The sequence below is a fragment of the Scomber scombrus genome, chromosome 9, assembly GCF_963691925.1.
Source record: "Scomber scombrus chromosome 9, fScoSco1.1, whole genome shotgun sequence".
Classification (NCBI taxonomy): domain Eukaryota; kingdom Metazoa; phylum Chordata; class Actinopteri; order Scombriformes; family Scombridae; genus Scomber; species Scomber scombrus.
This window is the reverse complement of record NC_084978.1, coordinates 29,461,740-29,533,828: the sequence shown is the minus strand read 5'-3', so window position 1 is coordinate 29,533,828 and position 72,089 is coordinate 29,461,740. Positions and strand designations below refer to the sequence as shown.

The window sequence follows — 72,089 nt, the reverse complement described above, 5'->3', positions numbered from 1 at the left end:
ACCTATTTTACATTTTATATTTTTAATCAATTGACATTACTTTGTAGAAATATGTCTTCACTTTGACATTAAAGAGTTGTTTTTTGTAAATTCTTTTTTATAAAAGCCAAATTGTATTGACCATGAATCAGTTTATAACAGCAATAAAAGGGTAACAAGTCCAAAGGGGTGTATACTTTTTTATAGGCACTGTATAAGGAATGTACTATCATCAGATTAACTTACTTTCTAGACAGCTTGCTAACACTAGGTGACCTGGTTAGTTAGCTAACTCCCACTTGTTTATTACACACCGCAAGTATTTCATTATTATTTCATTTGTGTAAGTGGTGTGCCTGTTGAGTGACCTTCCTCATAAGCATACTGGTAATCACTAATCAAATTGTTAAGAGAGAAATAGCCTTGTATCTGGTCAAATACAATTTTTTCAAATAACTTAATAAGAACAGGTGACAAACTTATTGGTCAATTGTTAGTGCCAGTAAATGCAGCCCTGTTGTTCTTGGGTAATGGGATGACTTTAGCTTCTCTTCATGTTTGAGGAAAAACATTACTTACAAGACTGAGATTAAAAATATAACAAATAGGAGTAGCAATGGTCTGCAGCCATCCTCAATTAAATACAATTAGTCAAATTAACATGTGCAAGGGTGATTTTTCACATGTGGAAAATGTTTCACATGGGAATTTCACGTTTTCCACATGTGAAATTTGCATGGCTTTTCTGTAATGGTAGGACATCTGGTTGAGAAACAGTTTTGTTATCTGTTTAAATTGTCTTACATTCCCATAAAAACTGAGAGGTCATGTGCTCTGAAAGAAAGAGATTAAAAAAAAATCAACAAATAAAACCATAAAGCTACTTTTTAATTTATATGCACCCGGCAATAAAAAAACACCAAAAAAAAGAGTTTGCGATGAGTGGGGAAAGTGGGTGTGGCCGTTTTTCCACTAAGGAGTGGTTTTAGTGCAAAACTAATGCTCTGGTTTGACCCCTCACAAGCTTTTATTTCAGTTTTCTCAATTTTTCACCGATAAGGTTCCAGGTACCCCAACTTTCAGTAGCTGTCACGGATTTTGCCACAAGAGTTGAGTTTAAATCTTTTAATATGTGTTACTAAACACCTTTACAAACAAATTGGTGAAAACATTTCTTAGTAAGGAATTTATTTCCAGATTGGCCACATATATGATAATATTCCCTGACTATAACAGTGATATTAAGTTTAAGGAGACAAACACAGACCGCTGGTTAAAACATAAATCTACATCATCTGAGGCAGAACCTGCTCAGAAAAAACAGCTTAGCCCGAAAAACTAATGCAAACAGCGACATGTGATGTCAACATTAACAACGTTAATCCTCAGACAGGTAACTGTGACGTTACTATAGTAACAAGTTTCAGGCTAACCGGCTCAGAGTATATGAACGGCTCCAACTAAACAGGTTATGTTAACGTGCAATGTGTAAAACGCTGCGGTGCTGTGCGTTTTATCAGCTGATGTTACAAACGACAATATTAAGTCACTCAGATGTTTCTCATTCAACAGACCTGAAGAGAGAGTGAGGCAGATTCAACAAAAACGTGATGCTACTGAAGCTGAATATCACTACTTAACTGTATAATACTATATAACTTGTAATTACTATAAAATATATTTCATAGAATAAGTTAACTATATAAGAGACTCAATGGCTTAACCTGTGTAATCTAATTTAATCCAATACAGCAGCTCTGCTATAAATTCTACATTTATGAAGCTTCTACATTTTTTGACAAGAAGGTGAAAATTCTGCTTTATGTTTATTATTGAGTGATTGTGGTGTATTAGGGTGAATTATAGAAGACATCAACGTGAGTAGAAGGATAGGACAACATGCCATACAGTTGTATCTATATATATATATATATATACACACTCACGTTGATGTCTTCTGCTGTACTCTGCTTCTTGCTCCCTCTTCACTACTACTACTGGTCTCTTCTGGCAATAGATGTGCTCTGTGCTGTTACTGTAAAAAGCTGCATAAAGCTGCATAAAGCTGCAGAGGCATTCTTAATGTAGAAGTGTTGATTGGTGCAGCAGCTTTAGGTTATAACTTTTATGTTAAATGGATGATATAAGTCAATGTACCTTGTTGTTGAGATCATTGACTGCCATGCTGTGGCTCCTCTCCAGATGTTCTTGTTCTTCTTGAAGCTGCTGTCTCTGCTGGTTCTTAACACAGTCGTAGTCTGACTGCAGTGACTCCAGCATCCGACTCTTCAGCGCCACCTCCTTCTGCAGGGAGTACTTTTCTTGCTCCAGAACCTAAGACACACAAACACACACACACACACATACATAAACACAGGTGTACTAGTTTGAAACCGTGTTTGGACAATCTGCATACTTCATTACTGCTGATATTTAAGATGTGGATATATATCTAAACCCTGAAGCTATCTGCATGGCAAGATAGCACCGGTGTGTTTTCGTGTGTGTGTGTGTGTGTGTGTGTGTGTGTGTGTGTGTGATTTTGGTCTTACCTCCATTGCGTTGGTCATCTCCACCCTCTGTTCCTCCAGCCTGTTCTGCAGTTCCATCTGCTGGTTGAGTAGATCTAAGCCAGCCTGAGCAGCCTGATGGACTTGCTCGTCCCTCTCCTTCAGCTGGCGCCTCAGCCGCTGGATCTCATCTTGTGCTGCCGTCTCACACATCTGGAGGGACAAGGAGGGAGAGACATCTGTAAGTTCAGGTGTATACTTCCACAATGTTAAAATAACTGTTTAATCACTTTATCTAATATTAGGTAACTTAGGCCCCTGCGACCCGACCCCGGATAAGCGATAGAAGATGGATCTAATAGTTCACAATTGCCAAAATAATTTAACTAGAAAAGTAATTCTTCCAAACTCTCCAGCTTTTACACTACAGGTAAATTACCAGCTTCAATACTGAAGACTATGAGCCATTTAATGTTATCTCTGCCAACACACACTAACAGCTTTACAGAATGTGGAATTTATGGACAGTGGAGGAAGAAGTATTCAGATCATTTACTTAAGTAAAAAGTACCGATAAAACAATGTAATTGTAAAAGTACATAAGTATTATGAGCTTGATGTAGTTAAAGTATTGCAGTAAAAGTACATATAAGTATTATGAGTGATGTAGTTAAAGTATTTCCCTCTGACATGTAGTGGAATGGAAGTATAAATACTACAGTAAAGTAAAAGTACCTCAAACTTAAACTTAAGTTCAGTACAGGATTAAATGTACTTAGTAACTTTCCATCAGCGTTAATGGAAATGTAACTCTTATTAAAACATGTTACTAACGTTAGCGTCCAGTCAGACAGGTTACGTCTACTTTAACCAGAGGCGACAATAATGTTAACGTTACCAAGTATTATTATCAAACACACATTAACTCTATCTTTTTCTTTGAGGTTAGTGACTACGTTACTATAAAATAAACACAATATAGGAGAAGAGAGATGTAAATATTTACCGCGTCGGTGTTGTGTACAGATTTCTGACAAATACTCCAACCGCCACTGTTTGAATCCAGCCTTGAACTATCGCGAGTTCTGGTCCGAACGAGAGTTGAGCCTGATTGGCCAGTCACACGGAGCTTCTTCTTCTACTTCTTATTGGCTCTGTTCTTACTGACTACAGCACCATCTGGTGGCGGAATGTATGCAACGCTTAACTCATGAATGAACCGACTGCAATGTAATTTAAACCATTAAATGAACTAAATGACATATAAAAATACATAGATGATTATTCTGTGACATTTAAAAAGTCACAGATCTATACTATAATTCTAAAAATACAGTAACATTTTGTTATTATTATTGAAATCAAACATAACTACCAAAACATCTATCTTTGTCACAGCTACAGAAGACGTGCTTCTCTAAGATAAACTTGTGGGGGGTTTTGTGTAATTTAGTTCATTTAATGGATTCATTTTCATTGCAGTTGGAAATGTGTTTTGTCTTTGGTCAAAGTGTTTTGAGTATGTCATTTTGTTTTATGATATGTAAAAATGTCTTCCAAAATGTATCCCACTCAGAATAAGTGTGTTTTTGACGGGATTTAAAGGTGGAGAAAGAGTCAGAAGTGTGAATGTCTGGTGGAAAAGAGTTCCAAAGGCGGGGGGCAGATCTGCTGAAAGTTCTTGACCCCATGGTGGTTAAGTTGGCAGATGGGGCAGAGAGTTGGATGGATGGAGAGGATCATAGAGTACTGGAAGGTGTGTAGAGAGATACAATGGTGCCAGGTTGTGAAGGATCTCGAAAGTGAGGAGTAGAATCTTAAAATCAATGCAGGATTTGATAGGGAGCCAATGAAGCTGCTGCAGGGCAGGAGTGATGTGTTCAATAGAGGGAGTTCTGGTGATGATACGAGCGGTCAGAGTAGTTGGAGTTTATGAAGAGAATTTCGAGGAAAGAGGAGAGACTTACAATAGGCCAGGCGGGATGTAATCAGGGTAAATCAAATAAATAATAATAATAATAATAATGTAAATCTACTCTAGTGGAGTCCCAGAGGACAGGAAATGAGCACAATAATAAAAAAACACTGGTGGAAACTAAGTAACTGGACTACAGTGTAAAGGAGTCAACAGTCCTTTTTTCAAACTACAAGATAACATTGATTATTAGAAACACTGAAAAAGACAAAAGTCATTAAAAATATTGCACATGTGGAAGACTTCACTGTTGTTTACAGGACAAATACAGATTTTTAGCAAATATATTAATAAGGGTTCCATTCCATTTAGGTTTAAGAGAGCCAGGTTCCTGCTATTGCTTAAATGGGGAGGTCACACTTAAAACCTTCCACTTTAGCCTATAGAAGCTTTTTTTAATACAACATACACATTTCCGGTATTTTCTGGTTGTATTCTGAGAAAATGTACGAGTCTGGCCTCTGAATATTAAAAAAATTCAAAAATGAGCATTAAAACGTGTTGTATTCATCATATTGTATAAAATGTTCTCCTGGAACATAAAACAGTGATTGTGAATTTTTTTTTGAGTGTGTGGTGATGGTAGATCTATGAATGTGAATTGGTGTAGAGACTAATTACAAGTCATATGAACAGTATGTGAGGGTTAATTTACATCACAATGAATCCCTGATAAGTCAAAAGATACACATACGTCTAAATATTCTGTTTTTCATTCATCTTTTTTCTTTGACCTACTTTTTCAATGGAATTATTGCACAACAAACTGTAAAACTTACACAAACTAACACATGAACTACTGTAGCAGCTCTGTACCTGTTAAACAGTACGATAACACTGTGTAGCAGCTCTCACTGTAGCTGCTGCAGTTTTATTCTAAGCATTAAAATGTTCTGGTGTGTTTTGAGGAGTTATCATCAGAAAAGCTGCATCACCAACTACCTTTGTTTCTGTGGTGCAATGCATTGAGGATAATAAATGAGACACAGGAAGTTTACATAGCTTCAATTTAATTAAACTTTCATCACATTCACTTTTCATGTATTACACTCTACCCAAAATTTTAACACAGGTCACATCAGATTCATACATAATTTTTCCTGTTAAATGAACATCAGTGTATCAGTTCATTTATCAGCTGAGTCGGCACACTCACTCTGAACACACACACTGGAATCATGTCTCCCAGTCTGGAAGAACAGACCATTTTCCAGGTGTGTTTTTTTTGTGTTTTCTTTACACAAGAATGTGAAACAAATAGTGTTAATATGGTCATCTGTGAGGAATCATACATCTAAAACAACCTGCACAATGTTGCTTTGTTCTCATATTTACAGTCAACACTTTGTGTGTGTGTGTGTGTGTGTGTGTGTGTGTGTGTGTGTGTGTGTGTGTGTGTGTGTGTGTGTGTGTGTGTGTGTGTGTGTCTCAAGCCGCAGCGATGGAGGCGTCGTCCAGCTGTCGGCCCTGAGGCTGAGGAGAGAAGACAAACGTGAGCATTTGTTTAATGTTGAATGTCTTTTTATATAGATGATAATGACTGAGGTGATGTGTTTGTTCAGTGGTGTGTGTGTGTGTGTGTGTGTGTGTGTGTGTGTGTGTGTGTGTGTGTTTTACCTTGACAAAGATGCGTTGGGGCAGGAAGCGTCTCAGAGTGTGTGTGTTGGTGGTGGGGCAGCGGGGCAGGCTGATGTTGAGCTGCGGTAGTGTTTGGTAACCGGCCATCAGCGGGTAGTAATTATACAACATCTGCTGCTCTGAACCAGGGAGGATACGGAGACGCACCTGTACACACACACACACAGACACACACAGACAGACACACACACACACACACACACACACACACAGTGAATACATGTTTGAGCAAGTTAAACAACAATTGTATCAAATTCCTAAAATAAAGAGATCCAGCATAACTTCTCAAAAATGAACGCATGCTTTATACACAATGTGTGTGAGCGTTAAATAAAAACATACAATTACACATATGAACAGCTTTAAGACTGACAACTGTTTCTCTGTTAGGTTCTTTTATGATGTTGTGAAAGCTAAAAACCTGAGAGCACCTGAGAATTCTGTGATTTTAGCATGAAGTCAAAAGCTAAGCTACTTTATATCCACCAGCTGATCGTAAAGGAAGTAATCTCTAAGTGATGTGTATAATGGATCTAATCATAAACATGGTAACCTATACACTGTATGTGCGTCAGTGTAAACACATTTACTGTAACCTGATCTCAATCATAGAAATCTATTACCTATACGTATTAGCTACATTTATGTTAAGAATAGAAATGCAGCTACATCCTCATTTCTTTATCACATCTTTATCTACAGAGAGCAGAGTTGTACCTGTTTGAGTCCAGAGAACATGAAGGCATCAGAGGGTTCCACAGCCATCTCCACCTCCTGCACCAGAGTCGTCCTGTTCTCTATGTGGTAACGCACTGGAAGAGACTCTCTGACTCTCCCAAAGGAAGGTAAATCTACACCACAGCAAAGACAATCAATGTAAAGAATAAAATATATCAAACTGAAGATGAGGGATGTTGCTACAAGGCTAGTGTGTGTGTGTGTGTGTGATGTGTGTACTGACCAGCGTGGATGTAGAGAGGGACAGACTCCAGGAGGACATGAGGTAGAGTGACAGTAGTCTGGATCAGAGGACTCTCTGGACTGGAGGACTGTCTGTGGAGCACCAGTAAAGAGTCCAGAGATTCACAATCATTCTGATCATCAATCATGAGCTGCAGTGTGTGTGGGTGTGTGTGTGTGTGTGTGTGTGTGTGTCTGTGTGTGTGTGTCTGTGTGTACCTCCTCCATGATATCAGGTACTGTCCTGTAGCAGCAGTGTTGTTGCCGTTGGTAACTGGTGGACACCGAAGACAGAAACACTCACTGGCACACTCATCTGTCTGCAGAACCACTGAAAAAAAACCACGCACACACACACACATGACCTATAACATTCTCCTCTGTCAAATCTGGCACCTACATTACACATGATTGTGTCGGTGTAACTGAACAGCTGTGTAACTGTGTACTGAGCTACCTTGCTCTAGCTGGGACTGAAGCTGTGGTGTGTTGCTGGTCATGGTGAGCAGCTGCAGAGAGGAGGAGGCCAGCAGGACGGGCCAGGGAGACGATGAGAGGATGTCTGTCATCAGCAGGAAGGGAATGTCCACTGCTACCCGCTCCAGAGGCTCAAACTGCAAACACACAGATGATGATGATAGTAATGCTTTATACAACTATCTCCAACCATCAAGCCAACAACAGTAAAACAACAGTCTGACTGCCAGTTCCTGCTGAACAATGTCGACAGTGTGAAAATGACATCATTTAAAAATTGTAGCAGGTGTGATTTATCTTCTCTTCTTTTCTTTTCTTTTTCCAATGTAAACTGTCTCTAAAAACTGTAAACACACATGTTTCATCATGCAGTTTACACACCTTGGTGGACACAAACTTGACAGACACCTCGAATGGGACCACTGTTTCTATGGTGACCGTTTCATCCTGCGAGACAACAGAACATGAGAGGAGTTAAACAGATGAGAAAAGAACAGTGCACGACATGATAATAACACACATTTAACCTTGGATGAATGTTACCTTATGACATTTGCAGATGATCTGCCGTCCCTCCACGGTCGTATCGATGCTGTAGGCCACGTGGAAGAGGAACACTCTTGGTCCGGTCGTCACACATCTCACATACACACATTTCTCCAGCTAGAGACAAACACACACACGCAGCATCGATAGATATGAATCACTGAGTTTATCTTAAGAGTTGGTGTGTGTGTGTGTGTGTGTGTGTGTGTGTGTATGTGTACCTTCTCTCCTGGTTTCAGATCTCCTAGAGGTATGTCAGGGAGCAGAGCAGGAGCGTTGTCATCACACACCTTCAGGCAGTCTAGTGTCACGTGTGTGGTCTGGCTCAGATTGGCGTCCTGGCCTGAAAACAGCAAACAAGACGATGTACTGTAAACGTATGATATGCCACACACTAAATAACATCTGTCCAGTTCATATGATTGTAGCTGAATAATACAGGGCCAGATATAAGTCACACACACACACAGCGAGGTGAATGGTCAGAGATGTTGGTGTGTACAGGAAGGTCAATACATAAGATGTTAGCGATCACATAAAACTTATCATTTGAGATTTATTCTGCAAGACAGACAACTATGACTGAACTTCTAATACTGTTGTGAAATGCTTGAACGCACAGTTACATATTTTGGGAAACACACTCCTCTCTTTCTTTCTTTGTTTCTAAGAGTGAAAGAAAAAGAGTTCCAGCATGCATATAATTACTGTTTTTGCATTTTGGTTTGTTAACACATTAAATAAATGAGATATAATATAGTCATGAAACTTTACAGCTGTTGGTAGGTGTCTTTTTTTAACTCAAGACAGAGTCAGGCTAGCAGTTTCTCCCTGCTTCAAGTCTTTATGCTAAGCTATGCTAACAACATCTGGACTCCAGCTCCATACTTAAAGGAAAGGTTCAACATTTTGGGAAATCAGTTTATTTGCTGCTGGCTCTAGCTTCGTGGTTACTGTACAGACATGAGACTGGTATCAATCATATGATGTAACTGTCATTTAATGCACAGACATGAGATTAGTATATTTGGAAAGGTAAAATAATTTCCCAATGGGATGAACTAATCCTTTAAGAGTAAACTGTGAAACTGGATCAGTCAGGTGATCCTGTAGACCCGCCTAAAAGCACTGTGATTGGTTGATCAGTAAAAATCTGATCCCTGCAAGTGTGCGTGCACAGCATAGGAAATAAATGTTCCAATTGGTCAGTGTACCTGGTTTGAGACCCGCTGTCAGTTTAACGTCCTTGGCCACGCCCTCCTCCTGTGATTGGACGGTGAGGCTGATGCAGTACATTTCATTATTGAGTACAGGAGGCTGGTGGCTCAGCTGGACAGAGATCTTTGGCACTCTGGAGATGATCCTGAACATCACACAGGAACAAACAAATAATAAGTGATACTGTAGAAACATACAGTATGTAATGTATGTTACTGTGTCTGGGGCCCAGTCTTACATGGTACTGTGCTGCATGGTCAGGCTGTCCCAGTCCGGCTCTTGTCGTGCCTCGGCGCCCCGCCCCCAGCGACGGGACGACCTGCTAGCCAGCAAGGCCTCATGGGTAGAGGCTGCGTCTCCGCCCGCCCCTCTCCAGCTCAGAAACACACAGCGGCCGCTGTCACTGCCCAGCATCACCTCTATACCTGTCATCTGAACACACACACACAAATAGTCAGTACATACACACAAACAGTCAGTACCAATCTCTCCGTCTCACACGCACGCCTCACCTCTATCTTCTTTCCAACGTCTTCTGTTTTCGCTACAAAACTGAAGTTGTAGCACTTGGTTTTCCCCGGCAACAGACTCATACTGTCCTGACCTGACGACTCCACCACACACCACTGGTTGTACTCCTACACACACACACACACACAAATATAATTGTTGTTATTACAAGAAAAGCAAAAACTACAACCTTTTTGGTTAATAAAAGTGGTTAAAAAAGACACTTAACCTTTATTTTACTGTATTGTTTTTTTTCTTTCATTTTCCATATTATTTTGCACATAGAAAATTACCAGAATGATTTTGTTTTATTTTGTCTCATTTTGTTCATTTCCAAAGGATCACACAGCTAGAATACAACTGCTGGCTTTAAAACATGGAACACACCGGCTGAAAAGACATTCGGCCTATTTATTACATCTGATCATATTAGAACTGTGCATGTAAATGTGTGGCCGGTCACTGTGTCTGTGTGTGTGTGTGTGTGTGTACCTGGTTGCTCAGGCTGACAGCCAGCTTGTTGAACGATACAGGATGAGGACAGTCGGCTCGCAGGAACACCTGCAGTTGGATGGGCTGGTCGACGTGGAAACTGGGAGACAGAAACTTGGCCTTACACTGGACTGGAGTCAGAGAGGAAAGGAAGCTTAGAAACACCATCATATACACTTGGAACGATAATTACAACCAACCACTATAATATATAAGTGTGAAACTAACACAGGAAATGCAGCTGTGTACTTTATAGAGAAAGACAAGTGAACATTTCCTCTGGGTGAAGAGTGTGTGTGTGTGTGTGTGTGTGTGTGTTCACTCACTGAATGGTATGTAGTCCTGCACTTCAATGCTGAGCTCATTGGATCCTGATAAAGCCATGCGGTCGTTCCACAGAGCCTTGGCTGCAGTGGCGGAGGCGGGGTCACACTCCGGCTCAGCTTCAGGTACTTCGTTCTGATGGAGGAGGGAGAGAGAGAGAGGAATAAAAGGATGGGAGGAAAGAAGAGAATGATCAAATCAATTCTATGTGTGTGTTTGCGTCACCTCAATCGTAACGTTCCACTTCACTGCGCTAACACTGTGACTTTAACAGTTGCGCGGTTGTTTTTAATGACCTCGTAAACCCTCTTGTAGAATCCAGTGGATGGCTGTTTGATTTACTGAACGTGTTGGGTTCAGTCGGGTGGAGTCTATCTACTCACCATCAGGACTTTGATGAGGTTCTTCTCGATCCTGGACTTCTGTTCCTCCTTCAGTGTTGAAGCTACGAGACAAGATCAATATATAATTGCTTTATAGAGTATACTGCAGCATTAAAGCCTGCTGTGTTTGGATTTGTAAGTATATACTAAGTGTTGAGCTACTTATGGTTTAGAGAAGTTGCTATTTCTGGACTGAAGCTGTAGATTGTTGATAATAATAATCTTTATTTATAGAGCGCTTTTCTAAACTCATGTTACGACGCACTTGACAAGCAGCAGAACTAAATACAAGCGAATCATCAATCAGTTGCATTAAGACTGAGTACAGTGCAAATGGGCATTCAATAAAAATCACTAAATTCAATCAAATCTATAAACTTGAGCGATCAGAGCGGTCGATAAAATAAGATACAGTGTCATCAGCAAAAAGGGAGACGAGTAAGATTTATAAGATATATAAAAATCTATAAAAATCAGTGGTCCAAGGCAGTTAACAGATTCATGTATTCTGCCAAAATGTTGTTTTTAGTATCATCAGTTCCAGGCATGAAGACCTCTTTTCTTCCTTTTTTCTCTCAATAAAAAACAATCAGCAGAACATGTCTGTATAGTAGAAATATGATGATGAATTGTTATTGCATGATTCTGAGCTTTTTATTGTGATTTGAAACCTGAAAACAAATATGAATCCTTTTTTTTGCAAAGAAAGAAATACATTTAAATATAATTGCAACTCTAATGAAAACTGAGAGGCTGATAATAAAAGAATAATTCACACTTGTGTACCAGGAGAATCTGGTCAAACTGTCATAATAATCATTTCATGTTCATGTAAATCAGAGTCTAAAAAGGCAGATTTGAATTTATCATATTTTGAGTTCCAAATACAGGTAGAAGAGTCTGGATAATCATAAATATATTCAATATAAATTCATCTATCCATCAGAGGTAGAGGTTAATGATGGGCCAATTACTGTTGAGTATTTGGTTGTGATGTCAGTGCTCACCTCTGCCCAGCAGCTCCATGCAGTATATGATGTAGTCTTTAACACTGGCCATCAGGTAAGCACAGCGCAGAGCTGTGGTCAGTATGGCTGTCAGGAGACCCCACCATCTCTCTGTGCGGTAGTCACACATCACATAGTCCAGCAGCCTGAGGACACACACACACACACACACACACACATGCTCACATAAGTGTGCTGACAGACAGATGCTGCTTTACAAAGACCAGTAACAGTAGTCAGCAGAGTGAGTGTCTGAACATCTACAGCACCGGTCAGTGCAGTGCAGACTCACCTTCCTAAATGAGCACACACACTTTTGACTGGCACTTTATGTATATATGTTAATCAGAGTGTGTGTTTTGACTTACTTAAGGGCTTTGGTGTAATCTTTAGCATGGTAGTACTCTTCTCCCATCTGTACCACTGAGTAACAGAGAATGAAGACAGGGTTAAAACAGGCAGCACGTAGACAAGAGACACAATGCTAAAAGTCATTTGCACAGACTGACACTTATATTAGCATGAGTGTGTGACATTTTTGATGAAAAGAATGGTTAGATTAGCTCCCCTTCCGTCATCATTGCACCTGTAAAAGAGAACTCATTTAATGTTGCTCTTCTATAATACTTCCAGACCCCTGATGGACACTTCTTTTTAAATGGATTAAAATCGATGTCTTTCATTCTAGGCGTTCTTCTTCTATGCTTAAACCTGATAGTTGAGTCAAAGATTCAGGTGTGTTATTCTAGCAGCAGCTAATGTAGCCTGAAACTGCTAACCTCCAGCAGAGAGGAGAAGCCGGCCACAGAGATCTGGTATCTTCACTTACTCCACAACCCCCCATTTTTATCATTTTCAAACTTGCAGTCTTCAACATTGACTAACAATGCCTGGTACAAAAATATCTACATGATGGGACTAGATGTTAAATGAACCTCTAACAGGCAGTGATTAGCAATATATCGATATTATATCAATATTGTATCGCTTCAGATATTGGATATTGTAATATCGTGATTCTGGCATGAGTTGTCTCTTCCTGCTTTTAAAGGCTGAATTTCAGCAAAGTGATGTCATTTTCTAAACTTACCAGATTTTTCCAGCTGTTCTATTATTTGCCTTTACTCAATCGTTCATTATATCCACATTTACTGATGATTATTTATGAGAAATCTCATATTATAAGTATTTTATGAAAGCACCAACAGTCATCCCTACAATACTGTCACAATATGGATATCGAAGTATTTGGTCAAAAATATAATGAAATTAGATTTTGTCCATATCACCTAGCCCTACATCCAACTGCAGTGTATTCAACAATATAGAAACGTTACTCACTCAGGTGACTCTTCATTCGAGGACACTTGTACTTCTTAAACTGGGCGACAGCATTGCTGAGGAGGGCTATAATCAGCTCCTGTTGGAACAGAGAACATTAAAATAGATTATGATTGCGTGATTGTTTCAATGTTGGGTTTAAGATATCTCTACATGATTGGTATTTAAAGCCACTATGTGTAAACTTCTTGGGTGCCCTCTGCTGGTGGTATTAAAAAACACGCTGTAGCGCTGCTGTTATATACATGAGTGGCACCAATATTCACAAGGTTTGTCTAAACTATTTATAAACAAAAAACATCAGAATTACTTGAAAATTGCTGTAATCACATAAAATATTTAACATAGTGACTTAACTTTAATAACTGTTGCCTGAAAGCATGTGGTACAGCTGTGTGGTGTGTAGTACAGCAATAAGTGTGTGTGTACTTACAGAATGTGGTACATCTCTCTCTTTAATCTGCAAGGCCACAATGCCTGTCTTCTCTTTCTCTGCGTCTGGAGGATCGATACCTGCAGATACAACAATACAAAAGTCAATGTGTCACCAATATGTTTCTAACTGCTGTCAAAGACTCTCAGTCATTAATGAATCAGTTAAAATGACGTCATCTGACACTTGTTAATCAGGAACTAGACAAAGTGTGTGTGTGTGTGTGTGTGTGCATACTCTGGTGTCCTTGTCTCCAGGACCTCTGGCCATAGAAGTCCAGACCTCCACTCTGGGTGTCCAAAGGATCAGGGGTGGGATAAGTCGCTCCAGCCTACAATAATAATCATTAACCAGTCTCATAACCAAGTATGACAAAGCATTTAGCTGACAGAGATAAGCAAGAATAAAATAGTATGACATTTAGATTGTAGCAGTTCTAGGTGTAGATGTGTAGCAGGAGCAGCAGTGGTATTACTGGTATTACTGGTGGAGAAGTATGATCACCTGACAGAGCTGCTGAGCCATTTGTTTCCTGTCCTGGCTGTAACAGGCAGCCTGCTGGTAGTAGAAACCAGGGTTCTGGGTCTGGATGGCTGTCAGACCCAACTTGATGGCTTCATCGAACAGCTCGCCAAAAGACTGGAACCTGACAGAACACACAGAGGAGCCCGCAGCAGGTGTTAGATGATAGCTGGATACTAAATTACAGTCATAAGAAAACTGTTATTTATTAAACAACCTAAATGTCTTAAAAAGTCTCTCAACTACCCTTTGTGTAGCTATAAAAAAATCAACTATCAATCAGCTGTGAAGCACTTTGTACTACATTAACCTGTATGAAAGCTGTTATATAAATAAAGTTTGACTGATCTTGACTGATTAAAATGATGACTAATATAGTGTAAATGAGACTCACGTTGTACAGTAACAGAAATGTCATTTCTTTTTTTAACATTATTTTTGTTTTCTCTCTATTTTCAAAATGTAATAATAAAAAATGACATATAAATATACTGAATTGTTATTTATTAATATAATAGCTGGCCCGTTGTTACTGATACCTGACCCAGCTATTTGACTACAAACCCAATATTCAATATCAATACTGATATTGGTGCATCTGTAGGACACTTATGTTTATATTAGGGGTGTGACAGAAAGCTAATATCTGCTCATGTGTAAAAAAATATATATATATGTATTCAGATTTATGACAGAAGTCATTCATACTCCTCATACATCTTACTAGTTGTTTGGTGGCCAAAAACATACTAAATTACAAAATATTTGAATCCATTGTCTTCACCGAAGTTCAAATACAATGTGTGTATCTCACTGTTTAGACATCCACGCTGCGTGCTCAAAGGCCAGCTCAGCACTGCCGATCTTCTTCTTACACAGGTCGATGTGCTTCCTGAACTGAGCGATAGCATCTAGAGGAGTGTTATGCTGGAAACATAGACGACAGATCTAAAGACAGAGAGAGAGAGAGAGAGAGAGAGAGAGAGAGAGAGAGAGAGAGAGAGAGAGAGAGAGAGAGAGAGAGAGTAGAGGTGAGATGCTGTAATGATCATTTATCTCTCTTTGAATCTTAATTCTAACGTTTCTCACAGACACAAACGGACCTTATAGTTGATGAATCCCGCCATAGTTTTGATTTCCAACATGTTGGTCTCGTGGGCTCTGAGCTCATGGACGAGACTGTAGGCAGTTCTGTAGTACCTGCACACACATAATACACCTCTGAAGTGACACTACACACTTTGAAAGTAACAAACTGAGATAAGCACACATTTCACTCCATAATAATGAATTTTAATGTAGACTTTCAAATTTTCTGGTGAGTATTTATTTATTTAAACCTGCTGTAGGGAAAAAAACAGTGCTAGCAGGAAGTGAACGCAACAAACATGGAGGGATGATTTTCAGGGCTCAGACTTACTTGAGAGCATTCTGAGTGTCCTGTTTCAGTTCGCTGAAGAAGGCAATTTTAAACTGGTGCCTGACGAACAGCAGCTGGGAACACGAGGAGGTGGAGGAGAGATGATGAGTAGAGGAGAGGAAGAGGAGGCGTTTAAAAGTTAGGATTTATCTGAAGTTGTACTGCATTCGTTTACAGAGATGTTTTCATTGGTTCCAGTGTGCCGTTCCTACCTGATGTGTCGTCTTGTTGAGGAACTCTTTATGTGATTTGACTCGTCGGATCTCAGTGTAGTAATACGTCTGAGAGTGTTCGTAGAAAGCGTTCTCCAACCTACACAATCACAGAGGACAATAAGGTGACAGAGATTAGTCAGCTAATGAAACTATTTCGGTAATCGATTCATTGTTTTAGTCATTTTTCAAGCAGCTTCTCAAATATGAGGATATATGATAGCAAATTGAAGACATCACATTTGACTATAAGAAATTAAAACAGTTTTTGTTCACTACATTCTGACATTCTATGCTCTAAATAATCGATTGATTGAAAAATTAATCTGCAGGTTTAATCGATAATGAAAATAATGGTTAGTTGCAGCTCTGGACAAATGTGTGCAAAATCATATTTAAATGAATCAAGACAAAAATCTGCATATATTAAACATACATTTCAATTAGACTAAACTAAAGAGACAAATGTTGGACGCCATTTGAAGCATTAGCAATTGATAAGAATGAATTAACCCTCCTGTTGTCAATCAGTCAATTTAGACCCAGGAGGACAACAGGCGTTAACTCAACACTGAGGTATAGTTTCATTTAAATGAGGTCCGTTGACTGAGTCTGAGGTCTGTCTATTTTGAGTGTAAAACCTGTGGAATGTAGTTGGCTAAAAAGGTCTAACACAGAATTGGGTGATAATTTATACCTTTATCCTTTATAAACAGTCAAACCACACTGGGACAATTTTGATAAGAGGAGAGCTAAAAAAAACCCAAAAAAAAACATTTATTCAAAAATATGATAATGAGTTATTACTGACCTTATAATGTAGCCCACTAAGTGGTCGGTGTGCGGCAGTACAAACAGACTCTTGCCAGAAAGATCACAGGCGTTGCACAGAGCTGCTGCTCTCTCTGATGCTACGAGATCCTCCCCTGAACACACACACACACACACACACACACAGTACTTTGTTAAGAATTTGATTAACAGTAGATGTCTGGTTTGGCTTCATTAATCTGGGTTTTTTAAACAGATTTTTTACATTATTGGCAAAACTACTCAAATATTTTTAGATGATCTAGGTCACATGGGACCCTTGTTAGTAGATGCACAATACATATTTGGTACTGCTGCCAATCAAAGAGAGAGATTTGCCTATATTGTAGATCAGACATGTCCAAACTTTTCCATAAAGGGTTGTGTGTCTGCAGGATTTTCTTTCAACCAATCAAAAACACACGATTCAACCAATCAACTGTCTGAAGACTGAGATCAGTTTATTAAATGAAGTACCTGGAGGTAGAGGTGTTTTCTTCTGGATTAAAACGACAGCCACCTTGGTGTTCCTGCCCTGAAGACTGGTCCTATAAATTAAGTAACACACAACACAGATGAGTTCAGATGAAACTGAGTGCAGCTCTGTTTCTGCTGGTGATGATCTGCAGGAGACAGTCAGCTGTACAGAGCACAGTCTGTTCCCAATCGTTTGCTTGTTTATTGTTCCAGTATGACAGCTGTCACATACTATTTCAGTGCTGGAGTCACTGAATAAGGTTAGTGAACATGGAGTAAGAAACACTGTTTACCCTGCTGCAGAGGACACAGATGATGGCAGCTGCAAATTCTGAAGTGAAACTTAAAAACTAATCCTTCAAATCCATGTCACAGGTTGTTGTCAAGCCTGATGAAACACTATCTCACTATCAGACAAGACAACCCTTCCTGTAGAGTAATGACATGTCCACATACCTGACGATCTCCACTTTAGTGGCGCATTCCGACTGCTTCTCTTTCCACTGCGGGTCGTCCCAGTCCAGCTCGTAGAAGAGAACAACCAGAGCTGGAACCAGGTTCAGGTGTTTGTTCATCCAGCCTGTTTTCAGAATGCCTTTAGGAATGTACCACTCATAGGAGGTTCTCTACACGGAAGGAGAGACACTCGTGTGAAGACTTTACAACTGTGATGTTGGATTTTGTTGGATCTTATATTGTATTTAAACCTCCGCTCACCTTGGTGCGACATTTGGGGTACTCGTGGTCTCCTGGGAGCACTTTGAAAGAGATAGGAACTCTGTCAGCTCGCCGGTTGGCACAGAAGGCGTCCCAGATGGCACGGTGCACGGCGTTGTAGACCACATCCAGACCGGTCAGGGCTACGAAGGCCATGGGCCGACAACATAGCTCTGGAGGAAGCTCCCACTGGGAACCCGCCATCATGATGGTTCAACAGCGGACACACCTGCGCGAGACAGAGCCACATCACTGAGCCAACACACCTTCAAATGAGATATACTTTATACTCAGATTCTGTTTCTGTACATCAAGATTAATGCAGTCGATTCAATTCTAGAGCTGCAACGATCAATCGATTAGTTGACAACAATTAATGGGCAACTATTTTAATAATTGATCGTCATTTTTCAAGAAGAAAATTCCTAAAATGATTTGGTTCCATCTTCTAATGATATGATATCTTCAGAGCCTCACCGATATATCAGTCAGCTGATATTAACGGCCGATATTGGCCTATAACAGATATATCAGTATCGGCATAAATGTTGTCCAATATGCATCAGTTTTTTAAAATGTATATAGGCAGTGTTTTAGGTATATTTGATCCTTTTTCTTAATTCAAGTTTAATATATACGTACATATGTATTTTTTGTTGTATATGTTTTCTTATAAATAGGAATGTAATATAATGATAATAATGATTAAATTCACAGTGAAGTTTACAGTTTCAGTGCACTGCATGACATATCTTTATCAAGTGTTTGATAACCACATTGCAAAAAATATATATGATATATCATATATCATACATCGGAATTTTTTTATTCCCTAATATCAGTATCGGCCCCAAAAATCCAGTATCAGTCGGGCCCTAGTCAGGACTATACAAGACATTTTAAGACATCATTTTTGGTTGTGGAAAACAGTTGATTGATATTCTTCACCATTTTCTGGACCAATCAATTAATCAATTCACTAAGAAAATGAATGACGAATGATACACGATGAACAGATGAATCGATATTGAAAGTAACTGTTAGTTGCAGTACTTTTTCTACAAGCTGGAGACAAAACCCCACACAGTTTTATTGAACTAAAAACCAATCCCTGTCACACAATTCATGTTGCCCATACGATCATCATTTAGTATGAATAACAACATATAACTGTCTCTACACCAAACCTACACAGACACAGGCTTTATGGAAGTACAGGTCACAAGACCAGTTGCTAGCAGAGCCGAGCTCACTATCTGACACAAACTTGTTTACATTGTCCAGCTTTAGGTTCCACTGTTTAACCCCGCCGGCCTGAACACATACACTGACACAGAGACGTGTGGAATTCATATAGAAATCTGCTGTACGTTCAAACGCAGGCTGACAATCTTTAGTTTCTGTGTGAGCTAAGCTTTACTACCTCACTGTGATTAACGTTGCAGAAGCCGTTAAGACGAAAGCGGAAGTGAGATAACCTAACTCTGCTAACACTAATGGAATTGCAATTGTCATGTTAGCATCCATTATAAATCCGTCTTTTTTTAAACTATTCAAATGCGTGAACTCACGAATTCATGTAACAACAACACATCTTAGTTTCATGGATCCAAGTGAATTGGTGACGGTGCTAGGTGCAGCTAGCTGTTAGCTGAGCACTGCGGTTCAACGTTAATAGAACTGGCTTAAGGTTAACAGTTAGCTAGTGGGCGACGTTGCAAATTTGACTAGCAAATAAGCTTCCGTTTAAGACTGCCTACTTCGTTTCAGCCACGTCTCAGCGCTGGTCACCATCCGATAGCTAGCCCCCGATGTGTCAGACTCCACAGAGGCAGAAAATAAAAGCTAGTTTAGCAGCTGTTGCTAAAGCAACAACAAACTAGCTACTTAGCTGCCTGCGGCGGAAATTCAATAGCACTTCCGGTTCGTCTTCAAAATTAAAGCTCTGCCTCACAAACTATTGACTACATAAACGATTTTGATCAACAAAGGCAAATGCTAATGTAATAATAATAATAATAATAATAATAATAATAATAATAATAATAATAATAATAATAATAATAATATTAACCACAATAATATATTTCCATATGCCGTCCTGCAATACAAATAAATCTGCAATCTTCAGATGGCATGCATGCATAGATAATGTACAAAAACACGTAAAATATTATAGAGAGATTTTGTATGCTAACAGTATTAAAATGTCTTATGTCAATATTGCATCTGCCATGAAAAGCTGGAGTAACAATGTTAATATAGCTGGACTGTAATTCTGTCATGAGTATAAGGCTGCTATGACTGCTCACATGATTGCTGATGAAACCTTGGAGGTAAAGTGCACACCATGCTGGATGATTCAGCAACATGATAAGGAGTATCACTGTACGGGCAAATGAGATGATATCTGAAGGATGAGATCTGGAGCACACAAAGTCCAGCAACACGTCAGGTGCTGGAAGGTTACTTTCTGTTTCACACAGAGAACAGGCAGGAAGAGAATGCTGGGCCACACAGTGGTGACAGACTGCAGCTATTCACCAGCTTTTCAGCAGATCCTGTGATAGTGTAGTGTGATCTCATGAGATAATTTGTTGGCTTTTTGGCCTGAAAACAGTAAAAGACCCCGTTTATAACAACCATCTCTGGAAAAAAATGTGCATTCAATCACCGAACCCATTAACATACAGAAATCATTACTGAGATCAACATACAAAAATCCATCATATGAATCCATCAGCAAAATGACCAAATTGCATCCCCCTTGTTAACCTGCCCCCCCGCCCTCCATCCCTTATTGGCAGAGAGAGAGCAGTGACAGATGGGGTTGATTAGTAGAATATATTAGTCTAGTCTACCTGATCTATTGATCCTTTATCTGATTGAGGTTTGTCCAAGTTTAAATATATGGCCCTAATCACAGCTCTGAAATATGAGCAGCCTAACTGAGCTGTGTATTGATAAATCCATGGTACTGTCCATGGTGCTGAAGTAGGAGACGAATTTGTAATTGTGCCTTTTTCTCTCAGCCCTGTTCTTCTGTCAGTAGATTTTTTTAAGTTCTTCTTAGTTTTTTATCATATATTAATTTTCCTGGTGGGTCAGGAATTTCAAAAGAATACGATAGAATAGAATTGAATAGAATAGAATATAATATATATTTTATTGCCATTGCACTGATAAAACAATACAATGAAACAGTATAGTTCAGAAGCATTCCATATAGCAGCATCCCAGTTGTCTTAAAATAATACATGATGTCTCAAAATCAATAAGTGTCCTAAAATAAATAAGTGTCTTAAAATAGTCAATAAATAATCATTGTTATATAAAATAGGCAGTCTTTCGATAATTCAGTTATAGAAAAAACAAGAAAAGGGAAAAAAAGGCAAACATATAGAACATTACACAACTTCAAATCAGTATCTTGGTTAGGGCTCAGGGAGTCTGAAGTCATAGCCTACATAGTCAAAGTGATTTCAATGATTAATCGATTTAACTGATTAATAGAAAATATATTGATACTTATTTTAAATAAGCTATTGTAACCTTACACCACATGGATCATCATTTATTTCAATAAATTATGACTACATTGAAAAAGATACTGTGTGCTGGTGAATAGGTGCAGAGGGAAGCCTATTAATAAAATAGATGGGCACAGCAGAATTGTTCAGTCCATGTGAAGCAGGCAGCGGGGAGCTCAGCTGATCCTCTCTCTGCATAAACAAAGGTTAAATTCCAACTTGCATCAGAGGTAGAGCCTCACGGATCAGACAGACAGATGCCTCTCGGCTTCCTGTCATCCTGCCCCCCTCAGTCCGCACACAGCCGCATCCTCATGCTCCGGCCAGAGGACACGGAGTAAGGCTGCAGCCATGGGACAGCATCCCAGCCTCCATGTGTCCCTGCCTGACTGAAGGTGAGTACCACTGGCTTCATGTCTCTGTGTTTTATCCTGGTGCTTTAAACCCCTGACTCATCAAGAATTTAACCTTCAGCGTGCCGATAAGGTCTCAATGCTGTATTGAGTGGTCAGCCCGCTTTCTTTAAGGTGGTCGCAAGTTGCCTGTAGTGATAAAGATGACGGTGTTATTGGTTGGGTGGGGAGGATCAGGACAGGATAATGCAGTCGATGAGCGATACGGCAGGTGATGGTGTGGTCCTCTCTCTTGCATGAAGAACGTCCACACCAAACTCCATTCAAAAAAATCGCACTTATAGATGTTCTTTGACTTGACGGCATATCTTATTATAATAAGACACAGGACATTTTACACTGTTACGTTTGGCTTAATGTAGTGCAAAAAAAAAGAATTGTTATTTTTAAAGCATTTAAACTTTAAATGATGTTTATCATGTCACTTTAAGTGTAACACTGCACCTATCTCAGTCGGTCAAACCCTGCTAACATAGGTTAGGTGTATTACATTTTTAAGTAATTTGTGCGAAATGATGAGTAATCCGAATTAAAGAACAGCGACATGTTAATTAATAAAGAGCACACTGAGGATTTTTAAATACATGTATAGCAAAGACGCCATAAATTATATCATTTCCTAATGAGATCTGGTGTGAGTGATTTTCCACACCATATAACAGGAGGGTGATAATAACCCACAACCATAAATCCCTTTAAAACCTCCCTAAAGGTCAGCAGCAAGGTAGAAGTAGAGTTGCTGTGGTGGGTGCTGAGAGACACTGGGCCTTTTAATGACCTTTGGATAAGGTTGTGGACACTTTCGTGGACAGAAGCATTAACAGATGACATGCTTAAGCCTAGGGGGAGAAAACGCAGTAAGAGACTTCCCAGCCTTCCCACAGGAAGTTAGTCAAATATTTATCAGATGTATTCCTGATATAGTACATGCTGTAAGACGGAAGCCATGCACAGAAGTTTTACTACCATGGATTAACTATAACAAACACTCAGCAGTTCATTTGATCATCAGTCTTTAATATGTACTCCAAACAATAGCCAAAACATCCATCTATCACTTCACACATGAACACATACTGTATATAGCCCAGGCTGCTGTGTGCTACATTGTGCATAATTTAAGGAGAGGAAAAGAACAAAACATGGATGCACATTTTTCCTCAACTGGCAAGGCATACACAACAAGAGCATAAAGTCCATTTATATTTGATTGAAGAAATCTTCATATTTGACTGTGAATCAGTCTTTAATTTCCACTCAGTAATAAACTTTGAATTTATATTTCCCAGTGTGTACAAGTTATGGAGCTATGGAATATTTTGTAGTTTCTGTTGTTGCTTGAATTTTGAATGGAATTGGACTGAATTGGATGATTTTTGGACTGTAGAAAATCCACACAGACAAATGTAACGTGAGACAAAAGGACTGATTAAGGTTTTTACATAGTAAAGAATACAAATGACATATCGGCAGTCTGCAGTGATCACATGTTTGGAGTATAAATACAGGGAAAAGTGATAAGGCGATGTTGGATTTCCTTCTTACAGAGAGCTAAACAAATTCATGGATCCTTATCACATGTCTTTGTATGTGATACATCTAGACACACGCTGATAATGAGTGTTGGTGACGCTAATGTAATTTGATTGATGATTAGGGTGATGATAATGAAGTAGTGTTTTCAAGGCCAGTAAATTGACAGATTAAGAAAAAGCTTCCTAGTTAAACGTTATCTTGCAGGTCATTTTTCTCTACATTGAGTAAATGTGCTTTAAATGAAGAAGTGAGTTTCTGAAGGTCAGCACCAGCCGCCGCTCGACTCGACTTGCCAGATATTGTTGGAGATTGATTGTGCATACTTGTATATTTGACAGTTAAAATGTTGGTACAGAATGAATCTTAGTTGAACAGAGAGAAGAAAAAAAAGAGAAGAAAGAATGTGATTTATGATACTACATTCAAATCTCTTGAAGTTGTAAAAATTAGGGAGTTTAGTTTATTTTAGTCTGTAAATGATTCAGTTCCAACCACCTGGAACCACTTTTAGCCCCAGGACAATATTATGTTACTGACTGGTGTTGTATTTACTGCCTGGCAGCTTTATTGTCCTTTCCATTGAGTTAGTAACTTCAGGAGCAATTCTCCTGTCTATTCTCCGCTCTCCTAAAGCAAAAAGACGGATGTGATTGCAAAACAAGTGGAACTGGACATCAGTCTGCATTGACATTGTGTTACTGCACGTTTTCTTCTGACTTAATGTTTGCAGTTTCGTACTTGGGGAAGGATTTGTTTTTGCAATTATGCGACACTGAGACATCATTAGCAAGTTACAGGGAGCAAGTTAACAGAAAAAAAGTGATGCTCCTCTATTGTACTATATACTGTACGAAGGCAAGTGATAGTTTGATAGTTAAAACATGACTTTATGCTCAACAACGTGTCATTTAAAATAGACAAAACAGTCACACTAAAGAGACTCCACTGTTCTCCACACCTGGGAGAGCTAGCCTGGGCTAAATAAGGTTAGCTAATATAATTAGAGACATTTAGGTTAACAGTACTTAATGGTCAAAAAGCTGTCCTTTAAATAGATGACAGAGTCCAATTCAGACAAGAGCCAAAAGAGTTTGTATTTGTTTTTTGTATCAGGAGACATGTTGAACAGGTTATCACATTTAGATTTGGGCTAAGTTAGTTCCAATGTTTCCATCCAGGTTATGTGGCCCACTGAATATAAGCAGTAGTGTTTCTCCCATTGGCCCTGCCCACATGTTATATTTACAAATATAAAACCTCCATGGGTCAAAAATTCACAGTAGAAAGAGTCATTATTGACCTTGTCTGCAGTTGAGGCATCCTGTCAAAGGTTTTACAGACCTCTCTTTTACAATGGTGGTCTATAGGAAAGATGCTTTTTGGGGCCACAGGGGTATTTTTTGCTGCAATTCAGTGAGTGACCACTGGGGGGAAATCAATGGCGCTCTATCCAGCTCTTATAATACATGCATAGTGTAAAACAAAACAATGCCACAGGTGAATTGCATGACCTCGTCATCAATAGTCACAGTACTAAAGGTGGTGGACAAATTACAATGAACATCTTATAATTATAATAAGTAAATAATTTAATGAAATCCATAGCCCTGCAGTAAATACTACCATTGTCTACCACGTTTATACATTTTATATTTTGGACACATGATAAAGGGAATCGTATATACATAAAAATTATATCATATTTTATCATAGTTTTCATTTTGACCATTGATACACCTTTTTTAAAGATTTATTTTTGGGCTTTTTTTGCCTTTTTTTAACAGTGAATGGCAGTGAGCTGACAGGAAACAGGGAGAGAGAGAGGGGAATGACCTGCAGCAAAAGTCCCTTGACGGAATCGAACCAGGGACGCTGCTTTTATCTGGTACTTGACTACCAAGGCGCTCCCACTCAAACACCTTTTACTGCATCACTGCAGCCAGCGACACTCATATAATCCAGTCACCGCCCTCCCTCCTATCTGTTACCATCCTTGCAAACTATTATAGATCCCTATGATGTCACAGCTCTCTGACCAAATACCCAACTCTCTCACACCACACGTCCGCTTCCCTCCTTCCCTGTATCTCTATCCATCTTTATTTTCTAGCATCACACTGCAGTCGTAAAGCACCAAACACGCACGCACACACGTCACAAGGAGGAAATTCTTTCGAGGTCATGATAATGCTGAGTCATCTCCCTGCGTGTGTGTGTGTGTGTGTGTGTGTGTGTGTGTGTGTGTGTGTGTGTGTGTGTGTGTGTGTGTGTGTGTGTGTGTGTGTGTGTGTGTGTGTGTGTGTGTGTGTGACGGAGAGAGAGAGACTGTGAAGGCATTAACTTCCTCTCAGCATGAGACCGATCTGTTTCTTCCTGCATCTGCATGTCGTATATGCTTTCACATCTGGGGATATAAATCAGTCTTGAGGAAATCTGATATTATTCATTTCTCTTGCTGTTTTATGCTTTATCATGCAAAGTAGAACCTTTTGTCTTTGGAAAACATATAGTAAGATTAATGAGGGGATGTTACTTTTAAGCTGGTTTGTGAACTATATCTAATACACTAGTTTTTGGCTTGTTACTAGAGGGGTCTAAAAGCTGGTTTGTTGTTGTTCTGAATGGCCACACTTGGAAGTTGAGTGAAAAGCCAGCCAAACAGAGTGTCTCTCTCCAAGCAGTGAGCTGTTCAAATGAAAAGAATAAATAAAGGGACCTAGATAGAGTTGTTCAAATCCTGGCTTCTCATTTCAGGAATGAACTATAACACAAAGTTAAATACATTTGTTCTTCTGAGGGACTAGTTACTAGGTGATATACCTCATAGGTCTGGGCGATGTGGACAAAACCAAATATCACAATATTTTTGACCAAATACCTTGATAACATTATTCCAACAAGACTGTAGTTATGACAATACTATTGGTGTTTTCACAAACTATTTGCACAATGAGAATCTGATAAATGTCATCAGTAATGTTAATATAATGACTGAGTAGATAAATAGAACAGCTAGAACAGTCTGGTATGTTCAGAAAATGACATCACTTGACTGTAATGCAGCTTTTAAAACCGGGAAAAGACAACTCTTATCACAATATCACAATATCACAATACTACAATATCGCAATATTATGATGCAAAATCTAAGACGATATCTTGTAATATTATAATGATATTGCTACCTTTGTGACAATATCATTATAATATTGACTATAGACTATAATATTGTCCAGCCCTAACTGCTTATAATGTTTGTGATTTTTGTAAGTAGTGTGTCGGTGAATGTGTATGATGATTGTGATGTGAATGAACCCGTCTTATTGTGATCCTGTGTATAATGTAACCTGCTCTCAGAAGAGAAATGCTACTATGTGCATAAGTGCAACTGAACCTCAATAGTCCAATTCCTGTATTTTTGCAGTCTCACTACGAGTTAATATGAGGTAGAATAAGAGAGGAACTAAGCCCCACAACCTTAAATGATACCATGCTTTGTGTGTATTTGTGTGCTGCTCAGCTCAGTTTATGAGTATGTGTGTATGCGAGTGACCCCTTACTCTCCTAAAGGAAACAGGAAATGGTTTTACTGTGGTTGAGAGTGACATCAGGCTTACGTGAATGCTTCACACAGTCTGGAAAACCATAATATTATATGTAGTGGATGAGTGACAACTGAAGGCCGATTCTATACGAGCATCATTTGAAAAACAAGAGTGAAGCTTTAAGAAGCGAGGTTAAAACAGCATAGTTTAGAGTAGGTGAAGGTTGCAGTCAGGGTTAGATAAGAAGATGCACACTCGCTGTAGAAAGCTTGTTGTCAGAAGTTCGGACTTGGATTGGACTTGAGGGTAAAAATATATATTTCCCAGGGAACTTTCCACTGCACTAATTCACTGTCAAACTACTATTTATAATCTATTTGTAGTCTTTTCTCCTCTACCATGTACATTTCATGGTGGGATAGTTTTATACCACTACTTACATATCTTATATGTAAACATAATGTTCACTTCATATAATTTAAAGCATAAAAAACAAGAAGGATGTCTAAAAATTGACACAAAGATATGATCAATTAGATACATAAAACAGATAAACTAGGAGTTTTTTATGTTCCCTTTTTCCCCTTTACTCCCCAGTGTATTAAGTCTGAAAGAAAAAAAAACAATCTATCATTAGAAAGGGAGGAAGGGAGTGGGACAGTTGTGAAGCAGTTGCTATGCATATCTTATTTAGGAAAGTAAATAGATCTACTAACTTTAGTATAAGGGAAACACACACGACATATAAAACTAGAAAAAAAGAGAGCACATATATCAACACTGAGCCCAAGTTCATACATAAAAAAGTCAAATGCAGATAAAAGAAATAAGCTAATTCAAAGCAGATGATTAGCAGGTTAAATAAAAGAAATAACCATGTAGATACACAAATAAGATGCAAATAAAAGAGATGATCTCATATAAAGCAGATAGAATGCCAAAAAGTAACTGTGTGATTGTTGAATGCAATTTAGTTTGCAGCAATCACATAGTAGGGTTTCCTCCGAAAGTTCATTTTCTAGTTACATTTTAATGAACAATATATCATTTGTAAACGATTATATTATTTAAGTAACTATCCCAATACTGTTGCTTTTGTTCAAAGAGTTAGCATAAAGCCCGAGCAACACTGATGAAATAGGTTTAGAGGAGTCGGTAAAAGAAACATTTTGAACAAGGCCATGCTAGCTGTCTCCCATTTTCCACTGTTTATGCTAAGCTAAGCTAAGTTAAGCTAAGCTATGCTAACCATGAGCTGGAGCTAGCTTAATATTTAACATTAATTTCAGACATGAAAATGGTATCAATTTCTTAATCTGTCTCTCTCCAAGATATATAATAAGATAATTTCCCAATTTTTATTACATTTAGTTGAATTTATTAGTTAATGTTTTCTAGTCTCAGTGGTTCCTCTGTAGAATACATTATCAAATGATTCAAATTGTTTCTCAAATAACTCTGGTTAGACATTGGTGGTCTAATGGACTCATGGAAAGGTCACTTCAAATCACTTGTTCTTATGATTTTATACATCAGACAGTATGAACAATATCAGAGTTTTCCAATGGACAGTAGTAGTATATAAATCTGTGTATCAGATTCAACCCTGTAACGCTTCATTTGAGAGGCAACTCTTTTAAATTTTACACCCATCCTGAACTAAAGTTACAGAGGTTACATTACCCCCAGGGGTTAGACAGTGTCATTTACCAGGTTAACATCCCAAATATTGCAGAAAATATGATAAAAGTATTTTAAAAGTAAAAAAATAAACTGTTTTGAAGATGTTTAACGGTGAGTGCTAATGCAATGCACTATCATCGCTGTTTCAGAGGGCTTCACCACCCTAAAAAAAACATTTCCGAGAGAGCAAGTGCTGATAAGTGTAAGTGTGTGTGTGTGAGGGGCGTTAATGGACACTGATAAGCCAGCAGGAGGTCAATACTGATAAGCTGCTATATGTTAACTCTAGGATACACTGTGTGTGTGTGTGTGTGTGTGTGTGTGTGTGTGTGTATTAGCCTACTGTTTGTACATCCATGATGACATATTACATCACCTACACGTTCCATACATTTATGATTCTACTGTATATCATGCATTATGTAAGCCAGGAATGTATCATGCAGGTGTGAACTACTATTATATTTATTATGTATAGGCTTGTGCATGTTTACAGGCTCACGTATGCTTTTATTTATGTTAAAACAGTATAGTTGGGGTTCCTTTGCTTTATCTTTTTCTCTTCTCCTTTTTGTTCTTGTCATACAGCACCCCTGTGCCTCTGTCTTTCTCTGTAAATAGACAGATAGAAAAGGTGGGGCTAAAGGGAACCAATACTGGAGGGGCCGTTCGCTACTTTTAACCTCTTATCCAACACACACATTTTGACACTGTTTATCACGCAAATCTCCACAGCTTTTTTTCTGTGTTTTTGTTGGTATGCCTTTGCTGACTTTCACATGTTGGGATGTGTCCACTGTTGACAGACACACAGGGAAATGGTAAGAACTATTTATTTGTTGGCAAACAGGCATAAAGAGAGCTGCAAATTGACTGTGTTTTGTAAGGCTTGTGTTTGTTTGTAGCAGAATTGATAGCCTGGGAAAAATTATACTTATGCCATAAGTGTAAGGCAAATGCATATTTACATGCTCATGTTATTACTTCTCTTCTTTATTTTTGTGAGGTAGATCTGTTTTTGTTTTTTATTGCACATTGCAGACTACACACTACAGCTTCATTATACAGTATTATTAGACATCAGTGCTACTACTACCATGCTGGAGCAGTCCCTGCCCCAGGCTTACTGTGTGTCAACTTGTTAGTTATAGTATAATTTTTGGTAATTTAACACAAACATGTTTTTTTAGGAATATGCACCATCTGCTTCTGGTCTTAAAATTAGATTTTGACACAGGGCCTCAAGGTAATAATGAAAGCCCTGCCTTAAGGGAATTATCATTTCAGTTGATAATGTCCTTGAGTGATGTATAGTCTCAAACAGATTTCACTTAATCAAATTCCCACAAACCAATTGACTTTTGACACAGTGAAGGCAGGGAGGTGCATGGTGTACATCAGGCTGAGGACCTCGAGGCAGTTGCCTGCTTTACCTCGGCTAGTTATCTAATGGCGCTTTTCCACTACACAGTTCTAGCACTACTCGGCTCGACTCGACACGGTTCCAGGACAGACCTTTTCCATTACAAAAAAGTACCTACTCAACGTGGGCGGGGTCGTCATAGCACGGCTCCGCGAAACTGCCGTGACTTCGTTTTATACGCGACACAAAACACATAAACAATGGAGGACGTGGAGGCAGTGGTGTACTTGCTGCTGTATGTGGCTTTTTGTCACACACAAAGCAAGAAAATTGAGCCGTATAGCTCTAACGCTGTTGATTGATTCTTGTGTGGGACGTCTCATGACTCTTCCAGTGACGACTCTCTGACCAATCAGCGGCCGGCAGTCTGTTGACGTCACATTTAGTATCGGCTCGGCTCGCTTTGAACCTCACCAGAGCAGGTACTAAAAAAGTACCAGGTACCAGGTACTATCCCTAGTGGAAACGCAAAAAAAAAACGAATCGAGCCGAGTCGAGTCGTGCTGGAACTGTGTAGTGGAAAAGCGCCATAACCTTCACTACACTCTGTCCAAAGTTTTTCTGTGATTTGACTTCAACTGTCTTTGTCCCCCTCTCAGTTATAAAATGTTGAATCCATGGATGTAGCATGAACTACAGTTCTGGTTCAGCATGATTGCAGCCTTGTTGGGACATACCGGTGTTAGCACGGTTTTTCTGTTGCTTGAACTCTTGAAGCTAGCTAGCACAGTTTTGGGAATTCAGCGAGCAGTTATTACTTACAGCAGTCAAATAGCTAAAGTATTACCACATTAAATGTAGGCAAGTCTTTAAATAAAGCGTAAAAATGCATTAGAACGAAATACAAAAATCTTTTGAAGTAAAAAATGAAACAGCCCCACATTCTTCTTCTTTTCTTTTTTTTTAAGATTTACTTTTGGGCGTTTCTTGCCTTTATTTAGACAGTAGCTGGCAAAGAGGCTGACAGGAAACTGAGAAAGAGAGAGGGGAATGACCTGTAGCATAGGTCCCAGGCCGGAATCGAACCAGGGATGCTGCAATTGCACCAGGGCGCTCCATAACACACATTCTGTAACAAGCAAAACATTATCTATCAAATTACATCATGCTAATCGATTAAATGTAGCATGAACTACATTTCTAGTTCAGCAAGTTATGATTGAAGCCTTGTTGGGATATACCTGTGTTAGCGGGGGTTTTTCATTGTTTGAATGCTGAAAGTTAGCTAGCACCGTTTTGGGAATTCAGCAAGCATTTATCATTTACACCTGCCAAATTGCTAAAATATTACCCCATAAAATGTAGGCAAGTCTTTAAATAAAGCATAGAAATGCATTAGAGTAAAATTCAAAAAGCTATTAAAGTGTAAAGTGAAATACCCCCACATACTGTAACAACCGAAACATTAACCTAAGCTAGCAAATGACATTATGCTAATCAATTTATAACATAACATAGCTAACATGAACCAGCAAACAAACAAAAAAACAACCACTAATTCAGCTCATTAGCTGATGGCAGCAATGTAATTTCCCAATATGTTTGGATTATAATGTGACAGTATAATGTGAATGAGGGCTACATTCCATTGTGTAGCTATAGTCAGCTAGGTCAGTTAGCTGTTAGCACGATAGCATGGCCCTGCAACTGAAAAATGAAGTATAGCCATCCTTAAGGTTAATTATACCTGCTTTTCATTCTATGCCATGGATTTACCACTTCTAAGTACAAAGGTAAAGTAAATAAGAAGAGTTATAGACTTGTACTACCAGGAGTACCATTGCTATGAAAAGTGCTAATATATCCCGTGCAGCTGTTACTAGAGTAGTTCCCACTTTCAAATAACTCCAGCACACAGAGAGGTTTTGCCACAGGCTTTTTGGAAATGTACTCATGCTACCCTTCATTCTTCCTCTCTACACAGACGAGCATTGAGTCACAATCTTAGTTTCACCATTTTATGACAGAAAACCATTCATAGGCCACAAAGGCAAATAACATTTTATTACATTTAACCTGTAAACACTGTAATACTTAAAACATTGAACTTTGGGTAGCCATGTTTTTGTAATTTACTGATTGCTGTACTCTCTAATGGGAGCCAACCAAACAGGTGTTGTCAGTTAATTGTGCTGATTAGACCTCTTAATTGACATCTCACTGACTCTCCTGCTAGGTATGTTGCACCATTCTAAGTCTGAATTTTGAACTGTCATAGCAGAAAAAGCACAATGGCACTGTTGTGTTGAAGTGTCCCTGTAAGCCAGCATGGACAGTAACAGGACTCTGAAATTGGAACACCTAATGAGAATGCAGCCATGATTACTGATGGTTCACATGTGCTATAACATGTCAAAATGTCTCGTGTGTAAAAAGACACACAGTATCGTTTTAGTATAAAAAGTATAAAGAAGAATAGCACATCCCAACCTCAACCTGTGCATATGTCTAATCAGCCTGAACAGCTGGAAAATTATTATTGTATTATTACAATATAACATTCAAGTTCAGGTCAAGTTCAAGCACTTTATTTTCACTGTATTGCACAACAAAATGACTTTTGTGACAACCCCAGAGGTGCATTTAAAATCCAATCCAAATAAATAAATAATACAGTATAAATATAGAATGGAACTAAACTGCAGAGTACTTATACAAAATAGCTCACATTTGGCAATGATGCCAGACCGCAGTGTTAAGTGTTCAAGTCAGCAGCATAGCTTATTATTGCACAAGTGTTCAAGTATCAGCACAGGTTGTTATTGCACAAGTGTTCAGCAGCATTATTATTGCAGGGATAGTAAATAGCGTATTGCACATTACCAGCATAGCTTATTGTACAAATATTACACAGTGTATTGTACGTTCCCACATATCTTATTGTACATGTTCAGTGAGAGGTTATCTCAGAATGAGGAGATATCAGAGTTCAGAAGGTTTATGGGCAGTTGGGAAAAACTTTTTTTTTAGTCTGTTTGTGCATGTATAGACATAAAGTATTAACATTATTTATACAATATTTACAGTACCTTTCACAAGCTTGGACAGACTTTACTATTCACTTGAATTGTAAAGTTTTTACTGGTACTCACCTGTTCTTAACCTATTTCATGATAGCTAATTGTACACTCAAAGCTACAATAAAAGAATTAGCAGCATGCATATCAATCAGTATATAATACACTGAGCCTACTTGGGATTAGTGTAACAAGCTGTAAACACAATACCACCATGCAAAAGTGGTGGTTAATGTGTTTATTTATGTATTTATACAGTTTAAAAATGACAGGGAAAGTGCACATTAATAAACATTTCTGTGAATGTGCTCATTTAGCCATCTTGACTCATTTTTAACTGCATTCCCTGGGCAGGTGTAATGTGGCAACAACTACAAAAGACATAAAATACATTAAAACATGAAGAACAATACTATATGTAGCAGAGTGGACTAAAGGCTCTGCTTTGGTGAATGTAACATCAATTAGACACAGAGCAACAATACGATTTATGGTTGCTACCGGGGGGTTTATGGGAGTCCTGTCATTGATATCTATAATGTAGGTTTTTTTTATGTATAGTTAAGCATGAGGTGTCACCTGTTCATAACAACCAGTCAATAATAGATGGATATATCCTACATTAGCAAAAGTGTTCACATTCTTTCATTCAGTTGGTGAAAGGAGCGATGGTGGGAAACAACTGTCTGATTCAAGTATCACAGTGTTTATAATCTGTCCCTAGAAGGGATTTTGTGAAAGTTAGAGATTAAAATAGTTAAAAAAAAAAAAAAAAGAAGAGTAAAAAAGGAGGTAAACCAAGTACAGCCGTACAATAAATACAATTCATCACAGGGTAAAAAGAAGATAAGTAAAGTAAATTGGACTGAAATTACTTTGGTAGTTGTGTTACTGAAGGGGTCAACTTGCTTTTTCAGCTTGCTTAATGTTGTCTTCACTCTCAATAATCTCTACTAGCATCAGAGACTTGTAGGAGGGAACACAAGCAGCCCAAACTCACCGGTCACAGCTCCTGAAGTCCCTACATGGTATCACTGCTAACATATACTTACACTCTTAAGATAAGATGACATCTCCCTGTAGCTGCTGTATTTGTTGGTGTAAAGACCATGTCATGTCTGTGTCCACCTGATGAATCCACATCTAATATTCACTTTTCTTTGAACTGGGCAGGTGGGTTCATCTCAACACTGAAAACAGCTGCCTGTTGTTACTGGAAAAAGCTGTGGGCTTTAAAACCAAAACAGAAAATGGAAAAATGCTAAAAATTCTCTGCGCTGAGGGAAACTTCAGAGTTGATAACTATCTATGGGCTTCCCACTGCAAAAAACACCTTTTACATTTTTTCCATTGTTGACATAAAAGTTCAGATTAGTGCAGTCGACTTGGAACACGTTTGATGGCCATCAATAATTCAACTGAATACACATGTGCTTTTCCTGCTGTGGTAAATCCAAAATACCTGATGTGAAAAAGGCCTGTAGGCACATAAAAGATGTAAATGCACACCTCTTTTCTGAAGTGTGTCAAAAGATACCTCATGAAGTGTATTCATATGTTCTTATAGAAGTGATTTTGAACATCTGACTGTGATCTCTTCCTCTCTTTCTCTTTCTGCCTCCTCTGTTCATCACATACTGACTTGATGTAGATTAAGGAAGGCTTGAAGATGATTTGATCCAACTCCAAAACCTGTAAGTGCTTTTTTTTCCTTTCACTATATTTCTGTTTCTTGGTGGATACGAATAATCTTTATCATCATTTTTATCCAAAACATCATTACAATCTGTTTCTTTTTTTACTCATAGTCACTTCTTTACCACAGAAACTAGCCTTTAAGTGCTGGAATTTACTCATCCACTCACTAATTCTCTTTCAATATATGTCACAGTCTGTGTACTATTTGCCTTCATGTGCTTATATGCAATTAAAAATCTTACACAACATTTTCCATTTATGCTTCATAATGACAATCTGTCATATGTGGGTGGAAGTAGCTGTTGCATAATGTGAGCGGCTGTCATTCTCACTCTTTATAAATCAGAGCCAAACAACATAACATCAAATGGTCATAAGAATAAATCAAAAAATAAAGAAGGAAATAAAATAAAGAAATAAATAAGGCAGATAAACAATGGAAAACACACACAGTTATTCAGTGTAATCTCTCTCTCGAACTCTTAGCTTGAAGCTACATCATGACTGATTTAGAAGCCCACGGGGTGGGGGATCCCCCCCCGCCCTACATGATTTTTCTAGTGGTCTTCCTCTTCTTCATCACTGGGCTGCTGGGCTTTCTCATTTGCCACCTGCTGAAGAAGAAGGGCTACAGGTGCCGCACTGCAGACGAGGAGGAAGAGGAGAAGCTCGGAGGAACTGAAGACGGTGGGTTTCTATCTTTCTCTCTCTCTCTCTCCAACACTCCTTCAGAAATACACAAACACTCACAAATCTGTGTGGTCTTCTTTGAAGTCCATATCACGAAGTACTCACACACACCAAGTTACTAAAACACACACTCACTTTGATGCATAAATATGTCTGTACACACGTATAAAGACATGTGTAGACAAATCTGACCTTAAAGTGGCAGAAAAAGCTTTAGCCTAAATAGCACATCATCCCATAATAATCCCATAATAATAATCAAGTTATATGTTATTATTCTCAGTTTAAAGTGGGACTCTTTGCTGTTTTAGAAATATGTGTCACTCTTCTAAAACTAAGACAAGCTATGAGTAACATGTCGGTCTAAATTTAGTCATTTGGAACAGTATTTGTATATTCAGGATTTCAATCATAATAGTGTACGGTCTTTAAATTGAAATTTGAAATTGAACTTTTAACAATTTGAGATTGTATTTCATATTTTTGAGTTATCACAATTTCAACTGAGATGGTTAAAATGGTTGGATGTGTTTCTGTTTGACTCTTCCTACGTCCCTGAATGTTACGTCTGAAAGGGTTTAATCTGCAGCTTTGAGCTAGGTGATGCGTTAGTGATGATGCTACATTATGCAGTGTTTGGCCTTAAAAAATGTTCTGTTGTGTGTTCTTATTTAAGTGGAGTAGTGGAGCAGGTGGTCCTGAAAGCAGAGACTGACTGAGTCTGAAGAAACATCTCTATTTTTATCAGCAAAACAGTATACAGAACAGAAAAAAAGAATTCAACATAGACTGAAGTGCAGGGCTAAAATACAAACTAAACTAATGATGAGAGAATGGGGAACAGGCAGGGAGGTGATTGGTCAAAATCAGTACAGGGGAACAATACTGGGAAAACAGAAAACCTCAATAAACAACATCTGTTACGAACTAAACCAAAAAAAGGAAGAAAAAAAAACACAAAACACAAAAAGTCCAGAAATCCCAAAACACAAAAAGTCCAAAAACAGAGTCCATGATGACGCAGTGTATTGTTTATGCTTAGTTGTGGTAGGTAACTAAGCTCAGCACTGGCATGCCTGAATTACACTGAATTACACAAAGACAGCAAAAGGTATAAATGTATGTCCCCAAACGTCATCACAACACTGATTGAGACTTAAAATAATAATTGGATATTTCATATGTTTATTTATATTTCCATCATTTCAATGTTTTCATACTCCAAGTGATTTCCAAGACTATTCCATTTAAACAGGCTCACATTGTACAACTGTCAATGATCACAAGAGACTACACAAGAAATGTTTTTCTTTTGTAAACACATACTGAGAATTATTGCAAGTCAGATTTTGTTCTATATACTGTAGGGGAGGGCTGCATCTATCTTCCATCAGACTTCCAAAATATATTCATATTTTTTCTTAATTAACAGTCTAAATATAGCACTGGTTTCCTGGGAAAACACTGTATTACCTGCTCTTACTGTATATGAAATGAAATAATCATTCCTGTGCATTTCCGTATTCATATTCTTTCATATTTGTGTATTTTGTGAAATGGTGGTAGAGGCTCCATACATGACTAAGCTGCACTGTGTTGGTTAAATAACTTGATATTTATCTGTTTCTACTTATTACCAAATCTGTTTATCTCCTTTTTTAAAAACAACTATTTACATTAATAATTATTACAAATGTACTGGGTGTGTCTACCCATATTGTTTCCGCTTATTATTTATTAAGAGGTTGTGTCTAAATGCAGTCAAGCTTTAACTGACACTAGCTGATATACAAAATGCGTGTCAATATCTAACAAATGTGGGTTTCATTTTGTTGTTGCTCTGCTGCGTTTCAGATGAAGATGAAGAGAACCAGGATACAGTGGAGCAGATTCTCAAATGCATTATTGAAAATGAAGGTGATCAATATAAGAATGGCTTTTGGATTTGATGGTGTTTTATTTTGTTCAAATGTAGGTTTTAGTTTGACACATTTAATCTGGATTATCCTTCATTGGATTCTATTTTAGTGTTTTCTATTTAAGTTTAGTCTATTTTAGCTAATGATATGCCAAATAAATACAACGATGACATGTACGGTACTATATTCAGGGCCCTACTTTTATCAGAGTAGTTTAGCATGTATCCGCAAATCAATCAAATAGTAGAATACTTGATTAGTTCTCTAATATGTTTTTTTTTTTTTTGTCGCCTCCAGCCAACATGGAAGCCTTCAATGAGTTATTGGGAAGCCACAATGTCTGTGTGCGCCATGACGCAAGGTACACTCATCCATCAAAGTCTGTATTAGTGTGACACTGTGTGTTGACTGTTTGTTCATTTCAGGGGAAATTAACACTTTTTATTTTAATCTAAAATTATCCCTGTACACCAATATGATACATCTGCAGTATGCTAATATTGGACGATATATCGGTCTAGCTCTATAATAATAATGTTCATAATAGTAATGATAATGTTAATGTTAATTCCAGGTTGCGTAAGGAGTCCGTTGCTGGTATTCCTTCCCATCATCACACAGTGCACTCAGGCATGGAACACAACTCCTGCCACCTCTGTGCCCAGAGTAAATCCAAAAAGGGCCGCCGACAAAGCAGAACCACCCGCTCCAGACAACGACCTGGAGAGCAGACTGTGTTCTCTGTTGGCAGGTAACAGCACTGCTTTTGCACAAAGGATGCTGGGATAGTGTATAAATATCAACACATAAGAGGTAAAGACATGCATAACTGACTATGTCACTATCCCTGCAGATTTCGGGTGATACACACTGATAAGAAGCCCCAAGGGAGTCCTAATGCTTTGGCCGCTTCTAGTGACCAGCTGGACCAATCTCAGGACAGCGACGACAGAAAGGATGCTGGGTACAACCTGAGAAGTATGTTCAAGGATGTCCACCCACCCTCAGAGAATTCCAATGGGACTGCTGTGAATGTGGGGAAACGCAGGAAGAGTTTGACCATATTTGGGTTGAGGCGGGGTAGCGACCCTGTTGGCATGAAAATACCAGAGGGGACAGGCAGGGAGACCGGAGGGGTTAAATTTGGTATTCAGCAGCAACCTGTAGTGCTGGAGGAACCATTGCTGACAAAGAGCATTAAAGACACCCCTGAAAGTGGTACTAAACCTTGTCCCACACCTGAGACTGAGACAACAAAGACCCAAACAGACAAACAGACCTCTGACTCTAGCTCTGTTCCCAAGGATGTCTCTAAACATGGGCCCACTCCTGAGCCATATACTGGACTTACAGTCAATCCTTCAGAAGGGAGTACAGGAGCTTCTGCTCCCAGCTCCCTTCCCATTCCATCTTCTGCTTCGTCCGAGCAGAAATTTAAGAGAACAGAGAAACAAGCAGATGTTGAGTATGACATGTTAAGAATTAACGATCCTGGGCCCCTGCAGACGTCGACACCCATTTCCCCTGGGCCTGGTTATATTCCAGGTTTCAATCCTGTCATTTCTTCTGGTCAACCTGAACCCAGTTTGGGAAAAGGCCTTCCAGTTACCCAAACTTCCCCTGACCCAAATTCCAGCCCAGATCAGGAGCTAGCTTTAGGTGCTAGCTTAGATTTAATAAGCATAGGTTCTTCCCCTCTGTCTTCAATCCCTATCAAGACCCCATCGTCAGTCTCTTCATTAAAAACTCCTACCTCACCCTTTGAACTCACACCGAGCCCCAAACCAAGCCCAAGGAATACACCATCAGAAGCTGCAACAACTGCCTTTTCCCCTACCCTCACTCCAAGCCCTAAGCTCCCATCAGGCAGAGCAATCACTGGTCCCTTACAAGCCCGAACTCCCTCACCTGCTCTTTCTCCTAGCCCAAAACTATCAACCAAAGGTGATATGGTTTCAAGCCCATTATCTCTAAAGGAACAAGAGCCAGAAGAAGCCAGAATCCCAACATCAGAAGAAATGACAGAAATAAAACTGCGTGGGATCCTCAAAAAAGGGAAACTGTCACCACCTGCAGGAGACTCTAAAGGATCTCCCCTTTCCTCTCCCTCTGATCAGCTTTCTAAAAACAAACTGAGCAGTTTGCCTCTGTCGCCTTCCAGCCCCCTGTCGCCCTCCTCACCTCTAGGGAACAGAATAAGTAGTGTGGCCATTGTCAAGGCCAGCCCTGACAGCAAGAGAGAGTTTTCTGTGGTCACTATGGTGGAGAAGGAAGAGCAGTCTACCTCACAACAAAGCCAGGCAGGAGCGACTTCTGAATTTAGGGTTGGATCTGGAAAAGAGGGTGCTGGTCCACTCAGTCAGGGAGAACATGTACCCATTTCAGGTGTCGGACAACCTGCAAGACAAATCAAAGAGACTTTTGGGGCAGAAGTTAGGTCAATGGTGAGCCAGGAAAAGGACGATATGGTAGAGATGGAAGATATTAGGGACTGTAAGGTGACGCAGGTGGAAGAAGCAGAGAGGTTGGAAGAGGAGCCGCAGAAGACGGTGAACGTTCAGTCAAAACCGGACTAAGAAGTGAATGGAAAAGTTCAAAGTGTCCAGTGACATCCCAAAGAAAGACTTGAGAAGTAGCTCTGCTCGACTCTTAGAGGAATGGAGTTAAAGTAGTAATACAACAAATTAAACGAGAATGCTTTTAATCATTTAACCACAGCAGGTCATATGATACATTTGCAGCTGGACTGGAGTGGCTGGTCCATTGACTTTCTCATTGACTGAAGGCAAACTAATGATTTAAAAAGCACCATAGGATTAATTTTAGCCACATAAACTTTACATCATAGCTTACCATTTTGTGAACACCACTGTTCACCTAGATTTTTGGATCATTTTTCCGACGTTTCCGGGCAAACATATGCTTCCATTTATGTTTAGTTCTCCATGGTCACCATAGTTTAACATGTTAGCCACATGTTAGGTAATGTCATTAGTTTTGTAGCTATCTAGTCATAAACCAAAGTATTGAACAGACTGGAATTTCTACGTGATGGTGGCGCTAGATGAAAAGTCAAGGGATAGCCAAAGTTGCACTTCCAGATGGGAACATGGATATCTGTACCAAATTTCATGGCGATCCACCCATTAGCTGTGTAAATATTTTACTTAAAACCATGAATGTCAAACTTGGTGGTGGCGTGATAAGGCTGGCAATGTCCAGAGTCACTGGGAGATATATATTAAAGACATTGTTTCAATAGTTATTGAGTTTTTTCAGTCAGGACCAAATATTTGGACCAACTGACTGACCAACACAATAACATTTTCATACAATACCCAAATGAATTGAAACTAATGGCTAAGGAAAATGTATCCAAAACTTTAATAGTGTACAGTATTTGAAAATGGTCATCTAAAATGAAAAGTACTTATGAGTTATAGTTAAGGAGCTGCTATGGTCCATCACTGCTATGGTCCATCAATTATTGTATGACTTTTTGTTATTTGATTTGTTAATTTGTTAATGAGTGTCTACTCATGTGAAATACCCATTTCCCTTTAGTTTGCCTCATTGGTGCTTGTAAAGTTATCTAAGTGTTGTATTGGCTTACTATTAGTAATTAAATCCAAATATGGTATTCGGAAAAGCACAAATATTGGGTTTTAACAATAACATTTTGTACCAATATTTTAGAAATTATTTGTTTTCGAGAATAAAAAAACGTCAAATGTGTCATGGATATATAAATAGTGTGTAGTGGAGCTGAGCTTTAATTTAGCTGAGTAGTTAGTGCAGTTGTCTATGGCCTGGGAGATCTGAGTCCAAGGAACAATATGGGGACCGTGTGTGTAAAATATTGATAAACGCTTATTTTAACACTTTAATATCCTAAAATTAGACACGTAATAAAATAAAAAGCATTTTAATGCCTATTTCCACTTTTAAATATAAATGCAAATCATTTTGCTGCCTCAACAAATACATATACAAATACAATAAAAAGCTGTGTGATTAATTAATTGATTTGGTAACCATGGTGAGTGATATTGATGCATAATGATGGTAAATACTCTTGCCCTCTTAATTTATTGATCCTCCTGATTGTAAAACCAGACTAACAGCAAAAAGAGCTTTGGCAGCTTTCTGGGCAGCTAGACAGATGGAGACATATAAGTTAATTGAATTTGCAGCAAATTCTTGAAGGTATATTTAAGATACATTACATTTGTCTTACTCTATTTTCATGCAGTTGCTTGGCACGTGTGTTTCCATCTGGACCACTGCAAACAGTCTTTTGATTCCAAATTTCACTTTTTTGTCTCCTAAATTCACCCTGTTAGCTGTTGTGCAGTAATAAAGACTCAATCCCTCACTGATTTCCCACCATACAAAAACTGCCAATGGTTTTAAGTGACACCGCTTTTTTTTCTCAGCGCCACCTGAACACCTAAGTCATTAATGTGGTCATGTACAGAAGTTACACCAGTAATACCAGTTGCACTTTCCTCTTGTATCAGTGTAACCAAGCACCTCGATTGATACTACATCTACTGTATACCAGCCACTCCAGTCCCAGACCATGATAATAATATTAATACAAATGGGTATTTTACCTGTCTTGGTATTCACACCACTTCTTTTTGCTCCTGCCAATTACTTGTGTGTCCCTGTTTAACATAAATAAAATGCGTACCAGGCAAAACAACAGCAAATAACAGCAATATACAGCCATGGACTTTGTACTGATGAGTGTATTATCACACAGTAGCTGCTATAGGAGTCCTATATGAGAAAAAAGCTCTCAGACTACAGTACAAAGACATGAAAACATCAACAGAATAAACTCTGCATTTCTAAAACTGTGAAACTTAGGAGTAATTGATTTAAAAAAATATTTATATGTGTATTTTAAAGGAATATTTTAAAGTATATCTTGTACACCTGGTACATCAGATAGTAAACCGGTGATGTTGTACATGGGGATTATGGTAGAACTCTTCATTGATAATTGCTTTTTGTTGTGATACAACATTATGGTGTCTGTCATAACAGCAAGGCCGTTCATTCTACAGGATTTTTTTAAAAATCGACTAATTCCAACAACAGAACAGAAATATGCTGCAGCTGTGGCTTCTACCATAGTCACAGATGTATGATATTACACATAAAGCATATACACAACTTTTCATCTATCCTTTACTGTACAACTAATTACATGACTAATAATGTTGTTCTACAATATACCATGCAACAACCAGCCGGGGCAATCCAGAGAACATAAGGTATTGCTATAGTCTGCTTTGACACAATTTAAAACATTTTTGTTTAATTTTTGTTAACTACTCACAAATTAACAATTGATATGGAATTTGTGGGTCTGTCCACTGCTTTTTATCATTTCAGAAAGACTTTGTTTAGATAATTGGGTGAAATTGTGTGTTTTTATTTAGTTGTTTTTTTTCTTATCTTGTGTGATCACTTGACTTGCCCATGTTGGTGACCCAAGTTGTAGTAAAAGTAAAAGTTGTAACCTTGAAAACTCAGAGTTAAACCTGAAGTTACCTCGCTAACTCCAAATTCTATTTCGTAGCACAGGCTTCAGGTGGTTAGAATGGCTGATTGCAAAACCATAAAAACAATAAGACTTAGAAACAGATATAGAGATTAGGATTACTATTTACTCTTGCAGTAATTGGTTTTTTGACCACTTGGGGGCAGAGCAACAAGATGTGAACACCAAATCTTACATATTATCACCTTATAAACTTGTTATGGTGACCTTGTTAGCAAAGAGTTGCCTATTTAAACTTCTAGAAGACACAGAGCAACATTAGCATTGGCTTGGAGTCATGTCTGTGACCACCTGATGAATGCAAGTCAAATATTCACTCTCCTTTTAGCTCTGGTTTTGGTCTCCACCAGTGCTTGTGAGAAGTACCTGGCTAGGATAGCTGTATCAGATGTGTTTGCTGTTGTAAAAGAACCTTTAAAAACTACTTATATACACCAAAAAACACCTAAACAAATTCTACACTCACTTCTAAAGGGTCAGTATATGCAAATGTTATTTATATATATTAAAAAACTATTTTTCTATGTAATCCCAGTAGTTGTTAGCCATGCAGACAGCTTTGGTATGTTTACTTCTGCTGTCAGCTCGGCGCAATGAGGAGAATGGCATTCTATTAGCAGATACATTCAAAACTGGTTCAAATATATCATTTGGGTGAACGGATCTTTTAAGGATTTAAGAAAAACACACGAAGGGAATCCATATTTGTTTAGATTACTATTTTCTGGCACTTAGCCCAGTATAAATTGGAGCCTCTGGCCCTTGAGGTTCTTCACTACAAAGACTGGTTAGCAACAGATTTACCAGACATAGTTCAAAGGTTCCAGGTCAGAGGTCAGCGTCATTTCCTGGCCTTGATGGGAAACCGACCAGGAGGTCTGCAGCCTGCAGTCCAAGTTTTCCTCTCGCTCTGCCCCTAAAATGTGAAATCCATCCATCTTCCAACTGGCTGCCTCTTGTTTGACAGATGGACAGAAAAAGTCATCAACTATTAAGAGGTCTCTTGAGTATTTTAGATCTAAATAAATGTTCAGACAGGACTCTAGTCTTAGTCATAGTCTTTATCCAGAACTCTCCGGTACATTTAGATCTGTTAATGTTTGAAAGGTTTTAATACGATTGTTTTAATATGTGATCATGATTGATCGGGTCACCACACACATCACATTTTCACATAATGACTGCAGTGTGTTTCCACCATCCACCATCATCACTAAAAATGCCCCCAAAATAAAATGCTGTCACCATCAATATATTTTTGAGTGTATTAATAACAAGCTGGTCTTTTGCCTTTTTAACATAGCACAAACTTGTGTGTTACATGTTGACAAGTCACATATGTTAAATCTTGTAAATTTCACAAAGTTGACCATTTGTAAGAGTACCATGTTTTCTGCTGTTGTTTTGTTTTTTAAATAAACGTATGCACAAATCTGAAGTTATTGTACAGTTATGATGTGGACTGAATTAGAGCCTGACCGATAATGGATTTTTGGGTACGATGCCGATATTAGGGAGTACAAAATTCCAATATCAATATATTAGCCAATAATATTATACGTACAGAACATATAGATAAACACACAGTTGTTTTGTAATGATCCCTCAAATGTAACAGTAAACTTTATTGACATCGGTGCACTAAAACTGTAAAAACTCTGGGAATATAATTAAAAAGAGAATTAGCTTAAAAATGTTGGAATAAATAAAACACAATTTACGCATACCTTAAGCTTGAATCAGAAAAGGGGTCAAATATACATAAAATGCTGTAAGTGTAACTTGAAAAAAATTTGGCGCATATCGGACAACATATTCACCAATAACAATATATCTGTGAGGTCAATATTGGCCAATAATATCAGCTGACCGATATATATCTGTCGGGCTCTAGACTGAATGTGCATTTCATTGCAGATCCAGAATAATGTGTGTAAAATACTTATATGAGATGTCTTAAGGGTGCAGCTATCAGTTACCATATTATTCACCACAATCTGAATGTTAACTGACTGTCTCCTCTGAACCGAAACTAACACTTGTGTTGAGAAGTATTGCAAGTTGCATGTATGAGATTCTGTTAGCATCAGTATAGTTGAATAAGATGGGTATAGTTGGATAATGGCACATTAAAGGTCTCATCATTCATTATACACCAGCAAACACATGAATGTATCTGTATGTACAATGACAAACGCTAAATGTCTTTCAGTTGAATTGCTTGTGTCATCATTTCTATTTTTGTGTCATGTAGGGAGTAGCACCACTTTTTTTTTTTTTGATGTATATCACATAAAAACACAATACAAATCAGCAGCTATTAAATCACTTGTATTGAAGCACCACTGAACAAAACTGCAACAACTAAGAAGTCTCTAAACTCATAAATACTCCATGTTCATTATCCTGTAAATACTCTCATTTTAACAAACAGCTTGATTGATCAAATCAGGGGGTTTGTAATCATGTTGAGATGTATATTCCATTTATCCAGGTTAACATAAGCTGGAAAATATGTACAATATAATACACAGGCAGAAGATTTGTGAGACTTGTACATTTGCAGATGTATCATAATTTATTCTAATGAAATAAAATATCAGAATTCTTGCTTTTCAGATGTGTGCAGGTGTGTGTTTTGTTCTTGTTGAGCTTGATGGCATCAGAGAAAGGCTGATAGTACTACACAAGCCAAAATATTACTATACTGTTGCATGGAATACCATCATTGGATAGGTCATTCTGCTGTGCCATCAACCTCTGCTATTGTCCAAAAAAAATAGAAACAAATCATATCATGTTTTCATAATGTTTGCATGTAGATCAACTTTCCCACAGATAAATGGCAATACATCCATAACACAGTACAACAACATTCATCTTTATGCACGCAATGGTCCTAATGATTAAAATTCACTTAACTTAGATAATCTTAGCAGATGGGAAATTTAAAAAAACAACCCCAACAATAAATACATCCATAAACTTTCACTGTGCTCACATATTGTATATTCTCCCAATGTTTTGTTGGACTAACTTTGAACTGTAAAGTCATGACCTGAAAGTCCACACAAGGGCTTTAATGGAGATTAATATTAATATCATCCTGTCAGTTCACGAAAAGCTACAAAATACTTCAAACACTGTTTTATATTTCTTTCCAGGTAGAATTTATGCTATTTTATATGCTTAGCAGTTAGATTCTGAGCTGTGCTGCTTGTTAGCTGATCTGTAAAGACTGCTACATAATGTAGCATTAGCTCAGTAGCCAAAAGCTAAACCTACGGTTATGAGGCGCTACATAGTGTGGTATTAGCCCGGTAGCTAAAAGCTAAAGCTACGGTTATGAGGCGCTACATAATGTGTTATTAGCTCGGTAGTCAAAAGCTAAAGCTACAGTTATGAGGTGCTACACAATGCGGTATTAGCACGGTAGCCAAAAGCTAAAGCTACAGTTATGAGGTGCTACATAATGTGGTATTAGCTCGGTAGCCAAAAGCTAAAGCTACGGTTTTAAGGTGCTGTATACATTCATTATAATTCAACTCATATGTTAGCATTATTTTACCCTTACATTGCATATTGTTGCTCCTAATTTGACTGAGTTAGCAGCTGCAGTTTGTCTCTGCTCATGTGGAGCTTAGTATCACTGCTATAAAGTGACACATGGATGACTTTGGTATTTAAGGTGACCGCAAAAAAAAAGATACATATTTGACATATAATAAAAGGAACAGAATCAGAAAGACTTTGCTCATAATAAGACATGTCTTCTTGTGAAGCTTCACTCCGGTCCTGGTCTCAAGGCTGAGGTGAAAGCCTCTGTGTTGGAGGAGGAGGCGGTGCTCGACACTAAAACAGCAACAGGTTGGGAGATAGATGTGTTGAATCATTGGACCTTTTCAGTACAATTACACATTTTCATTTGTCATTGTTGTTGTTAACACTACATACTGGTCTGAGTCTGCTGCTGCTCAGATCTGGAGAGTTGTGGCTGCTGCCTGCAGTGTCTGACAGGAGAGACAAAGAGACATGAAAACACAGGCAGCTGTTTCTATCTAAACATGTTTCATGTAGGGAATACTGATAAACCAACCCATTCTGTTGTCTGGCAACCTCGGCAGCCCTGTGGGAGCGACCTGCTGTTTGTCCTGGTTTGAGGGTATTGGGATGGGGGGAGAGAAGGGAGGCATGGTGGGAGTTGGGAGAGGCTGGAGTAAAACAAATAAATATTAGAGATGCAATGAGTGGTATCTGGAACCTCATCATCTGTAAAACAAATCCTGACTTACAGGATGCTTGTGTTTATGAGGGAAACATACGCAAAGCCCCACCTCCTCCTCCTCCTCCTTTTCCTCCTCGTCCCCTTCCTCATGGACCAGTTCTACCACCAACGATGGGAAGACGCCAATCCGTCCATTTAGCTCTCCTTCCCAAAAGCCATCATCCACCTGAAAGACACACAAAAACATTCAAAGAAATCTGTCGTGATATTGGGTTGTTGGAACAAAATGGTTAATGATACACAAATGAAATAAAAACAAAAACAAATGAAAGGCATGAAATCAGCCCTTGAATTGGCCCACACACCTCTCCATGTCGACAGCGCATCAGGTGTATCAGCGCCCCCTCCTGGAAGGAAAGCTCCTCTGCACTCTGACCCTGGTAGGAGTACAGAGCTCGTGCCACACCTGACACAAGGTTCAAATAAAATTTGATTATTACCACACACACACTCTCACCACTGCCCCACATTATTATGAATCATTTTGCATATACATGAAATGCTAGTACTGACACATTACCACACAAATGGTACGATACTTGAACATTTCCAATCTGGCAGCATTGGGCCTGAGCCACCACATTATCTAAATAATGCCTATTTGCAAATTTGCACAACAGATGATCTGTTGCTGCAGCTGCTGGCTGTGTGAGACAGCTGCTCATCTCAGCTGCATGACCTAATGAACTGATCTGTACTGCTGGATCCAATGTCTCTATAGTCTGTGCCTGTGCAATGTGCTTTCTGGTGATATGCTGTCCTCTGTTTGTATGGCGCAGGTGGCCAAATCTGACATAGTGCACCTTTAAAGACCCCCTCAAGACATGTATTCCTGTTTCTCTCTTCTGTCTCCAACTTCTCCCTCTCTGTCTTTCTCCTCTCTCCCTCTCCCTGATTCCCCTCTCAACCCCAACCGGTCGAGGCAGACGGTCGGCCACCTATAGCCCGGTTCTGCTTGAGGTTAAAGGGGAGTTTTTCCTTGCTGCTGTCACTAAGTGCTTGCTTATGTGGAAATGTTGGCTCTCTTTAAATAAAATTAAATAGTGTAGACCTGCTCTATGTGTAAAGTGCCTTGAGATAACTTTTGTTGTGATTTGGTGCTATATAAATTAAGATTGATAAAGATTGATTGATCTGCTTTGAACTAATTTTGTTCAAAGTGCAAAAATAAAAGTTGGATGTTGTTCTCTTCTCTTTGAAGAATGACGTATGTACAGAGTTTGTTTTCTCATTCATCTGCTGACAGTGGAAAGTTTCTCGGAGCTCACTGACAATCTGAGTTTTAGCAGTCGGCCTATGAGCAGGATTTGTGACATCATAGCTAGGTTGGAGCCAATCGTGGTCCAGTAAGTAAGTAACTTACACAAGTGTGACGTAGAAACTTGAAGCCTCCAGTGCACAAACACTGAGAATAGACACACATACACTAACCTCGGCTCCCTGCCCTTTCTTTATTCCCTGCAGATGGGGTGGAGCTGAAAGAGCTGTCCAGTTGAACAGTGTCCTCTGCTGGTAGACACAAGAACTGCACATAACGCTCAGGAACATACCCGACCTGACCACACGAGTTACACACCTGGAGAGCGTTATGTGAACAGATACACAGAGATACACATGAAACACAGACAAATAATGTAAGTCTGATATGTTAGCAACCAAGTGATCAGCTGTTACCTTCAGCCAGTCCTCCATGTCTCCATCCTCGATCACTTGAAGCTCTTCTCCTTCCAAAATTGACAGCTCATCTGATTGGCTGGCCTATAGGAAGTAACGGACTCTTCATACAGATAAAACATTACACAGTGTTTCTTCCTGCATCCCTACAATTGTCATTATGTTCGAGTGGGTTTCGGGGTTTTTTTCTGGGAATTATTTTCTGTATCTTTTCGGAATTTACCACTAGGTTCCTTTGGTTTCAGATGTGTAGGAGGATAAATATGACCTTCAAAAGTCTTCTGATGAACAGCAAACACAGTTGATAAGTAATATCTTTCCAGAAAGATCAAACTGTCAATGTATAACAGAGACTTTATCAACATTTTCTGGCCTGTGACTTTATCTTACTTCCTCAAACTTTCATGACCACAGCGGTTAGAGAGGTATCATGAAGAAGCTGACATGTTGACATTTGACAGTTGCATTGTTTTGTGTATTTGCAAAAACATACAGGAAGTTCCAAATCGTATATATTATAGATATTTCTTAACAATAATTAAATTGCTATTTAATATATATAACAGAAGATCTCAAGATATCAACCACACAAATGTGTGTGATTTTCTTGCAGTCCTGAGCTTGATAAGAGCTTTTAAACTGACTTCTAAACACTGTGCACTACCTGGTAGCTATAGACCACTCTGCAGGCTGCAGGGTAAACACACACTCCAGATGTTGAGGCTGGATCTGCGAAGATGTCTCCGTTCTCATCATCGTAGTCCTCAAAGTCGGTCAGCTCGAACTCTTCTTCCTGAAAAAACACACAGGACTCACAGGAGGACTTTATTTTTTATTGTAGGATGCTGGAACCTCACCACGCTGAGAATCTGAGCTCCTTCTTGCAATTAGCGAAGCTCCAGTGGGAGACGGGTGACCTAGATGAGTACTGAGCAGTGTGTATGTACGGCTTTGCATATTAATGTAGAGCAGCGATAAGGCGGCTTTGTCACGACCGTGCAATTGTCTGTAAATGATGCAGAACCTTCAGCCACAAGGATCAAAATGCGTCTATGGATTCAAGGTCGTGATGCGTGTAACGTGAGACTAACTGAGCTGTGTGTGTGTGTTTAAATGTGTGTTTATGCGTACTGAAAAGTCCTCGGTAGACCTCCTCTGTTCGCTGAGCCGTCTCTCTCTCTCCAGCTCCTCCTCCGCCTGGTTCATGGCGTTATGGAGACACAGTTCGATTCCAGCGACGCTCTCTGACAACAGAGCCAGACGGGCCTCTGCCTTCACCCTGCTGAGCTGAGACAGGGACACATGACATGTTACTCAGCAGTGCCTTTAAAACAGACATGGCTGGATTTAACATATGGCCGTTCAAGTGCTCAGGGGCCCTTGTGCAGAAAGGGGCCCTCTATAATGGGAGAAAAAAAATGTGTTCATGTGTCAATTTCATAGGTGGGTATTTGATGATTGGTTAGCAGGCCACAATGCACTGTGGTAAGGTTGTATCAATGAATGTGGGGGAAAAACGATACACTCAGTGCCAGCGGTATCGAAAAAGCCCAGCAGGAGGTGCCAAAAGGTAGAAAAAAACAAAGGAAGCAAAAGAAGTTGTTTTTTCAAAATAAAATGAATAAGAGGAGGTTGTAACATAAATTAGTTATGGGGGGCAACAGGAGGAGGAGTGTCAGTGTCCGGGGGCTACTAATCCAGTCTTGACTACAGAATCTGAACTCTTAACTTAAATCAATGTTTCCCACTTATGGATGTGGGAAAAGAACATATATACAAAGACCTTGGAGGTAAAAATGAAGGAAAGAGCAGATTAAAAAGCAACCAAAAAATGTATATTAAAAATGATGATGTGAGACAGTTATTGCAGAGCTCCGTGACTTTCTAGGGATGTTATTATTATAATATGTGAAAACAGTAGTATTAAGTTCTTTGTGGCTCCAGAAGTAGCTGTATGAAATCTGATCAATGGACTCAAGTGACATCACTTGAGTCAGTGTTGAATGGGCCCCTGGGCCCCTGGGCCCCTGGGCACTGAAGCTCATGTCCCCCAAAACAACTTTTATTTTATTCTGATTGATTAACACTGCTGTCAGGTGGAAACTTTTTAATTCCATATTTTAACTCACATTTGACTCACATATTTAGTTTTGGACATACTTGGTTTCTGACAGTGACAAAGTCCAAATCGATGGAATACCATAACAACGTTACTTATAATGGTTCAAAATAATTAGAATTTAAAAAAGGACTGCAATCCATTTACATGTGCCAGTTGCAGAGTCTTGGTGTTGTGACAGGCGGCTCACCCTTATGTTTAACTGGGATACTTGTCAATGATATTAATAATTACGTTCTTTACTGTGGAAAGGGTGTTTACACTCTTTCATCTCCTCCACTGAGCACTAACAGAGGCTTTCTGGTATACTAACAGAGGTGATGCTGCAGGTCTGGTTTAAATGTGTTAACCACATCCACACGCTGCTCGCTTTGAAATGGAAAGTCGGCTTTGATGGTGTGTGATGATGATGCATTTTGCTAATTACTGCAAACTGCTGCAAGGAAGAGAAATATGTCTGTGACTGGCAGGAGGGGCGAGGTTCTGGAGCTGTTACAGTAAATAAAGTGTCTTATGGATATATTGGTTTGTGCTGTATGTATAGTAGTGTATGCAACAGGGTATTTACTGCTTTAATGTGGAATACAGGTCAGCATGCAAACAGTTCCAGCCACGGTTCATCTGATTTGCATGAGATACCCATAAATAACCAGCCTACCATTTTAATAGAAGGCATGGGGTGTAAAGTACGAAAGATTTGAATGGCTTACGAACTGTTGGGTGCTGAATTTTTCAAATTTAAAGTACCCTGGCTTTCCTGACGCTGTCCTGCACTTCTGTTATCTTCTGCTCCACACTGAGCCCCGTCTCCCCCGACAACAGCTTCAACCGACTCTCCAGCGTCTGCAAGGCCTGAGGGACAGAGAGATGTTAAAATAATCTCAAGGTTTCACATTTAATTTGATGTTAGAAACAAAACAGTACAGTTTTGCACGTCACTCTCTATCTATTTATCTTCTCCATCCAGAAACAATGCCTTTCAAAGTAGATGTGAAGTTTATATTCAGCTTCAGCAGTCAGCATCAAATTCCCTCTTAGTGTTTCCCTGTTGAGCTGTGGTGGAAGTATAGTAACAAAAAGACTTTGGTACTAAAAACATTGTAACGTTGAAACATAGAAGATGAAGATTTGACTCATTTGGACGGCCGAAGCTTCATATTAGCTTCAGCTATCACTTCCATTGTAAGTGCATTATGAAGGGATCTTCTAATTTTCAGTATGAACAGGAGTGACTGCTGTTTGTTGTTTTAAGACAGACAGAAAACTGGTGAACCTGCCCTTTAAATATTACAACCACAACTGAATAAAAAATAATACATAAGAGTGAGTTAAAATGGGTCAAAGTCTCACCCTCTCTCCATGGGTGATGATCTTGTAGTCTTTAGCAGCTTTTGAAGCCCATTTCTTGGCTTCCTTAACCAGACAGCCCTCCCCTTCTACAGCACAGACCTCCTGCAGAACAGACAGCTGCACACAAGACAGAAAAAACATAGTATCGTTCATATTTTTGGACAACCACATGGTTACATTAGTGAATTATCAGTCCTGCACAATGCTCAAACACACCTTGTCTCGTGGAGCCGGCTGGAAGCTGAATGCAGATGTTTTGCTGAAGGAAACAGACTCTTGTAAAAACTGCTGCACATTTCTGTCTCTGGTCACCTGACAACACAACAAGCAACTATATTAAACAAGAGCAACAAAAGCTTTTATCCCCACCCGTCTGCCCGTTGCTTACTGAGAATGAATGAGACGCCTGAGTTTGTACTTACATCTGAAACATCTGTGAGTGAACAAATACGCAGTGTTTTTTTCATGTCTGCTGGTCGGGCACAGCCAAAAAAAGAAAAAAAAGAAAAACTACAACCCAAGGTGCTAAAATGCTTTCTACCCACTCACATTTTGAAAGGGACAACTGTTCAAGTGTTCCCTTCAGATTGCACTCACATGTGAGTTCAGACATTCTCACTAAGTGTTGAATTTCCCTCAGTCAACTTCTGGAACTTCATCTCCCCTCCTCTTCTTCCCTGATCTTCCGACAAAAAACCTCTATCACTTCTATATGTCCTTTTCTCGTTCCCTTCTTTCTCTCTGTCTGTCACCTTCTCCGTAACCCCTCTGCTCCCTGCTGCGTGTCGTCTAGAGAAGAGGTGAGAAATGTCTTGTGTCTGGTGTCTCAGGAACCGCTGTGGGATACTTTGCATGTTATGAGACTCATACAGACTTGAACAAACATTGATTATTGAAGGTCTGTCACATATTCTAATGGCTTTAAAGTTAGAGCTCGTCACCTCATATGGAATCATAAGATAAGATAGCCTTTATCATCATTGTACAGTCACCTATATGACTGTACGTATGACTGGAATCTTTTCAACTTGAAAGAGTTCACATCACAAAAAAATATTAAGATGGTTGTATGATATCAGTGTAAATACTGTACATTGTGAGTATGGCTCTATATGCATAAAATATATATTTAATCACCTCGAATGATGGAGAACATGATTTGATTTTCAGGCAGTTTCTTTACTATTAGGGAAGTCTCACATATCATAGTTTTCAAAATGTCTTAATAACAACTTAACAGTGTTTACAAGTCATAGTAGATGAAATGCATCATTTAATAATGATGACATGATACTGTGGATATCAGCCAGGAAACAGATCAGATCAAAATATGAGGATTAAATGGTATAAAATTGTTAGTAGCTGATAACAGCACAGAATGAAAAAGTCTTCTATATTATTATCTTTATTTTAATGGCATTTGACTTATTTCAATATATAACCAGTTCAACAGGATCTTCTGGAATGTTTTAAGGGAATAAAATGCTTAAAAAATAACCAGCACTATTGTATTGACCTTTTTTCTTTCTATCAAAAAAAAAGGAAATCTATTTTTTAAATGTTTAAATTTCTATCATCTGTTTTCGTTTTTATTCTTTTTTTGTCACTTGTTCTGTGTTATTATCAGCTTGTCAATCAGCTGTAAAGCACTTTGAACTACATTAACCTGTATGAAAGCTGCTGTATAAATAAAGCCTGACTGATTGATTGATTACAGTGTTACATGCAGGGTTTTTTTTAGTGAGGTGTCACTGCAGTAAAGTTGGTTTGTCTTACATATACCACCAGCTCAGATTTGCCTTTACAGAAAAAACCAATTGTATGCATATGCACACACACAAATGCATGTATACCTTAGCCACGCTGTCCCATATCCTGCTGTGCTGTTTGTGTGCTGCCAGACAGGTATCCATCTCTGTCCCACACAGCAGAGTAAAGTGGCTCCTCAGATTGTCATAAATATCACCGTCCATTAGCTTTAGGGGGGGGGGAGGAAAAGTTAGGATACCTTCAACACTTTTTTATCTCATTATGCATAGCCAGATTAACCTAATAGAGGAGCCATGTTGATCCCTCATCCCACTTCCTTGTGCATTATAACACCTAACAACTCCAAGTACTATGAGCATATGATGAGATCAGTGTAAAAAAAAGCTACAGATTGAGTGATAGAAGTTAAAGTAGTGTTGTGCAATGTGCTTCGCCTGCAACACAGCAGGAAGTGATGTAGTCTTTTATCAGATACACAACTCAAATGGTTATAATGTCCTTTTCTCTAGCTCCGTATGTATCTTGTGTGTGTGTGTGTGTGTGTTACCTCCATAATACGTGGTAACTCGTTGGTGTAGTAGTGTTGTTGGTGGGTGTTGACGGCCGCTAACGCCAGCAGATAATCGTTGCGAACCTCATTCAAACGGTCATCACACTCTTTCAACCTGGCGCTGAGCTGAACACACACAAAAAGACAATACTCTTTAAAGGTACATTTACGTAACTTTAACATTGTTAGCCAGAAAGTGTAGCAGCAGGAAGAAGGGAAGTAGAAGAAGAATGTCACAATATCTGTTTCATGTTTATAAAGCATGTGCCACATTCACGCCATGTATGTTGAAAGGTAGTGACGGGACAGATAGCATTGTTTTAATTCCAAACTTCACATCTGTACTTACGCTTAATATTTTAAGTGTGTTCACACTGAGAAGTATGGAAAAATGCAGTGCACTATGGGCCAGATTTACTAATGGTTTGCATGTGTAAAACAGTGTGCAAACTTGACACCACCCGCAAACACTGTGCAACTGATCTACTAACAGCGCACTGTGGTGAAAGACACAGTCTTTCAGTGCTGCACACTGCACAGATGACTTCTGTTACTATGGAGAGGAGGAGATGGAGGCACAATGACAGAATACGCACAGGACGGATTTTTTCCACCTGTGTTAATATTTTTGGAGTGGAATATATACACTGACTTCGTTACAAATACTCTCCCATATGTCGGTTTTTCTGGTAATATTTGTTTTTGTTATAACTCAATATATTATTTAACCTCTTCCACTAGAACCTGATCACATTTCATTTTGTGCTTGCAGCTTTCTGCTCGTCCAAACTCTCCATAAAGACACGCAGAACCCTCATTTAAATAATGCTGTCTGCACCCCGTTGCACCTGTTTTCATTTACGCAAAACGCAAAAAATCTATTGCACTGTGCACGCAATTTAGTATCCTTTATTTGGGATCTTAGTAAATCAGGCCCTATGAGTACTATGAGTGCACTCAAAACAGTCAAAAAGTTGAGTGTGGAACTATGGACACTTCTCGCCTTCAACGGTCGCCATCTTGGCTACGTAGCAGAAGGGGAGGGACCAAAGACATTGTAACTACAGTGAATATCGCCACATTATACAAAAACATTATACATGTGTTTTTTGCACTTAGCACCTCTATACTGTTGTCATATATAAGCCAACAGTAGGTTTACTGGGTTCATTTAGCAGTCTAATGATTTGGTACTGCATACGTTAATGCAATAATGCTAATGCTAGCTTATTAACACTATCTTGCCAATGCTAGCTTGCTAACTCGCTAATCGTCATTTCCAGTCTGTCGTGCGCAATGACTGATTTGAGACAATGCTACCCTGTTGAAATTTGCCTATACACAAATAAGTACATAGTGAACACAGTGCACTAACAGAAGCATGTGATTTGAGACACAGCATCAGATTGGGGTGATAAAACTGGTTCAGGTCAACAGCTCATTTCTGTTCTATATGAAATGCTCTTATACAATAGTTCATTTCAACTGCATACCTTAGCAGTCATTTTCTGTAGTCCGCTTTTAAAGTGGAAAATCCCATGCTCGCTCCTCCTTGCTCTGGAAGATAAAACATACTGCTAAATATAACAAAAGACATACTGAGTGTAGCCACACATTATAATACACGCAGTATCTTTTTGTTTTCATTAAATATTATTTAACACAGTCATTTGAATACTAAAATACTTCGGTTCGGAGAACTTCAATGTCTGTTATCTTAACAGACTTGCCATCACTGTCATTTTATGCTATAGAATTGTTAAATAAGTTAGTTGTAGTTGAACTGTATTAATGTTTTCAGTGGTACTGTGTGATGCAATACATAATTTTAAAAATAACTTGGTATATCACCAAGAAGAATCTGCTGACTGACAAAGAAACAACATAGCAAGATCTGCCTAACTACCTAATGCAGTAGTGTATAGCCTACCCTCATCTTGCCAAATAGTTAACCTGCGTTGATGAATGGTAAATTAGGTTAAAACTCATTAATAACTGTTAATTAATGGTTTATGAAGTGTGATGAACCATTTATAAATCCTTTATAAGGGTAGTCTTATAATTTTACTTGGAAAATGTAACATTTTTCCATATTTTTGCTTTTGTTAAAGTGATCACAATGTTAATCAGGCCTGTATCAACTTCACATACTGTTCTTTTGTGATCATCACATGTCATTTCCTGTCAGGAAGTTACCATAGAACTCTGAGTGATACTACTAAATTGAACCATTAGTTATATAGCGGTGGTTTGCCATCCTGCAATTCTTTGCATTTTTGTTAATGGACAAAATAAATCCCATACCTGCAACCAGCAAAAGCTACAGTGCATCTCAGATCATCAGATGTCTTTAACTGTCCCCAAGCTGACTGTTCTGTGGATTAGCATCGCTCACACATACAGACAGACAGACATGCATTAGCGCACACTGACCTGCTCTGTGCATCAGCTGCTTTTTCTCTGGCAACACTGGCAATGTGACTGAGTTGGTGGTAGTTCTTCTTGATCCTGTGCAGCTCACGCAGAGAATCCACCACTTCACCCTGTACCCTCTGAAGCTGCTCCAGGCCCTAACACACACACACACACACACACACACACACACACACACACACACACACACACACACACACACACACCAAAATTATTCTTTCAGGCACTGATAGCCTTTGGTAGATATTTCATGGTCACACTGGATTTTAGAGAATTAACTTGCTTTTTTATTCAAGTGCAATGATTAAAATGACACCCAATGAGTGTCTACACATTTTCAGTACTTGATCACTGCTTATGTGTGTGTGTGTGTGCGTGTGCGTGTCTCTCACTTTCTTCGCTCGGACGTCCTTTGAATTGCGAAGGCTTCTGGAGACTTGCCCAATCAGTCTGCGATACTCCTCTGCCGCAGCGAGTCGTGATGCGGCAGTCTGAGCTGTGGCATCTACCACAGACCGCCACACACCAAACACACTGCTGAACACACACACGCACATACACACACCCACATCAGTACTGACATTTTACAACTCCGGATGCCGGACTTGTATTATAGCCTACTTTTCTCCACACATTTATAAATTAAAACTGTGCCACCCTGCTGATCACTTACTAACATGTGTTTCTGATTTTTTTTCTTTGCATAACTTCTGATTGCAACACACGAAATCATGATTTAAAACATAAACATGTATTTCCTGTTGTGTTTAACAGTACTTTTGCATCTAGAAAGTAGTGCAGCAGAAGCACCACACTAATGTTTCTTTTTTTCCCCAAAGTCTGTTTCTACTGCTTTCAGAGTGAATGATTTCCAAATTTGCTCAAACTTCAACCTTGCTCAAACCACTGCTAAAGGTGAGGAAACCAAACATACCTGTTTTAGCTCCACTCTGCCCCCACAGTGATCGCATGAGCTGTTTCATTTGCCTATCGCAAGGGGTCAAAGTGTGTCAAATTGACTTGAAACAAAATGTTGTGAATGCTGTTATAGTCGTAACCTGCTGAAAGTATAACACCCTCTCTAAGTCATGCAAGTATGTCTATGCAAGCTGTATACTTCTGTTTTTTCCTTTCCCCTTTACTGCAGAGGAAGAATAGGAAGGTGACAAACATACAGATACACTATATACTTTCTGTGTAAAACTGCTGGTGTCATGGAGTTTGAGTTTTTGTCTATCACGTATGATCACTTAAAATCAACTTAAAGCAGCATTTCCATAGTCTCTGTTCTTTGCAAACCTGCTGACATGACACAACATTGAACTGCATGCAACACAATGCAACTTTCCACACTTATTGAAAATGACATGAGAGCAGCAAGCGAAATAGAAAACAGCTGATGCTAGCTGTGTGTCCATGTGTGTGTATTACCCAGAAGCAACAGCATCTGTGTTTCCTCTTTGCCAGTCTCTCTTCTGGTACTGGACAGCTAACCTCTGAAGAGCCTGAAATTGCAGCATTTAGTACGACATCACAACTCCAAAGAAAAGACAGTGAAATGTAGTGTACTGAGAACTAGGCAGGTTTCATTTGGTAAAGGCATTCTTTTATTGACCTCTGCATAGTTCAATAACTAGTGTTATAAACATACACATTATGCTTTTTTTAATGTGAGTATTATTCACACAGCCTCATATTAGAGTACCCTGAAGGAATCTCGACTATTAAAACTTGTAGGCCTTATTAGATTAACGTTGTCATCAGCTATATTAATGTGTTATAAAACACTCATGGTGTCTTCATTTTTCATAAAATTGGGAAAAAATCTTTTCATTCGTAGGTCACCATTGTTGTTTACTTCGCAATGCAGTCTGGGTAGTGACGTCAAATGGTTGCAATGCATTATGTAATAACCCAGAATATGATCAGGGTGTTTTTTGAACACTGAAAATTGTTTATTAGGCTAAATATTTCAGGAAATTTTTATTTGATATATCATGTAACTCGTATCGGTAATTTTCAGCCTCACATGGAAATGACGACAAATGATGTAAAACATAAATGTGTTTAAAATGTGTCTCTTGCTGACAGACTCTCCCTTATGTTAATTTTATCCATAATAACATATAATATCCCTCCATAATAATAATTAAAGTGGGAAATAACAGATCATGAAAGAATAATCTTTCTAATAAATGAAGAAAGTTGTGATCAGACGGACATTTAACAGTTTTTTAACTAGATGGTGAATCAGAATTTTATTTTATTTTTTTAAATAATGACGATATTTCATGTGTTTCTACTGACGTATTTTAGTAGGAAAGGGCAATTATAGCGTATTAAGGCAAACAAGTCTTAATAGTCGGGGTTCCTTTCAGGAAACAGCACAGTGTTTTTTTCTTTTCTTTACTCCTCCTACATACACACACACACACACACACACACACACACACACACACACACACACACACACACACACACACACACACACACACACACAAACGTATCTGACACAAACACATACATACGTGTCACATTCCCCAACATTGTGCGAAAACACATGAAGCTCTTGCTGAAAAGGTATAAACTGAGAGCATCCAGTGGGAGAGGTTATAAATAAAGACACAGCGACAGAGGAGGAACACTGATAAGAGCCTGGTTAGGATAGCATAACAGTGTGATGAAACATACTGACACGCACTGTACAATCACATGAGTAACCGAACAACACCACAGCACTCAGGTACCGCGCTGACATGGAGCTTCTAATCGATAAATAATGAGCATTTCCAGTAAAAAAAAAAAAGAAGAAAGGTGCCAATAATAGATGTAATAGTGGACTGGAATAGTTTGTGTGTGCACTCACCTGACCATATTCTTTCTCTATGGCTGCTCGTTGCTTGCTGAAGGACCTTGGGGAACACACAGGCAACACCCAACAAACATGACATAGACAGATATGTAATGTAACACTGTATTGATCTTCTTGAGTATCCCCCTCTCTCTCTAACACAACCCTATGGGTGGATGTCCTAAAAATATATTCACAGTCCAGAGAAGTACAGAGAGTATTGTACCTTATCTCCTCCAGAAGTTCAGTGTCCTGATGTTGCTTGTTCTGTAATTTGCTAAGCTGCTCTGAGAACACCAGTTTCACTTGCTGGCTTTCTTTCACCTGCATATACACACATACAGATACACACAAAGGGACAGCTCAAATGTTGCATCTTCATTGGCGGGTTTGGTTATATTATCAAATCCATTAGTGAAGTGGTTGGAGAAAACATTGGAGAAGCAGAGTAGAGCTTTCTGGAACATCTTCACCTACTTCCAAGGTACATGGAAGCAACAGTTGTAGTATACAGGACAACTTTATTGTTAGACGAGATTCCATTGGCTGATACATGTCTGGGTGCACATAATTGGTTATTTTTTACAATAATGTTGCTCTGTATACAAGTGTTGCTCAAACAATGTGGGAATACTTAGTGTTAGTCAGCTTCTCAGTAGTATGTTGATTTTCAACCACTCTGGTGAGATGGTAAATGGACTGTACTTATATAGCGCCTTTGTAGTCTTTTCGACTACTCAAAGCGCTTTACACTACAACTCATTCACCCCATTCACACACATTCATACACTGACGGCAGGGGTACCACGCATGGTGCCAACCTGCACATCAGGTGGAAGTTAACCATTTACACACATTCATACACCGTTGGCACAGCAACGGGAGCAATTTGGGGTTAAGTGTCTTGCCCAAGGACACATCGACATGTGTACTGGAGGAGCCGGGAATCGAACCGCCAATCTTCCAATTGGAGGACGACCGCTCTACCTCCTGAGCCACAGCCGCCCACAATAGATATATTAATGATTTAACTTCTTTAGGAATGTAAATTGAGTTTCATCTTTACATCATATCACTATTATGCAGGCAGAAGTAGCCGATAAAGTTTTTACATTATCGGCTTTATTACATTTAGAACAGGCAAAATGAGCGCCAAGCGGAGTGCAGCTACAGCGGTCGCTGAGGCAAAAACCCGGACATGGGAAGAGTTCGGTGAGGCCATGGAAAACGACTTCTGGACGGCTTCGAAGAGGTTCTCGACCACCATCCGTCTCAGGAGGGGGAAGCAGTGCACCGTCAACACTGTGCACGGTGGGGACGGTGTGCCTTGACTGGGGACGTTTTGGATCGGTGGAAGGAATACTTCGAAGACCTCCTCAATCCCACCGACACGCATTCCAGTAAGGAAGCAAAGCCTGGGGACCTGGGTGTAAGCTCTCCTATCTCTGGGGCTGAGGTCGCCGAGGTGGTCAAAAAACTCCTCGGTGGCAGGATGTTGTGGGGCTGTCATGGTTGACACTACTCTGGAGCATCTCGTGGACATCGGGGGCAGTGACTCTGGATTGGCAGACTGGGGTGGTGGTCCCTCTTTTTAAGAAGGGGGACCGGAGGGTGTGTTCCAACTATAGGGGGATCACACTCCTCAGCCTCTCTGGTAAGGTCTATTCGGGGGCACTGGAGAGGAGGGTCCGTCGGATAGTCGAACCTCGGATTCAGGAGGAGCAATGTGGTTTTCGTCCGGGTCGTGAAACTGTGGACCAGCTCTACACCCTCTGCAGGTCCATTCCCTGTATGATCGGTGCCAGAGCTTGGTCCGCATGGCCGGTAATAAGTCAGACTTGTTTCCAGTGAGGGTTGGACTCCGCCAGGGCTGCCCTTTGTCACCGATTTCTAGGCGCAGCCAGGGCGTTGAGGGGGTCTGGTTTGGTGACCTCAAGATTGGGTCACTGCTTTTTGCAGATGATGTGTTCCTGTTGGCTTCATCAGGCCGTGACCTCCAACTCTCCAACTGGATCGGTTCGCTGCCGAGTGTGAAGCAGCTGAGATGAGAATCAGTACCTCCAAATCCGAGTCCATTGTCCTCAACCGGAAAAAGGTGGAGTGCACTCTCCGGGTAGGGGATGAGATCCTGCCCCAAGTGGAGGAGTTCAAGTACCTCGGGGTCTTGTTCATGAGTGAGGGAAGGATGGAGCGGGAGATCGACAGGCGAGTCAGTGCGGCGTCTGCAGTAATGCGGACTCTGCACAGATCCGTCGTGGTGAAGAGGGAGCTGAGCCGAAAGGCAAGGCTCTCAATTTACCAGTCGTTCTCGATTTACCAGTCGATCTTCGTTCCTACGCTCACCTATGGTCATGAGCTTTGGGTAGTGATCGAAAGAACAAGATCGCGGGTACAAGTGGCTGAAATGAACTTCCTCCGTAGGGTGGCTGGGCTCACCCTTAGAGATAGGGTGAGAAGCTCGGTCATCCGGGAGGAGCTCGGAGTAGACCCACTGCTCCTCCACGTTAAGAGGAGCCAGATAAGGTGTCTCGGGCATCGAGTTAGGATGCCTCCCGGACGCCTCCCTGGTAAGGTGTTCAGGGCACGTCCCACCAATAGGAGACCCCGGGGAAGACCCAGGACACGCTGGAGAGACTATGTCTCTCGGCTGGCCTGGGAACACCTCGGGATCCACAGGGAAGAGCTGGACGAAGTGGCTGAGGAGAGGGAAGTCTGGGCTTCCCTGCTTAGGCTGCTGACCCCGCGACCCGACCCCGGATAAGCGGAAGAAGACGGAACGGAACGGAACTTTCATTCGCTAGGAAGCTATTACATACATCTAAGGTTCCACTGGCCCCGCCCGCCCAGCTCTTATAATACTTATAATACTCAATATGTTGTACTTCACATCTCAAACAACCTCACCCACTCAATTATATATCATGATGGTTCAACCTACAATGTCACACCAATATGGCATTACCTCAAAAAATACTCTTAGAATTCATGGCACACCTTTTCATGGCACTTAAGCAAAATAACTGGTGTGCTCAAAACAAAATCCCCAAACCTTTTCATGGCAGATATGACTTGAATAGGTTGACAGGTGTGATCTAGAACATTAATTATGAACCTCCCTCATTTGGGTTTAGTCAAAGTATCTTACATTATAGTATATATAGGTCAATTAAATGATGTTGGAAATTCACAAGTCAAAGTTCACCTAATTTAAAGCCATAATTAACCCTTGAAATCACAAATGTACTTTTGCTGTGAGCAAATAAACTTTAAGCTCATACATTATCAAATTCACATTTTCAGTAGTTGACCGTTGTTTTGCACTATTTCTTGTAATTTTTCATTTAAAATAAGAAGGTTTCTCTTATCTTGTCATGTGTTAACTTGCTTTGGGGTTTGGGAGTGAACAGGCCTACTACAGAAGTACTATAAAACAGTATAGGCTATTGTATACATTTTTTTAAAAACTGAAATAAGTCACCAGTATTATTTCTTGTTATGGACTGCAGTAACAACTAAGAAAATGTTCAATGGCATGATATTGAATCCAACTGACTGGCTAGACTAGACTGGCTAGAGTACAAAATGTACTGTCTATAATCAGGTACATACAAAATAAACTCAAACACCTACGTTGTATATTTCATATTATATTTATCATATTTAGAAACAAATACATTTAAGAGTATATTGTTATGTCTAAACATATGTCTGAACACACTAAGCAAATCAACTTTAAAGGAAGGCGGGCTAGATGAACAGAAATGAAAGTAGCAGAGACACAAAGTGCTCTCATTTATAAGCACTTGTTCAACTCTCCTCCCACAGAAGTCCAAATGATTACCCTGAGCAGCACCTTACCTTCCTGGGTGGTGGCTGCATTACTGCTGGATGCTGATAGTGTCTGTTATTATCTCCGTTATTGTCTGTTTGTTTCAGCTGTGGTGTTCTGCTACTTCCTCACTATTTTCATATGCACATGTGCTACTGTTTCTCCCTCCCTCTCTCTCTCTCTCTCTCTCTCTCTCTCTCTCTCTCTCTCTCTCTCTCTCTCTCTCTCTCTCTCTCTCTCTCTGTGTCTCCCTCCCTTCCCCTCTCTCTCCTCCTCTCTCTCTGTCTTTCTCTCTCTCTGTTCACTCCACTCTGGTGCAGTCTTAAAGAAGGCCAACAGGGGGCAGAAGAGTCCAGCGACTTTATGCTTTATTCTCTTCATTGCCATTACTTTACCAGATACATATTTTCAGAATTATAACTTTGAAGTGAAACCTGTGCTAATAAAATATGTATCATAAATATTTTATCCAAAATAATAATTGTCTTCAAACCATGACTCTTTCCTCTGGGGTTGGACACATTTCTCACAGTTCAGATTTCATTTGCACAGTCAAATAATAAAGTTTTATAACAGAATCCTGACCTTTTCTCCCCTCAAAATTGTGATATAAAGCTGTGAATTCTAATATCACAATTTTCCCACATGGTCTTATTCAAATTCGTACAGCTCTTAATACTACTTATGTTAAGAATTGCTTACAAAAACCAACCTGCATATTGGATCAATGCCAAAAGTGTGTTTATTTGTTCAGAACGAAGGAAGAGTTGACACATTGATTCAGAAGAAAGAAACAATATCAGTTACAGAAGAGCCCAGAGGCATATTCACTTGGTAAGGATGGGCTTTGAACCCAGAGTCATAGCATTACAACACTCCAGGTGGTCTTAATACAGTATGATTATTCTTCAATGTATAGCAAAACACTGTGTACATTTGACTTGTATTCAATCAATTCAGTGGAGATAAATAGTAATAAATACATTAATAGATTAATTGACATAAATAAGATAAAGTAATAATAAATAAAATAAATAACAGGTCAAAAACAACACATTTGCTAACATACATCATATTTCTTGTCCGGCATCAATATTATCAACAACAAACAGATTGAGTTCCATAAAAAGTACTGCTGTCATACATCTTAATATCAATCATGCAGCATGTTAAGAGATAGTGTTTGATTGAATTTTTAATGTATGTTAGGGTGATAACCCAAAAACTCCTAATTGATTTGATAGATGTATTTGGTTATTGATAATACAGTGCAGTAACTGAGTACTAACTAAATATATGATGCATCTAGAGTTGAGAAAAATACATTTTTGATCGGTCATTGAGTTATTTCCTGAATACCTGTTTCTGCAGATTTGGTAATACTGATATTTCATTAAATCTATTTTATTTTATTGAATATTCTACTCCTTTTGGGTGTTGCCATATTTTTGACTTAAGTTAATTTTCTTGCTTGTGAAGCAGTTTAATATCAAAAGTTAAGTATCATATCAAAAATCATTAGGCAATCAGAAATGAGAAGAAATTCTAAACTACATTTTAGGGGGATGAGGAGGTCCAATGAAGTAACAGTTTTATATCTGAAGTTATATTATTTTTTTGTTACGGCAAAATGATCGTTGAGCCTCTCTTTCAGATTTTTCAGTTGATTATAGAAGGTCACCAGTGACTTGTCATCTCCGCCACATTCCAAGGACAACTCATTGAAGACATGCTAAAGGGAAAAACATAAAGACATTAATGTTATTTTCTAGAGCTTCAGCTCTTTTAGTCATGGTTTTGTTCACATAATGCAGCTGTAGGTTCTCTATTGCATTTCTTTATCATATCATATTGCAACTCAACAGTGAGTGAATGGTACTTTTCTCACGTGGTATCGGTGTAACAACTGTTTCAAGTGTAAAGTATGATGCACTGTCCGACTGGATTTTAATGTCAGCTTACTAGACCAATTCAGTTGGTCATGCTAAATGGGTAAATAAATGTACCATCCAATAAACCGAACATATGGTAATGTCTAAAACTGCCTTTCAACAATTAATAACTACAGCTTTGTTTAAGTGTTGATGTACTTGTTTGGTTGAATGGGAACTGCAGTTCAACATTAACAGCCAATGCTGAAAAATTGTTATCAATTACTGATTACACATTACTTCATTGTAAAAGTAATTACACCACGTATATTACTTGGTACTTTACTTTTGTGACTCAGCTGTTAGCGCCATCAAAGTTGCCTTTAAATAAAAGGTTTAACAAGCAAAGAGGAGACAGTTTGGTAGGATTTATCAACAGCAACAGCTAATATTAGCGTAGCCTCAGCATTCCAGAAGTCCCGCCCTCATAAGCATGATTGACGCACCCTCCAACTCTGAACTAACCTAGTGTCAGGTGACTCCTGAATGTAGAATAAATGTATATTTACATGAGCCATGATTACTTACCTTGCACTCTGTATTCATGTACTCCAGTTTCTTTTGCAGACGTTTTACATACGTAATGGAGTTCAGGGAGCGCAGGCCTTGGATGAAGAAACCATCAAGGGTGCATCCCTTTACAGAGGACACAACATAGCATTGTAAGCACACACTCATACATTTTAAGAACAATAAACAAGCAATTTGAAAGATTGGTTATGGTGCTTTGTTAGATTTTTGGAAATAAGCTTGTTTGCAGTGTTATAATAATTCTTATCAGTATTCAGTATGATGTCCAGTTCTGACCTCCAGGATGTTAAAGGGATAACATTAGGGAAACCAGGTCATGATTTATTACATTAAAATATCATTAGTTTTGGGATGAAAACTGATAAAGTAAATAGCAAAATCTTACTTTAGTGTAACATATTTACACCCTATAACTGCAGAGTGCAAGAGTTGCATATATAACTGAAAAAATCTAAGCCACAAAGACAATGTCAGCTAGCTAATACATGACACATTTAGGATTATAAGAGGTAATATAAAATATGGTTGACACATCTAACTTGACACTTGATGAGCTGTTAAATAATAATGTAAACTGTGAAAAATTGAATTACATTGAAGAAACAACAGTTTACATTGAATTACAAAGCAAAGCGTTAAATGACAAATAGTGTTGGTTATGTTAGCATAATCATGTAATTCCCTATTATAGTTAAAAAATTCATGAAAACTACCAGCTCTGAAACATATTTTTTTCTTGTGTACATATGTAAATAGAACAAAGTCATAGCCACATTTCCAAAAGGAATAACAATATACTATATAACCCCCCCCCCCCCCCCCCCGAAAACAAACACAGACAAACAGAAAATCACTTACCCCTTGTGACACAGTGGCATTATACTGGCAACTTCTATTCTGAAGAGATCACAAAAAGAGATCATGTAAAAATGGTATCAAGCTCAGCTCATTGAACCAGCTCTCATGAGACTAAGGTATCTGGATTGTTACAATCAGTCCATTCCACGATTAACAATGTACCTTTTTGGAAGTCTTATTTAGGATCTTACTTCCTAAATAAATAAATAAACTAACTAGTGTCTTTTTTCAGGTGGATGAAGACAGGTGAGAAACAATTATATAATGTACATTTACAAACTAATTTAAGAAAAAAGAAAGAAAGAGGAAAAATAATGCATCTACCAGTCAACAAACTTTCAGAATAACTGAAATTGGTTCAGATGAGATAACAGCAAAGCAAAGAGGAAGTGGTAAAGATGCATGGATCCTGAAGGTGTGTGTGCACGTTGCAGAATAGAGCAACAAAGTCAACAGTGTGCAAACTTGAGCATTTTTACTTTCCCAGTGTCACAGTCATTTTCACCATGAAATAACACTTTTGCTTGTTAGTTCATATTTCCTAACATTCTCCCTATGTAAAAATGTGATTATTTTGGTGTGGAGAATTCAAATTTTGTGACCATTCCAGATTCTGACTTCATATTTCATGATAATCAGCAATCATATATGTTAGTGATTGTAAAATATGAAACAATTTAGGTATCTGTAGTCGTTAAGTTGAGATGAAAAGGATAAAGCCAAAGCTGGTGGAAAAAGAGAAAAGGTGACAGAAAGGTGAGATAATGTCTGTTAAAGCAAAACAAGATCATTGTAGACTCACAGTAGAGGATCCTTCGCTGCAGTTCTGCTGCAATCCGAAAAAGAAAAAAGTTGAGAAATCAGACAAATAGTCTCAGCAGTGAAAAAATAAAACAAAATACAATATAGAGTCCCAGCAGCAACAACCAACAGGCTGATTACACATTTAATAATGTATCTATTACACTCACAACACCTCCAATATTATCAATGATTCATGATGCTTATATGCATCTAGCAATGCCACTGAATAGTCTTAATCCACTAAATGTCTGTTACATTACAAAGCTGGGTTTCTCTCTTTTCTCCTTCTAGGGTATTTTTAAAGACCAGGATTTAGTAGGATTTAGTGGCATCTGGTGGTGAGGTTGCAGATTGCAACTAAATAAACACATCTCCCCTCTTCTTCCATGCATGTATGAGAATCTACGGTGGCCATGAAACTTGCAAAACATGCAAAAGGCCCTCTCTGAGTCAGTATTTGGTTTGTCTGTTCAGGGCTACTGTAGAAATATGGCAGTGCAACATGGCAGCCTCTGTGGAAGAGGACCCACTCCATATGTAGTCTAATTCTAAGGTAACAAAAACAAAAAACTTTTTTATTTTCAGGTAATGACCCACTAATTGAAACCCACTTACTTAAACATACTTATATTCAGTTTCTGTTAAGTCTGTTCGGCTAGATTCCTCTAAATTCTACATACTGGTCCTTTAAGACATTTGTAAGGAATGTATGAATAATTTCAGAGTTTGCTGTCCTCTTTGACTGTTCTATTTCTAAATTATCCAATTTTAACTCTGAATGTCATAATGAACCTAGCACAATCAAGAAAATACAATATCCAATCACTATAACACCATCGTACCGTCACGAAATGTCCAAATCTCTCCACGAGTATGTTGAACTCATACAGACGTCCACAATGGTTAGGTATGGGCCCACAGGATGACTGCTGAATGGAGATGAGAAGGAACAGCAACAGCAGTACAGGCAGCATCCATGTAGAGGAGGAGGTAGAGCACCCAGTCATGGTTTAAGGTATGGATTACTATAACAGTCGTAGTTAACAATGAGAACTAAGATTCCAGCAATGTGTTTTGTGTAAATGACTTGTCCAGTCTATGTTTTAAATCTAATAAATTTCTGTCTAGTTTATTTTTTCTGGTTATGAATAGGTTTCTGTAAAGCCCAGCCAATTATTTATACCTAAACCTGTATTAGCTTTCTAAATCTGGTAGAGTCACTTTGGCTGTGGTACACCTCTGAACCTTCTTCCTGAGCCTCTGTCACTGGATTGCGACAGGTGTGGAGCTTTAAACACACTGGGATGTGACATATCAGCTGTTGGGGAATCCCTGCACTTTTTGTCCATGGTTTGATGTTTTATGAAAATGCCTACACAGGACGTCTTTAGTCAACCGGACTGACATTATGGTAATAGTGATACACCATGTGTGTTGAAGCTAGCCACATATCAGAACGATCTGACTGTGTATGACTGTCTCGGCATTTCCTTCTGTAAAGAGCTGGCCGTCTATGCATAGAGGAAAACCAAACACTCATAAACAAGGTGTCAAAGCTGAGCTGATGTGAGATTTCATATACCTGAACCAGTATATCGATGGCTGGGTGTCCATGTAAAGCCTCAATTGCAAACATTCGCTGTACATGGTCTTGAAAGGCTCATTTGTCTGTGCTACATAAGTACCACTAAAACTGGGTACAGAGACCCTTATATCAGCCGTTATGTGGCAGGTCCACCTGAAAGTGTGGAATTTGAAATACTGCTTTTACAATCACTTCTGTTCACTATTTTAAGGTGGATGTAGCTACAGCCTGAAATTTAAAATACTTTAGTCAGAGACACTTGCAATTAGTGACCACATATAACAATCAATCTGCTCTTTTAGGGAGCTCTCAAACAATCCAAGCAGCAATAAGGACTTGCCAAGACAACTAACATGCAAACAAACACATACATGAACATTAGATCTAAGTTAAATCATCAATACCAAAATATATATCACATGATGAGGAGATTGGGGTGGTGAAAGAGGCTGAAAGACTGCAAAACAATCATGATATGATAACTCGTGGTTCAAATAGGTGACTGTTGAGCTATTAACCTAATAAACAGTGCTTTTATTGTAAAAGGCCAATTCTGTAGTGAACTGAGGGTAGCTGAACACATAACATACCAAAGACAAGTGTCGATGCATTCACTTGTATGTATGTAATGAAGTGCATTTGCACTGTGATGTTAGGGCTTCAACCCTAACCCTAACCCTAACCCTAACCCCCCCCCAAATCCGCGTATTTGTTTTGTGTGATAATAGATATGCCATGTGGTCTATGTGACTGGAACTGTGTGTGAACATGTTTGACGTGTTTCAATTATTCCATTCCATTTTGCGGGATGGCTTACTGATTGCACTGTGGGTGACGCTATGGTTTCCATTAATAAATGAAACAAATAAATGTTCTTCTTTTTTTCCGCTGTAATCTTTGTTCATTGAGATGAAAAAAAAAGCTGATGTATGGAAACATATTTTTCCCTTCAAGTTGTACTAGCTGCTATGTGAAACAAATAACAAGACTAAAACTCAAAAGGTCACTTTTTTTCTAATGCAGATAATATTATTGACAAAAACAGTGAATCTTACAAATTTCCACATATATAAACAAAGTTTTCCCCACATAGCGTTTACAAGCGAGCATTGATTGCTGTGGTCAATGGAAGGCTCAGAAAATGATAGTGATGCAACAGATCAATATCTATAGTGGTTTTCTTAGCAACTAAAACCACCCTGCCACATCTGAGACCTGTCAGTGGACTCAGTGGGGGCGCTTAAAGGCTCTTTTTCGGCACAGGAGCTCGGTACAGACCAGACTACTAGTCAACTGAAACTTCCAGATGAGAATGTGTAATGATGTCCTCATGAGATTGTGATTGTGACTAAAGAAAAAAAAAAAGAGCAGTTTGTGGTGTCTCCAATTTTTAGGTTAATTAGTAAATCCCCTGTATGACATATTACATGTTTAATAAGAAACTGAACATGAAAAGCTTAATTAAGACTACATTACATTGTATAGATGTTGCTGTCATTATTGTACAGGTCTACACATTTGCATTTGCATATCATCCCATTCAAATACTAGGATTGGTAAGAATCACCTATTTATCTGAGCCAGTACACACTGTGCCCTAATCACATACAATGTGGATTTAAATCTACTAGATTAATCTAAATCTATTAGATTAAATATCTGTAAATTGACAGAGAAAATGTTTTAGTTTTTTTATCAACTCACGAAATTTTACAAGTCGGAACAAATTGTCTGATGTACCTCATAACATTGGAAGGCGTTGACGATCATTTGTATTATTCTATTGTTTTATGTGATTTTGAATATGTTTGAATGCGAAAAATATTCACATTATTATTTTGATATTGATATATACCATACAGTCTCACGCAACCCTAAATGAATAAAAGTTGCCATGTTAGAGGTGGTTGAATCAAAGTGCCTTTCCAAGAATGCCATGGGTTAATGGTAGAGTACAACATGTCAACCAGTCTATCACACACAGACAAACACAATCATTCATACCTATGAGCAATGTAGAGCTTCCAATTTGCCTAACCGGTAGGAAGCGAAGTACCTGGAGGAAACCTGCGCAGTCACAGTGAAAACATCCAAACTACACATAGGACCGTCTTGGTGTGCAGTGATAGCACTAACCAGGTTCTGATATTACACTACTCCAGAGTTACTTCCAAAGAGGCCTATCAGAACTGAGGTTTACCTCTGCTTCCAGCAAACATGATGTTATTACTAAATTATGAAGTAATAATGCAATGCTTTGACATTTGAGGACAAAAGACAAGATCAGTGTTAGTTTCATCTCTATGTGTCCAATAGAAGAGCAGGATGAGTTGAACTGATGAGTGTGAAGAACACTGATGTTGAAGCTTATCATGACAAGCAGTACCTCAGTTGTCCCCTAACAGTTGGGGACACCACTGGTGAAATCCCAGGTGAAAATTGCTTGAGTAATGTCAGTAATGATAGATAAATTGTGAACTGACTTGCCAGATGGACTGTGAAATATATATAAATAGGGATTTACTAAAAAATGTAGCTT

At 38.9% G+C, this 72,089-nt stretch overlaps 3 protein-coding genes across 3 annotated transcripts in view; all 3 read right to left on the bottom strand.

Moving 5' to 3' along the window:
- spdl1 (spindle apparatus coiled-coil protein 1) overlaps positions 1 to 2,295 on the bottom strand; it is a 14,349-nt gene extending 12,054 nt beyond the window's left edge. Inside the window, exon 1 of the mRNA XM_062425894.1 lies at positions 2,137 to 2,295. Coding sequence (XP_062281878.1) covers positions 2,137 to 2,259 — 123 coding nt within the window. The 5' untranslated portion in view covers positions 2,260 to 2,295. The remainder of the gene's footprint in view (positions 1 to 2,136) is intronic.
- A 3,162-nt stretch (positions 2,296 to 5,457) lies between these two features.
- On the bottom strand, positions 5,458 to 19,846 carry trappc11 (trafficking protein particle complex subunit 11). Its single transcript, XM_062425835.1, has 30 exons — positions 19,712 to 19,846; positions 17,952 to 18,180; positions 17,691 to 17,860; positions 17,235 to 17,305; positions 16,759 to 16,873; positions 15,948 to 16,047; positions 15,736 to 15,809; positions 15,419 to 15,515; positions 15,130 to 15,263; positions 14,298 to 14,439; positions 14,031 to 14,124; positions 13,794 to 13,873; positions 13,361 to 13,439; positions 12,388 to 12,442; positions 12,020 to 12,165; positions 11,013 to 11,074; positions 10,632 to 10,764; positions 10,306 to 10,436; positions 9,816 to 9,941; positions 9,542 to 9,735; positions 9,300 to 9,448; positions 8,307 to 8,428; positions 8,083 to 8,202; positions 7,921 to 7,986; positions 7,520 to 7,676; positions 7,282 to 7,393; positions 7,064 to 7,155; positions 6,820 to 6,953; positions 6,082 to 6,249; positions 5,458 to 5,937 (listed from the first exon to the last, which is right to left on the bottom strand). Exons 2-30 carry the CDS (start codon positions 18,156 to 18,158, stop codon positions 5,893 to 5,895), a joined length of 3,375 nt encoding a protein of 1,124 aa, XP_062281819.1. The 5' UTR covers positions 18,159 to 18,180; positions 19,712 to 19,846; the 3' UTR covers positions 5,458 to 5,892.
- A 26,935-nt stretch (positions 19,847 to 46,781) lies between these two features.
- LOC133986176 (F-BAR and double SH3 domains protein 1-like) lies at positions 46,782 to 63,952 on the bottom strand. Its single transcript, XM_062425979.1, has 21 exons — positions 63,871 to 63,952; positions 60,239 to 60,336; positions 60,028 to 60,073; positions 58,593 to 58,666; positions 57,554 to 57,698; positions 57,162 to 57,298; positions 56,222 to 56,285; positions 54,726 to 54,854; positions 54,262 to 54,384; positions 52,625 to 52,720; positions 52,409 to 52,525; positions 51,806 to 51,910; positions 50,071 to 50,226; positions 49,604 to 49,732; positions 48,940 to 49,023; positions 48,697 to 48,841; positions 47,571 to 47,671; positions 47,315 to 47,431; positions 47,077 to 47,191; positions 46,935 to 46,990; positions 46,782 to 46,832 (listed from the first exon to the last, which is right to left on the bottom strand). The coding sequence occupies exons 1-21, from the start codon at positions 63,889 to 63,891 to the stop codon at positions 46,782 to 46,784; spliced, it is 2,109 nt and encodes a 702-aa protein (XP_062281963.1). The 5' UTR covers positions 63,892 to 63,952.
- Positions 63,953 to 72,089: the final 8,137 nt, after the last annotated feature.

Coding starts and splice junctions, on each gene's coding strand:
- LOC133986176 (XM_062425979.1), bottom strand. CDS start 63,891: ATGCAGCCACCACCCAGGAAG. Junction 57,299..57,553: donor AGGACGTCCGAGCGAAGAAA/GTGAGAGACACG, acceptor TGTGTGTGTTAG/GGCCTGGAGCAGCTTCAGAG. Junction 48,842..48,939: donor ACATGGAGGACTGGCTGAAG/GTAACAGCTGAT, acceptor AACGCTCTCCAG/GTGTGTAACTCGTGTGGTCA.
- trappc11 (XM_062425835.1), bottom strand. CDS start 18,158: ATGATGGCGGGTTCCCAGTGGGAGCTTCCTCCAGAGCTATGTTGTCGG. Junction 13,440..13,793: donor AGAGAGATGTACCACATTCT/GTAAGTACACAC, acceptor CTGTTCCAACAG/GAGCTGATTATAGCCCTCCT. Junction 6,250..6,819: donor TGTTCTCTGGACTCAAACAG/GTACAACTCTGC, acceptor GTGTGTGTACAG/GTGCGTCTCCGTATCCTCCC.